General features: G+C 34.8%; 1 protein-coding gene across 5 annotated transcripts; it reads right to left on the bottom strand.

The window, feature by feature from the left end:
• Window positions 1-25,018: 25,018 nt before the first annotated feature.
• LOC149790555 (uncharacterized) lies at window positions 25,019-70,568 on the bottom strand. 5 transcript variants are annotated; one of them, XM_089972620.1, is made up of 11 exons: window positions 70,432-70,568; window positions 46,734-46,821; window positions 44,647-45,921; window positions 41,143-41,258; window positions 40,374-40,432; window positions 38,195-38,364; window positions 34,431-34,602; window positions 32,317-32,496; window positions 31,177-31,336; window positions 30,606-30,710; window positions 25,019-28,113 (listed from the first exon to the last, which is right to left on the bottom strand). In XM_089972620.1, the coding sequence occupies exons 2-11, from the start codon at window positions 46,768-46,770 to the stop codon at window positions 28,084-28,086; spliced, it is 2,304 nt and encodes a 767-aa protein (XP_089828746.1). In that variant the 5' UTR covers window positions 46,771-46,821; window positions 70,432-70,568; the 3' UTR covers window positions 25,019-28,083. The 5 variants fall into 5 exon arrangements, with proteins under 5 accessions (XP_089828746.1, XP_089828750.1, XP_089828747.1 ...); XM_089972624.1 differs by having other exon boundaries at window positions 46,734-46,800; window positions 70,432-70,547; XM_089972621.1 differs by lacking the exon at window positions 70,432-70,568 and adding an exon at window positions 58,604-58,780.
• Between the last annotated feature and the right edge of the window lie 1,521 nt (window positions 70,569-72,089).

The following is a 72,089-nucleotide window of genomic DNA, read 5'->3' as shown; positions in this document are numbered from 1 at the left end:
TTCATGTATGAACATTAGAAAACGTATTGGCATATTTATTTTAAACAGTAACAGTTTTTCAGTAGTTGTTTTTGTTCCATCTAGGAGGCTAGACATGTTTGTCATGAGACTATTCTTTTCTAGACCTTGAATATTGTGGTTACAAACGAAGAAGATTAGGACAATAATGGGGTGAGGGGTAGGAGATTCTCCTTTTTAAGTCCGTAAGTATTTACACGTCGTGAATGATGTCATACAGCAACGTCATATTAATAACCCTTAACGGCATATGTTCTGGATTGTAAAAACTCATTGTTGTTCTTATTGAGTGTCTGTCACATTTGAAAGACTGGATCATTTCTCGATTCCTCTTGTACACCAAAAACTGCCATCCTCTCTTGCATCTATGTTGAGGCAGTACTTGTAGCATACTTTGCCACCAATTTATGCGTACCAATTTAGCACCGTAACGTTTTTAACCGTTTCATTTGCCTATCGTTCTGTTTTCAGTTTGTACCATTTCTAACCATCCGTCAAGCGCTCTTACGTTTCGTTACGGTTGTATATCATTTTAAAATACTTTTCCCACCTCTCCTCACCTGATGGTATGAAAATTCGGTTTTCTGTGTTGATTCACGTTTAATAAAATTAATATTATCCACCTAAATTATGCTAAGAATTGTAAGTCCACAACATAAGTATATTCATTTTCATCGCCATCATTTATGTCATTATCATTACAATTATCATCTTTATCATTATCCCTTTACTATGCCTTTCTCAATATAATGCAACATTTTACAGAATCAATTTCACTAGGCAAATCAAACAATAGAATCACATTAAATGACCATGCAATAAGGTATTACATGCAATGCCATTATATTTTGAAACGTTATTTCTCTTTAAGAAAACTTCGCTTTTTTGTCAAACATGTTTCTTTCTTCAAATTTCAAAACCGTGATGGCTCCTGTTTTAACATATGAAACCTTTTTCCACATGAGGCATCCTCGTTATTGCATGTGGAAAGACAAATTCGACATCATGTAGATCAACCAATGTCATGTTGGTTAAACAAAACTTTGATTAAGAAGCATTCACCTATTGTTAGAGGTAACATGGTGCGCTTGTCAACTACAGGTGAGTTATATACTATGAGAAATGAGAAGCAAATATTATATATATATATATATATATATATATATATATATATATATATATATATATATATATATATATATAGTGTTTTCGTTCTATTCAAGTTTGTTCCAACCATTGACATGACATGATATAAAAACAAAGGATAACAACACACTCTATTGCGATATAGATTACCGCTGTGTATATTAATCTTTGTGATGTATACAAGAATTAGGAAATATTTTCCTTGTTACTTCCACTCCGAGAAAGGATTACATTTTAAGTGATTTCTTTTAAAAAGAGGGAGAAAATAACATTATTAATATTTATTGATGAAAGGTCGTTCAAAACTGTAAATATCAGGCGATCGGGTTAAAACTGCAATACATACCTTTCGCGGCAGGAATCAAAGCCTGAGATCTGTTTAATTCTTCATTATTTTCAAGAGGGTACCGGTCCGGTAAGAGATGAAACATTGGAATTTGAAACCAGTGAAATAACTTTGCAACTTGATCAATATCTAGTTAGTACTTCAGAATGAAACATCTCGATGAATCATACCGAAATTTAGTCCGGTTCAAATGTTCATGCATTTTAAATTCTATTTTTACGCTGTAAAAAAAAACGGTCATGATGACAAATTTTACAAGAAATCAAAGACTTACAATGTAATCTGGAAAACATTTTCAGTCATAAAACTGCAGAGATATACAATAGTTATCCTTGTTAAATAATGAGGCACCCTCTCAAACAATAAGAATAATTTGAGTCAAGGCATGAAGCAAATAAGCAAATGTCGTTTGTTATTAATAACTCAATCTAATCTTTGTATTTGCACTTACCTTGCCGCCTTGGCCCTCACATCTGTCTGTAATCGAAGAAGTTTACGTCCACAGGAACAAAAATCGTAGCAGTTCGGGTAACTACAAATGCGCTAGCACTTTTATTTACCTGTTATATCCGCAGTAAAGGACAGAACTCCGCATTCATGGGAAATCAATGACGAAATATATAGCTTTAATGCAAAACAATCGATATTCTTATCACTTGCATGGAATTTTCCCATAATTCGTCATACAGAATGTAATATCCTTAGTTACCGAAGATAGTGTACAATAAACAATCGGAGCATGAAATCGATATAAATGATAAGATTTGTGCAGAAAAGATATAAGCAAATATCTGCACTATTCACAACTTCGTTGCAATGACTAAAACATTTCGCAAAAATAAATTGTATAGGCGATATATATTATTTCACTGTAAACAAATTATGCATTCAACATAAGATCACGTCTACAATATGTTTATGGCGTAGATGAACATGCCCAAACTTCCGGAATTTCATCCAAAAAAAACTTGTTCATTATGGGCTCTCTGCCAGCCAGTAACGTTCCCACACTGGACGAATGGGCGGAGCCGAGGGTTCCATTACTTCGGTCCCGCTACTATCACCCAACCCTAAGCAAAAACTATATAGTCGTCTAACAAAAAACGTTTCCTACATTCAGTTTTCTTTATGGTTAGATGATTTCAAATATTGACTTGATCTACGTCGCTATTTACTTCTTAACGTTTCCTGCTGCATAATGTATTTTTTGGGAGGTGCGGGTGGGGTGGCCAAGACAGTGTTAGCTATATGGGATGTTTACATGAGTGATCAGTTTCTTCCCCAATTTTCCATTCTAATACTTATCATAGAAAAGGATCCATTTTAGATTCTGAATACAGTGAACAATCAAAACATCCACAAAACAAATGAGTATTCATTTTTTTGCAACCTATTAGCAATCAATGTGGCAGTCGTGGTCATATAAAATAACTCGAGTAACGGAGAAACAGCTTATGCAATTAAAGAATAGATCGGTTCCTGCTATATAACAGTGCAATGAGTCTTTTCAGTTTGAAATTTTGCTAACGCCTGTAAATCCACATGGTAAGCTCCAATTAATCAATAGATAACTAACAATAACATGTTACCTCATGGCACGCCTAGACACCTACATATTTTGCAAACCTACTTTGATGTGTTTGTGAAATTTACAATAAAAAATCAAAATTATTCTCCGTGGTCATTGCAGCTATGCTGACTTCTCAGTTGTGTCGGTGGAAAAGCCCATCACTATCACTTTATCCTTCATATTCTGTCTGCATACTTTTCATATTCTAGTGATACCGTCTTTGGAAGGAATGACTTGAATTTAACCTGTATACACCCTCATTTGAGATCGAAATAAATACCTTGCATTGTCATATAGTGTTCATTCTCCTTCTAATGTGTCCAAATTCATGTTTTTATAAAATCATGATCACCATTCTAAGTATATACCATTTAAGATATTCATTGCAGTATGTTCTGTTTTGTCTTGAACCAAGTGATGAAAGATAACTATAATTCAGTTATCCACTAGCCACTGTCGTCCAGAAACTATGTCAGTATGGTCAATATATTTTAATTTAGTTCTTCAATGTCTTTAATACAAACGGTATGTTTAATCTTGATTATAAAGTTTTCCGTTTTGTTTAGTTCGCTTCCGTTGTTTAGCTTTTTTTGTTCTGCTTTATTGTGTTACCTTCGTTTTTAAATACTTATGAATGTCTGATTTTCGGTTGGCGTAAATAAATATAATTTATTGAAATCAGATAAGAGCCAGAACGCTAAAACGAAATTGATATTATAAAATGATAAAAGATATTGAAATAATAGTAATAATATTAACGATGCGAAATATAGAGAACCTTAAAAGTAATATAAAATGGCTTTATTAAGAAATAGGTACATCATGAATGACATAATACATTTAAAAGCTAACAAATAAATATTAACCGAAGTTGTGAAAAACATAGTGAGATAAACAAACATATTGCTTTGCAACTAATACCACTTTATATAACATATATCACATATATTTTCATGAATATACCGAACTTTCATTATAGGACATTAAGATCCTTTAAACTCCTATGTCACTATAGACGTTTACGAACGTGAACGCATATGTGTAGAAGATTTCTTGTCCGAGATCAGTTCGTACAGTGTATGCTTGCATTTGAAACAGAGTGCTTTAAAAATAAAATGCACAGTCATTTAAAAGTTTGTCTTTATAATCTGCCATTTGTTTTCAAGGATTCAATTTCGCCAGTGGATTTAAGTCAACAGTGGTTATTTAACATCAGTTTCATAAAAAAAACAACATGTAATTTGTTAAGTAACCATTAGACTTGATGTCCAGCATCAAGAAGACCAATTCAGCTTGACAAAAATGACTCACTGTATTTCGTTATATATCAAACAATTGATCCTTTAATGGACACGAGGTAGTAAAAGCAAGTAGCAATTTATCATCATACTGTATTGCTTACGAATATCTGAAATAAAGGAAATGCATCAGCGATATGACTCTTTTCTACTATTCCTTATTTTCTTTTTATTCTCTCGGATTTTTGTCTCATCTCATAAGAGATTAGTAAGTGATATTAATAAGCCACAGTAAGAGATATTGTAACATTATTAATCTTTGTCTAAATATAAAACGGTTTTTACAATGTGTTCTCACATTATGATTAAAATCAAATGATACTTTCGAAATAATCTTTATCAGAGAAAATAGATTATATAACCTCTTTAATTTCTCGAAACGAATACATTTTAATCACGTGATTAACATAAAACAAATATAACAACTTTCTTACCTTACGGTGACAAATTGAATATAACAAATTGAAAGGTTCTTTGAGTGTAGGCAATGGTTCTTTTTAAATACCAGTATTACCTGTAACATGAGATACGGGTCTTTGTATTTATTTATTAATTTTTGAGAGACGAGTGGAAAAAGTATAATTCCATTATTTTCAAAACACGATGTAGATTAACTTTACAGAAACTGTCAGAAAGATATATTTAAATGAGCAATATCGGTCACCTTCGTCATTGGTCAATGTACATAGATAACACGACTAATTTAAGATTTATTTTTTACAGATTCAGTAAGCAAGCATTTGACCTTTTCAACCATTCAAATCACCGAAATGTGAACCAGACACTTTAGAACTATCAAATTACTTGAATAATATGCATACGTATCAAGCATAGCCGACCTATACTCGCTTATTAATAACTGGCATCTGATTATTAATGTCTACTTAAAGGCAAATTACTTTATTGATGTGTATGTTGTAACCATAACTATCAGATTTTTGTTCAATTCAGTAAATAAAGGTTGTCGTTGTGAACTTGAAATGTATGACATCTTGTTTAAGTCTATAGTAGGCACAGAAGAATCTGAGAAGGGGTGCGGGTAAATGTATACAGCATAAATGGTCTTGACAAATAAATCAAGGGAGAGGAAACAGTCATAACATCGTACTATTTTAGTCATCAACGGCTACACGTGTCTAATTAATCAAATTGCTATAAACTAAGTATCCGTTCTTGTGAATTCGGGATTACATATCAAAGCATATAATCGGAAAAATAATGCAGAGTGGAAACACAAAGGCTGAGAAACACAATTGGGTGAGCTTACTTTTAATTCCAGGTAACCGATTAGGTCTAGGCCTATGACACATGGGGTTTATTTCTTCCCACATAATGGGTCTCTGATATTAGTTAAAGCGGGTAGAAGGGAGAGGACGACATTGAAGACTTTGTACGTCTGCTTTGTCATGACAGTTACGGAACTAACAAGTTACAGATATCAGTATTTAGTTATCTTAATACAGCATGAATATGTATATATATATGATTCGAAACAAATGTGGGAAGTCTGGATTGATATGTAAAGTCACATAAAAGTGTAACCTGACTGGGTACCTGATAATTAACAAAATACGGAACTAACACGTTACCCATATCAGTATTTAGTTTTCTTAATACAGCATGCATATATATATATATATATATATATATATATATATATATATATATATATATATATATATATATATATATATATATATATATATGTATGTATGTATGTATGTGTGTTTATGTATATATATAGATATATATGTGTGTGTGTGTATATATATATATATATATATATATATATATATATATATATATATATATATATATATATATATATATATAATTCGAAACAACTGTGTGAAGTCTGGGTTGATAGATAAAGTCACATTAAAGTATAACCTGACTGGGTACCTGTTTCAAACGATGCGCTGCATATTCTTTTATGAAAATGAGTTTATATATCGCGTCCGGCCTCACCCAAATACAGTACACTGTACTGCAATTAGAGCCTGATTAATTGGGCATGGGATGGATAGCATAGTTCACGTAAAGGTAAATTACATCAATGCATTGGTTTTGTATGGTTTACACCAAACAGACGTTTGCATCAAAGAGATGTATATGCCAAAGGATATAGGGTTGATCATGAATATTGACAAATAAATTAAACTGGTTAAATGTTTAGTAGTATGGGGTTTCATTGTGGTAGTCATTTATCTGTGCAGATACACTACAAGTATCAACCAAAAGTACTTCTTTTCTAATTGTACGATTCAATTAAGTGATGACTGGTATCGTATCCTCCTTACATTTACACTAGTATAATCTCCTGAGTTGATGCATCATATAACATTACATGGATTGTCCATCCGTGTTATTATCCCATTCGGGTCGTATGCTAGTGCAGTGACGCAACCGATGAGATAAGTTGCTTGAGTTTCTGACGATTGTTTGTCAGATTTGTTCACCATGTTTGCTCAGTTTGTGCATTTGCTCAAATTCGAAATGATAATCAGGAAATCTTTCCTTTAGAGAAGAATGAATATAAATGATAAGGAGCGAACAAAGACCTGAAAATAATGACGTTGTTAGAACAAACAATTATCTCGCTGAAACATGCACTTAATAATTGACATGCTTGGTGAGCGTTTGATGCCATCAGTTTAAGAATCTATTATTCATTCAGCAGCAATAAATGTGAGTCTAAGCAAGTCAGTATAAGTGTCCTAGGTTCTTTATCGGTGACAGTGACGTCATGACTTCCTATAACATGGATTAGTAAGGTAGCGACAATCTTTACTGATAATAGCTGTGTAGCGACTTGACAACTGTGTTGTCTTAGGTCTCGATTAATGCACAAGCAAAAGGTAGTTAGACAAACTGATTATTGCATAGACCTCAGCTACGATGTTGCAGCCGATGAGAATGATAATGATAATGAATATTATTATTAGTTTTATTATTATCATTGCTATTATTATTATTATTATTATTATTATTACCTCACCAGGGCAACGAAAAGCTTCTTTGTCCATGAATATATTGTCTATTATAATGGCAATAATAGGTTTATTATAATTAATATGTCAACAAATTTAATATGGACTAGTAAGTATTTCTTACAGAAATATAGTTGCATACGTGCAACGTTAGTGACAAAACAAAATAAGTATGTTTTCTTTGAGAGATTAACATTACTTATATAAATATAATGTAGCAATATTGGTATTAATTTCAGTCTCATGTACAAGTATACATAACGTTGTTAATGGTAACAGGCAGCATGTGTGTTTTGCTATCAATGAATCATGTAATAACATTAAAGAAATATAAATATAATTATCACACTTATATGTAAATATTCATTACATATAATTTTCTTTCATTTTGTTTTTATTTTTATGTTCAGAAATATTCATATTGTCCGTACATTGCATGTAATAGGAGGTTTTGAATACAAATTGTTTGCATTAGACCAAATGGTTCAATTATAGGTCAACACAAATCCTTGTACAAATACCAGTTTGGGTTGGTTGTTCTATGTCGGGTGTATCACATCAAAAAATCGACTATCGAACTCTTCTTTCTTTAGTTTACATTTATAAATCACAAAGTACTATGATAATGCAAATGTGTGCAGAAGATAATAATAATAATAATAATGAGGACTTTGTATAGCGCCTAATCTTTAGAAGCTCTAAGCGCTTTACAACATTATACAACACCTATAAGATAAGAAACATAATAATATTATTACCAAAACAGACAAAATAAAATTAGAAAAACATTAAACAATAAAAAACATGCTGAGAATATTTCAGGTAGAAAACATTATTAGGTCTTTAAGTTTGTACTTGCAGTCGAAATAAGTGAGATTTGAGAGCCCTCTTCAATGGGATCACTGTGTCGTTGTGTCTAACTTCAGTGGGCAATTCATTCCACGTTGCTGGACCCTGGTATGCAAACCAACGCTGTCCATATGACTTTGTTTTCATACTTGAAATAATGAGAATACGATTGTCATAAGAGGAGCGTAAGTATCTTGCTGGTGTGTACACATGGGTGATGTCAGATAGGTATGCTGGACTAGAGTCTGACAGTGAAATGTAGCACAGAGAACAAATTTTGTGTTTGATTCTGGATCGAATGGATAGCCAGTGTAGGGTACAGAGCAGCGGAGAGGTATGCTCTGATCGTGGTACTCCAAGTATGATCCAAGCAGCTGTCTTTTGAACTTTTTGAAGTTTCTGGAGTAGATATTGAGATGAACCAGACAGAATTGAGTTACAATAGTCCAGTCTTGAAAGTACTAACGAACACGCATGTGTTTTAGTGGCATCAACTGAAAGATATTTGCGAATTGAGCTGATGTGTGTCAGCTCAAGATATGCAGCCTTGCATATGTTCATGACATGTTGGTGCAATGTGAGAGTACTGTCCAGAGTAACACCTAGGTTTCGTACTGATTGTGTGAATATAATGTTGGCGTTGCTGATATTTATTGTTTGAGGTAAAGGATGTGAATGGGAAAGTCTTTATGCTGTAATCAGAATCACGTCAGTTTTGTCCTCATTCATCTGCAGCTTGTTACAAGTCATCCATGATTTCACATCAGAAATACACCTCTCTACACCTTGGATGGTAGCATCAACTTCAGTTGGGTACATAATGAAGAGAACAGGTCCAAGAACAGACCCCTGTGGAACACCACAACATAGATCAACTGGGTTGAAGTGTATTCCATTTTCAGATACAATTTGTGTCATGTTGACCAAGTAGGATTTGAACCACAGTAAGGCTGTATCATGAATGCCAAATACATGCTGGAGACGGTGTAGTAATATATTATGGTCTATTGTGCCAAATGCTGCAGACAAATCAAGGAGGGTGAGGGCTGTAATCTGTCCGCTATCCAACGCAGAGAGAATGTCATTAACTACTTTTATAAGAGTTTTTTTTATATTTTAGATGAGATACAAACTGGGATAGAACAACCTTTTCTAAGACTTTTGAAATGAATGGGAGATTAGAAGCTGGGTGGTAGTTCTTTAAATCAATATGGTCTAGTATTGGTTTCTTCAGCAGAGGCTTAACAATGGCAGTTTTGAAAAAAGATGTGTATTCCACAGATGAGAGAGAGATTAATAACATCAGTTAGTGAAGGCAATAATGGATCTAAGCTCTCAAGCAGCAGTGCTGTTGGAATTGGATCCAGTTCACATGCCTTGGTGCACTCTTCATCACGATTGTACGCACGAATTCCATAGAGACAGGTTCAAATGCTGGTAATAGTTGCCGCTCAAATTCTGTATCCCATCTGTGTGGTGATGACGAGTCAATTGATATTGTAAGAGATGGATAGCCTCATGTGGACAAGTTTTTGTGTCATTCATATATTAAATAGTACTTACTATAAATCGTGAAAACGACCTCGAGAATTCTATGTATGTACCCAACTGAAACATTGCATATGGATCACTCATGTTTATTTTGCTTGTGGTTTTTAAAAACATGAAATATTGACCATTCCAAACGGTGTTTTGAACCCAAGCTCGACTGACCTAAGCTTCAATACAACTAGAAAGTTGCCGAATGTTTGTGGAGGAAAAGAAAATCATACTAAGAACGACCATGTGTAATTGCATTTCTTACATCAAAAGGCAAATTATTTGCAGCTGTCAGATACATTTTAAAAACTCGATTGAAACGCCGATCATTGTCTGGGGCTGTGCTTGCTCCCCGTCAACTGGTATAAATTCGTGCAAATCTCACACATGGACCAACTGCAAAGGTGTATATAGATATAACCCATTGACGCATGTTCTTCCAATTTCCTAGAACTATTACATAACAGCTTACTTTGCAAGCAATTACCTTAGGTTACAAATAATGCTAGCCATTCTTTGACTTTCTTGCACTTCAGAAATAAAAAGTCTCCATTTGATAAATCCCTTTGTATTTATCGGTATTATGTTTACTTGAATAAATAAAGTATGATGGGGGAAAAGCTGCAAATGACTTTTCTCTTTTGGGAATATCTCCATTTCTTTGTGTCTGGAAAATGCAACTGATTGCGTACTTTCACCCCATTAGGAACAATATCCAAACCTTGTTGCATGAAATCTGACACATCGACCAACTGCAAAGGTGTATAGAGATGTACCCCATTGAAGCAAGTTCCTAGAAAAAGCACATAAAACCGCATGCTTTGCAAGCAATTACCTGAAGTTACACATTATATGATCCATACTTTGACTTTCTTGCACTTCAGAAATACGGTCTCCATTTGATACCTCCTTTGCATTTATCGGTATTATGGTTACTTGAGTAAATAAGGTATGATGGGTGAAAACCTGCAAATGACTTTTCTCCTTTGGGAATTTGTCCCTTTCTATGTGATTGGAAAATGACACGTGATTGCATAGTTCCACCCCAATAGGAACACTATCCAAACTTAGTTGCACACTAATTCGTAATTATTAAATAACAATTTTTCCAGTACAGCGGATCTCCTTTTCTGAATCTCTATCCGGGTAAATTTGGTCCGCTTTATTAAGTGTATTACAGATAGGACAATTTGTGAAAAAAGTAGTCATCCGGTTGAACAGAACCAGTCTACTTATTAACAAGTCGAATATAAATTAACCCAATTCTTTGTGTTTTATATAGAAATATGTTGTTGATTACTTTCGACAGACAGCGATAAGGTTTGGCATCTAAATAAAAGATAATAGCATGCGCAACATTGATATATAATATAAGGTCAAAATGGTGGCACACAAAAACAAGGACGAAGGCTTTCATAACCCACTCTACGATCCATGCATCTGTTTAGTAAAACAATCTACCGATCTTACAATCAGAAAGAACGGTTATCTCCAACTCCAAGAAACCCACGCAATTATTGAAATATACAAGGATAGCTGCATTAATCTGGAACGGCGAGAAAACTGGCCCGATTTATTAGAATATACCGCCATCTTATATTAGACTGCAATAATGTTGGACGATCAGGATTAGAACACGGAGAAAAAGATGAAAACCACTGGTCTTTGATCGGATACCAAGCAAACTTGCACATGTTGGGAATTCATTTATTTCAATTTATTTCGATTGTTGATTTCAATAACGTATCAAGTTATAACTGCGTTTCTTGCGCACTGTGTTCAATCAGTGAAAGATAACTGATTTAGTTTTGATAAATACCGTTGAATGGCTTCTTTGCGCCATATATATATATATATATATATATATATATATATATATATATATATATATATATATATTCTTGGAAGAATTGATCTTGTTTCTTGTGGTACCACTTTGACCATATGCGCACACCCAGTGATTAATTTTTTAAAAATCTAACAACGGTTGTTGAAGTTAAGGTAAGAATCGTGCATTTAAATCTTTACAAGAAAACGAAGATATCAAATTGGTAAGACGGGTGTAGATCTGTTATTTTGTACAAATGTGTTTATACAAAAACAGTCATATAGCTTTGAATAAACAAAGAAAACACTATTTTACCTTCAAAAATGAAAACGGTCGAAAAAGATCAAGATATATTTTGTGTATAATTTCATTTGCTACGATTAAACGCCTTTGTTAAACATCTCAGGGCCCATTTACAATCTAAATCATTGGTATTACAATAAGTCAATCAGCTGTGTTCGGGATTTTACGCAACACGAATAAGGGCCCATTCTTGTTTATTTCTCATTTAGGATCCGTACCTTAGGACATATTTACTTCGTTACTTCCATCCCGAAAAAGTATTACATTTTAAATACTTTATATTAAAAAGAGGGGAAAAAACATTATTAATTTTTGCTGATCAATGTTCGTTCATTAATGTAAATACCAGGCGTTCGGGATAAAACTGCAATGCATACCTTTCGCGGCAGGAATCAAAGCCTGAGATATGTTTAATTCTTCATTATTTTCGAGAGGGTATGGGTCCGGTAAGAGATGAAACATTGAAATTTCAAACCAGTGAAATAATTTTTCAACTTGATCAATATCTAGTTAGTACTTCAGAATGAAACATCTCGAGGAATCCTACCAAAGTTTAGTATGGTTCAAATGTTCATACATTTTAAATTCCATTATTACACTGTAAAAAAAAAACAAAAAAAAAATCTTGCAATATAATCTGGAAAACATTTATAGTCATAAAACTGCAGACATGTACAAAAGTTATCCCGGTTAAATAATGGAGTTATCCTCTCAAGCAATAAGACAATTTTCAGTCAAGGTATGCAGCAAATAAGCAAATGTCGTTTGTTATTAATGACAATATTTATGAAAATAAATCAACTACTAAAATGAGGCAAGTCGAAAAAAATGCGATCCGCTAGAATCAATCTAATCTTTGTATTTTTACCTTCCTTGCCCGCCTTGGCCCTCAAATCTGTCTGAAAACGAAGAAGTTTACGTCCACAGGAAAACAAATCGTAACAGTTCGGGTAACTACAAATGCCCTAGCAAATTTATTTAGTTGTTGTATTCGAGTTAAGGACAAAACTCAGCTTTCATGGGAAATCAATAACGAAATATATACCTTTAATGCAAAACAATCGATATTCTTATCACTTGCATGGAATTTTCCCATAATTCGTAGTAGAGAATGTAATATCCTTAGATACCGAACGTAGTGTACAATATGCAGTCGGAGCGTGAAATAGATAGAAATGATACGATTTGTGCAGCAAATATATAAGCAAATATCTGCACAATTCGTTGCAATGACTAAATTATTTCGCAAAAAAATGTATTTGCGATAAATATTCTTTCACTGTAAAAAATTATGTATTCAACATATGATCACGTCTACAATATGATTAACGGCCTATGCTTATGGCGTTGATGAACAAGCCAGAACTTCCGGATTTTTTAAAAATAAAATTGTTCTCTGCCAGCCAGTGTCATTCCCAGACTGGATGAATAGGCGGAGCCGACGGTTCCATCCCTCTACTATCACCCAACCCTAAGCAAAAACTATATAGTCGTCAAACAAACAACGTTTCCTACATTCGGTTTACGGTTAGATGATTTCAAATATTGACTTGATCTACGTCGCTATTTATTTCCTAACATTTTCTGCTGCAGAATGTTGGGGGGGGGGGGGGTTTGCTAAGGAAGTGCTAGTTATACGGGATGTTTACATGAGTGATCAGTTTCTTCCCCAAACTCCCACCCTAATATTTATTATAGAAAAGGATCCATTTCATATTCTGAATACAGTTTACAATCAAAACATCCACAAAACAAAAAATGAGTATTCATTATTGCAACCTATTAGCAATCAATGTGGCAGTCGTGGACATAAAAAATAACTCGAGTAACGAAGTAACAGCTTATGCAATTAAAGAATAGATCGGCCCCTGCTATATAACACTGCAATGAGTCATTTCATATTGAAATTTTGCTAACGGATGTAAAACCGCATGGTAAGCTCCAATTAATCAATATATAACTAAAAATAACATGTTACTGCATGGCACGCCTTGACACCTACATATTTTGATAACCTTGTTTGATGTATTTGTGAAATTTACAATCAAAAATCAAAATGATTCTACGTGGTCATTGCAGCTATGCTGACTTCTCAGTTTTGTCCGTGGAAATGCCTAACACTATCACTTTAGCCTACATATTGTGTCTGCATACATTTCCTATTCTAGTGATACCGTCTTTGGAAGGAATGATTTGAATTTAACCTGTCTACACCCTCATCTGACATCGAAATAAATACCTTGCATTGTCATATAAGGTTCATTCTCCTTCTAGTGTGTCCAAGTTCATGTTTTTATAAAATAATAACCACCATTCTAAGTATATTCCATTTACGATATTCACTGCAGTATATATTCTGTTTTGTCTCGAATCCAAGTGATGAAAGATAGCTATAATTCATTATCGCCAGCACTGAGGTCCAGAAACATGTTAGTACAGTAAATACATTTTAGTTTAGTTTTTGAATGTCCTTAACACGAACTGTATTTTTAATCTTGAAAATAAAGTTTTCAGTTTTGATTTGCAAAATCACAAAGACGAGGCATAGTCTGTTTTGTTTTGTTCTGTTCTCTTCGGTTATTTAGCTTTTTTCTTGTTTTGCTTTCTTGTGTTACCTTTGCTTTTAAATACGTATCAATGTATGATTTTCGCTTGGTGTCAATAAATATAATGCATTGAAATCGGAAACGAACCAGAACGCCAATAAGACATTGATAGTATGAAATGATAAAATTTATTGAAATAATAGTAATAATAATAACAATGCGAATTATAGAGAACCTTACAAGTAATATAAAATGGCTTTATTTAGAAATAGGTACATCATGAATGACATAATACATTTAAAAGTTAACAAGGAAATGACAAAGGAAGCTGAGATAAACATAGTAAGAAAAAAAAGTATTGCTTTGCAACATGCAGCGATTACATTTTCACTGACTTATTAAACCACTTTATATAACAAATATCACATATATTGTCATGAATATACCGAACTTTCATTATAGGACATTAAGATCCTTTAAACTCCTATGTTGATATAGACGTACACGAACTTGAAGGCATATGTGTAGAAGATTTTTTGTCCGAGATCAGTTCGTACAGTGTATGCTTGCATTTGAAACAGGTGGTTTAATAAATAAAAAGAACAGCCATTTAAAAATGTGTCTTTATAATCTTCCATTTGTTTTCAAGGATTCAATTTCACCAATGGATTTAAGTCAACAGTGGTTTTATAACCTCAGTTTCATAAGAAAACATGTAATTTGTTAAGTAACCATTAGACTTGATGTCCAGCATCAATAAGACAAATTCAGTTTGACAAACACTTACTGATTGTATTTCGTTATATATCAAACCATTGATCCTTTAATGGACACGAGGTAGTACGAGAAAGTAGCAATTTATTATCAAGCTATATTGCTTAGGAATATCTGAAAAAGGTTTCGCACATTTAGTGCTAAAGCAGATGAATATTAAAATGACTTTTTTCAACTATTCCTTTTTTTCTTATTATACTCTCGCATGTTTTAGTAATTGAAATTAATAAGCCACAGTAATTGATATTGTAACAATATTAATCTTTGTCTATATATAATACGGTTTGTACAATGCTTTTTCTCATTTGGTTTAAAATCATATGATACTTTAGAAATGCTCTTTATCAGAGAAAATTGATTATATAACCTCTTTATTTGCTCGAAACGAATAAATTTAAACCACGTGGTTAGCAGAAAACTCATATAACGACTATCTTACCTTACGGTGACAAATTGAATATAACAAATTGAAAGGTTCTTTGAGTGTAGGCAATGTTTCTCTTCAAATACCAGTACTACCTGGAACATGAGATACGGGTCTTTGTATTTATTTTGTTAATTGTCGAGTGTCCAGTGGAAAAAATTATGATTCCATTATTTTCAAAATACGATGGAGATTAACTTTACAGAAACTGCGAGAAACAAATATTTAAATAAGTCATATCGGTCAACTTCGTCACTGGTCAGTGTACATAGATAACACGATTAATTTAAGATTTATTTTTAAAAGATACAGTAAGCAAGCATTTCACCTTTTCAACCATCAAAATCACGGAAATTTGAACCAGACACTTTAGAACTATCAAATTACTTGCATAATAGGCCTACTTATCAAGTATAGTCGACCTATACTCGTCAATTAATAACTAACATCTGATTATTAATGTCACATTAAAAGCAAATTACTTTATCGATGTGTATGTTGTAACCATAACTATCAGAATTGTTTTGTTTGTTTTTTTTCAATTCAGTAAATAAAGGTTGTCGTTGTGCAGGTGAAATTTGTGATATGTTGTTTAATTCTATGCTAGACACAGAAGAATCTGAGAAGGGGTGCGGTTAAATGTATACAGCATAAATAGTCTTGACAAATAAATCAAGGGAGAGGAAACACGATTAAACTTGTCTAATTAATCAAAATGTCATAAACTGACTATCTGTTCTTGTGAATTCGGGATTACAAATCAATGCATATAATCGGAACAATAATGCAGAGTGGGAACTCAACGGCTGGGAAATTTCCAGATACGGTACCGGGTAAGGTCAATCACGACTGGGTGCGTTTACGGGTTATTCCAGGTACGCGATAAGGTCTAGAGCCAAGACATGTGGGGTTCATTTCTCCCCACATAATGGGTCTCTGATATTAGTTAAAGTTGGTAGAAGGGTGAGGACGACATTGAAGACTTTGTACGTCTGCTTTGTCATGACAGTTAACAACGTACGGAACTAACAAGTTGCACATATCAGTATTTAGTTATCTTAATACAGCATGAATATGTATTTATATATGATTCAAAACAACTGTGGGAAGTCTGGGTTGATATGTAAAGTCACATAAAAGTGTTACCAGACCGGATACCTGTTTTGAACGATGAGCTGGACATTCTTTTGTCAAAACTAGTTGTAGATCGTGTCCAGCCTCACCCCACTCCACCCCCGCCTCTAATTTGGTCCACAAGAAAAACATAATTCTCTCTCTCTCTCTCTCTCTCTCTCTCTAAGAATTTGCACATATATATCGGTTTAGTGTGTAAATATTTAAATACATCTGTATAAAACGAGTTTATACGTGTTTTCCATTTTGTTTAATTTTGCTATCAATTAACAAGCTTGTATGAGGATGTTACCGTAAACCGTTCTATTGAAATATTTATTTGTATTGACAATGACAAGGAACAGTATAAATCATTTTAATTATTGAATGCATGTACTCGGATAACGTTTTTTTTTTTTTTTTTTTTTTTTTTTTTTTTTTTTTTTTGTACAATGATACCCGATGATGATTTATATATATTGTGTTGTATTTCGAAATATTGAGTTCGTTTCATCCTATACCACACGTGCGAAGTCCCCTCGATGGGAAGAATCGAATACCTTCAGTGCACAGACTATATATGTGCATGAATAATTCACCATAGGTAAAACTCTTTACATTACGGATAGTCTTGTCAGTCAGCGGTCTACTTTAAGAACTTGCACATTTGCAGCTGTAGAGGTATGTAAGTTTATTAATTTATTGTATATAAGTTATAACTATTGTAGTACCACGTTTATTTTTGCATGTTTGCTATGTGGCTTCGGTTTACGCAGAATAATGCACGTATTTCTATTCTTGTTTGCGACTTAGCAAGGGATTTATATTAGTAATATAAAGCTACATTTTTAAGAAATGTTTAGTACAGTAGGATTGTTATCGAGCAGGTTAGGTTAACTTCTGAACAAGTTGTTTTGTAATTATTGTGCCGATAATATAATCTGTATAACTTACCGTGCATAGTCATTACGTTTTACCTTATACACCCGTGTCATGTATAGTTCACGGTATTGGATATATTTGCAGCTGTGTATAGCTTTCCAGAGTGCATGGAGTGTCTGGTGTGTCTAGAGTGGTATCTGGAGTGTTTAGAGTGTCTGGAGTGTCTAGAGTGACCAGACTGACCCGACCGTTCAAAGTTATCGGAGTGCCCACGGTCGACTTGGTGTAAGCTGTAAAACCAACCACAGGAATTAACCGTAGCAGCTGTGAAGATGAACTGTAGCATCCGTGGAGATGAAATTAAGTGTGCTGATGACGGAGTGTATCTCCTCATATATACTGTTTTAGCCGTGGGTTAATTTTGGGGTTCGTAAAACGCATTTTATTTTTCAGGACTGTAAAGATGATGTGTCAATCTGTACCTTTTTGTTTGCATAATTTAACTATCTGAGTGAATTCATTTTACTACATGAGCAAAATTCTACATTGTTTACTAGGTGAGAAATCTATATCCATCTTTTTCTTTGTTAAATCACTGTGAACCATTCACCCCTTGACTTTGTATTTTGTAAAGTAATTTATTTGTAATTTTCATTATTAAGTCTGTGCGTTCTTGTATTTATATCCTCTTCAAAAGTTGTGAATCCGGAAATCCCACCCTTTTATCTTGTTACAGAAAAATTTAAATACTTACACACTAAACCATGTAAGTTATTTTGTTTATGTGTAAGTTCAAAGGTTCTGGCAATCGGCCAATTAACATTGAGAAAAATGTCAATGCGCCACTCCAATACAATCGCATTTTAAAGTATTCTGATGATTTTGGTCTGCCTCAAACTCATTCTTCTGAAATTTGCAAAGATAGATGTCGTTATCGTTAGAACTCAGAGGTGACACAGTAATAATAATAGTAAGTAGAAGAAGAAGAATGTGTTTGTGATATTTGGATTTTTAAAGTAACTTTAACAGTTGTTCAGTCATATCGTTACCGTGTCTACGTTGTGACAGTTTATAGTGATGTTTAGCACTGGGGCGTGATGCCGCAGACATGTGGCATCATGTCCCACTGATTCACATTATCCTGACGCCAGGCCGACCAGTCTTAACGCTAAACACTTAAAGCTGAGCGCCTATCGAGCCAGCTGCTAGTACCATTTGCATAAGTCTTTTTTAAGACTCGACATTCCGGATCCGAGACGGACACTCTAACTACTAGACCACCGAACAGGTCAATAATAATAATAATAATAATAATACATGAATGCAAGTTTCCTTCTCATCAAAATTTATTTTTAAATATCTAGTTTTTATTATATAACGTTTGACTTTGTTGTTCGTATTGTCTTTTTCCCAAAATTGGTAACTAATAGTGATAAGTTAGCCTCGATTTTAGAAGTAAACAATCATAGCAAACCGTTTTTGCTCTGGCCACGGTTTATTTCGCAATTTAGAAGGTTTTGCGTTCAGTCATTCGGTAGACCACTGTTTTGTTTACACACATTCATGTATTTATAACAACAATGCCTTTTTTTATTTCAAAGCATCTTTATTCACCCGTATAACAAAGATTTCAAAAGATTTGTTGTTTCATATTTTAAATATATTTTTGTTACAATTATTACAATATAAAGATACTTGTTCCAAATAGGCCATGACAAATCTAGCGGCTGAAAAATGAGAAAAACAAGTCTTCATGAGATTTAAAAAAAAGAAAGAAAACAAAATATATTTAAAACCAAAAAGTCAAATACATCCATATAGTACAGCTTTAATTTAGGATTCTCTCTCTCTCTCTCTCTCTCTCTCTCTCTCATCGACAAAAGTAATACCCACATCAATTATCTTGTAACCATCACCTCATTTACAAACTTAACATCAGTGATATAACGATAATCTTGGAAATCTAATAGTATATTACGTGCAAAAAGCAAAGCAATTTTTGTTAAAACCTTAAACATCATCTGCTAATACAACATAAGACCACACGTTTGTCGAAGCCAACGCAATTGCTGTAGATATGCGGTTATATATGGCTAGCCATCTGCTAAGCAAGCAAGATAATAACACTGAAATATTTACTTATTTTCAAGGTAAAATAACATTTGTACTGTTTTATATGTTTACTTTTTGGGGGGATGGCGCGGGATTTTTGTTTTAACCAGGCTCAGTGAGGTGCATAAACCGTGGGTCTTAGAATCACTTGACGCTTTAAGATGCTTGGTAAATGTGAAATAGCCATGATGCCTCACAAACAACTAGTTATGATAAAACTAGCAACTCTTTACACATGTTTATGCACGAATCTCTCTCTCTCTCTCTCTCTCTCTCTCTCTCTCTCTCTCTCTCTCTCTATATATATATATATATATATATATATATATATATATATATATATATATATATATATATAGATAGATAGATAGATAGATAGATAAACAAAGTTTGTGTGGTAAGATACAGTGTATATCACATTTACAAGTTAATTATGAATTCAAGTGACTAGCTTTTTACAGGTGATCATTCGTATCTTCGCATTGTGAGAATGCATTTCAACGCACCTTTATAATGGCACGCGATCCTATGTGAGTTCGCATAGCTTCACCTCTAGAATGTCACTTGTTATGCGTCTCAAGTAAGCCTACCTATGCTAATAGATCCTTCCCGATAAGGTCACTAGCAGACGATATTCAGCCATTTTACCTGGACGATGGACAACCTGGCAGTTTGTCTTATATGCAATCACCAACATTTACTATTTTTTACAAGGAATACTGACACAAAGTCAACTTATGAATCACATTTATAGATACACATTCAGGATTTACCCACAGTTAATTTAGCGAAACTTGATTGGCATTGTTTAATTAATTCGAGTTGTGTGATACGGGAGATAAATCAGCAAAAATCAGTAATTTAAGCTCTTATGTGTGTGAGTTTGCTCCCTTCAAATATATATATATCTATACACACACACACACACACACACACACACACACACACACATATATATATATATATATATATATATATATATATATATATATATATATATATATATATACATACACTGCTTGACCACCTGCTGTTACTGTGAAAAAATTATGAGTGGTTTTCGGTTTTCGGAACTTCGCCAACACTTGAGATTCTCTGTTACCTTTCATATATTACCGAACATTCCAGGATTTCTTTAGGCTATATGCCGCAGAACATTTGAATGTAATTTATCAAACCTGCACATTTTTACATGCTTTGTTGGTTTCATCTGGGTAAACGAAATTTCTATTTGGCACTCTGAACCCTATGCACTAAGAATTACAAGAATAAAACTATGTCAATTAGATGAACAAAATTATGTGTTTTAAAGGTAAGTGAATTAATTAGTGATTGAATAAATTAGTAGGTGAATGAAACATCATATATATTATCGCCGACATTCGTTGCTACTTGCTAGAGGGAGAGGTATATATGTAGGCCGTATTGCAGATTGGTAGGTCACGGAGAGATATATATATAAACCGTATTGCAGATTGGTAGGTCACGGAGAGGTTGATATACAGGCAGTATTGCAGATTGGTAGGTCAAGGAGTTCTAGAGTAAGAACAATTATTTATAAACAGGAACTTTTCGTAAAATCAGGAGGTAAAATATAGTTCACTGTCGGAGTGCATGATTTGTTGATACGAAAGACAGATAATATCAAAGCCAATGAATGCGATCCATGCAAATGTGCAATGCTGCGGATAAGAAAAGAGAGTTCCGATTAAGCGATACTAAAACAATGAAAGAGCCATGAATCCGACGAGTGAAGAAAGCAAAAATTTACCAGTCCTACAAATGTAAGAGATCGTGTAGTGACTGTGATAGTCGACTAATCCGGCTTATATGATTAAATGGTAGGACTTTATCAAGTAACCAAAGCTTGCAATGTTTGTTTCGCTTATTGAAAGACGTTCAGACTACTTATGAATTTGCTATTCTAAAGAACTTTGTAACATACCCTATATACTCGCTGATAAGACGAGTCCAACTGCAAACTGCACAGACCCAGATCTGCTGTCGCATGATGCGCCGGCAGACCTAAGTCTGTGCAGTTTATTAGAAGTAATCAGTAGAACAAACAAAATAGACCTTGATCTGCAGACACAGTATGCTACGACAGATCATGATCTCTGTTGTCACAGTTTGTCTCGTTTTATAGACGGTTGCATGTATAACAAAAGTTCATTTCATTTACCAGTTCTTTCCAAGATTATGTCAATGATTATAAAGATGTTTCAAGCAACTCAGGGCTTCAGTGAATAGAATCATATTCGTATCGATAACATGTAAACCGGCATGTACCACACAAACAAAAGAATATGATTGGGATATTGTTCCATGTATATATGCAATATGTTTGGTTTATTCATAATATGAATATATTCAAGTATCCATCTTTTTTTGCACTAATAACACAAAAATCAGAATATGTGTGCTACTCTGATAACAATGGGGACCTTATGAGAAAATGGAGACTACATAGGTACCGGCTAGAGACGAGTGGTCAGAGAGCTATCAAGTCGTTCAGATGTAATATCAACAGGAAGCCCCCGAACCATCATTGTCTGGTCATCTTGGAGTCTATAAGACTTATTACAAGATCTTAAATCATTTTTATTTAGTGGAAAATTTAAAATGATTGTTTTATAGAATGTAGATCTTGTAACACATGCCATTGGTTTAAAAGCACAATTAGAAGATACCTACGACTCTCTCTGCAACCTTTTACTGCATTTGTCTAAAGATTTTGGTCGAATAATGGTCTACTGTATGGGCACATTATATAATGTCAAGTCAGACAACTGTTACTTGTTAACCATGATGTTTGTGTCCACAAGATTTCCAGAGTCAATTCCTTTAAGTAAGAGCTTTGATAAATGTTTTTACGCTAGTTTGCCTTCTCAATACTACCCAGTCTAACAAAGGGGCAAATTTAATGTCTGGAATTTTCCAACAGTTATATATGATTTAGGCATCCGTCAGTTTAAGCGTTCAGACTATCACCCTGTAACAAAGGGACTTCAAAATATTTCATCAAACATGCTTGAGTCATATTGCATTGATACAGGAAAGGAATGGACTGAGAGTGTTCTTTTTTTTGTCGTTTGTTGTTAGGAAGCAGTTCAAGAACCATTGGGGTTTAGCCCTTTTGTACTGGTGTTTGGTTATACCGTCCGTGGACTATTGAAGTTATTAAAAGAGAAAATTCCGTAAAATTCAAAGAATAATGTTCCAGATGATGTCTCTAATTTCAAATATAAGTTGCTAAAGTCTTGTGAATTGTCAAGAACTATCTTCACTCTATACAGGCAAAAACGAAACTGACGGATTTGAGAAATATCAACGAAAAGAGTTTTCTGCCTGTTGATAAAGTTCTGGTTACTTTTCCCATACATCAAAGTCCTCTGCGAACTAAATTGTATGGTCCTTATATGATTGAAAAGAAAGTATAAGACTTGAATTTCTATCATTAATTATACTGAGAGGCGGACACATAAACAACTTTGTCATATAAAATATGTTACACGCGTATTCTGGTACAAATGACACTGCTAATGATTAAATTAATTTTAATGTGACTGTCCATTACTGTGAGAATTTGAACCACATAATGCATCTGACTGTAGTTACTTTGGTTTAGCCAATTTTCGAGATTCAAATTATCAAACATTCTGGACCAGAAACTTTTATATCTACCACCAAAAAAAATGGGTGAGATAAACAGCTATTATGTGATTATGAGTACGTGTTTCCTGGCGTGCCAACACCAACAAGCAAATATAGTATGACGTGGAGATTGTAGATTCTACATTTGTGAAACAGCATCCTTACAGAATGACCATTTGAAAACAGAAATTCAATATTTATTGGAGAAGGATTTTAAAGAACCAAGTAAAAGTAACTATGTAAAACATATAGTATTGTACATAAACCAGAAAATACATCCCGCATATGTACAGACTTTACAAAAGTCAACAATGTCACCACACAACTGATTCATTTCCAATAACAAGAATATATGATTGCATCGACAAAATAGGAAATGCAAAATATGTTACCAAATGTGACATTTTGGAAGGATCCTGACAAATTCCACTAGCAAAACGGCGTAAAGAATTTTCAGCATTTCCATCTCCAACTGGCGTTATCAGTATAAAGTGATGCCCTCTGGAATGACATGTTAGCTGGCAACATTCCAGAGTTTTCGTTTGGTATGTATGTTTATGACAGGCACAACAATGACGTTATAATCTACAAGAAAACCCTTAAAGATCCTTTGCACACAAGTCGGAAATCATTGACAAACTCAGTTTTTTTCTTCAAATTTAAGTAAAAGAGAGTGCTGTTGTGCTCGTGTCACATTTTAGGATATATTGTGGGACAAGGTCAAGTTAAACATATATAAGAAGAATGTTTATTAGAATTGTTCGTGTGCCAAAATAATCAGTTTTTAATAAGCGAAGAGAGTTAATTTTAAAGATTCTTTATTTGGGGGTCGTTTCAAAACGACAATTGACCATTTAATAAAATCGTAAATGTAAGAAGAAATTATCTTAAAATTATACCAAACACTGCTATTTACTCTGTTTTTAAAGTGTACAAATAATGATTGCAAAACATGCCACTTTAAAGGTTCCATATCTAACCTGACAGATATCAATGGATTGACTTTAATTTCTTCGTTTACTTTATTAAACATTTTACACGGGATTATTCTCCTTTACAAAGACTATATCTGTCACACGCCCATACCAATCAACATTAAAATTTCAGTCCCATTCATTAATATTCGTTGCATTACAGTATTGTAATGTGCCTCAGTACACATAATGAAAGATAATAACAATTCAGTTATTGCTAGCACTGACGTTCATAAAAGATGTTATTATTGTAAATGATATTTATGTTTTAGTTCTTGTAGGCGCTAAGCAGAAAATATTTCATTAATGTCGATAATAAGTTAAGTTTCCAGCTTTGATTTGAAAAAGAAAAGGAAAAAGCGTGCTGCTTTCATTGTTCTGTTATGTTTGCTTGGTTTGTTTTGTTCTCTTTTATTTTCTGATTTGTTTTCTCCATTTTCTTCTCTTTACTTTTACTTATGTATGAATGTTTGGTTTTGGGGATATATAACAAAATATAATGCTATGAAAATGCGAAAGGACGCGAAAGGTACTAATTGTTTTGCTAAACATGATAACAATATAGATAAATAATAATAATAATAATAATAATATTTATCATGATGTCAATGTCAACATTAGTAACAGCAATACAATAAAGGGAATCTTAAAATCAAAGAAATGGCTTTATTTAGAAATAGTTAAAACATGACTTTCATAACACATGTAAAAGCTAACAAGCAAAAAATCACAAATAATATCGCAAATTATGAAGCACGTAGTGAAATAATAAAATTTACCATATGTATTAATTGTATTTCATTGCAACATACGGTATTTACGTTTCCAGTGACATTTTGTACCACATATTATAACAAATATTAAACATACAGTGCATGAGTACAACAACGTTTATGTCTTAATGGACATTGTCAAATGTGCTTTAAATTTGCTTTAAATCTGCATGATGTTTTAGATATATATTCCTTTTAGGCATAAGTGAAAATAATTTTCTTGTCTAAGAGCACCAAACAGATTATGTTTTCGTTTGGAAGGTAGCACAGTATGAAATAAAACGATAATTTAAAAAAAGTTACTTCCAGTAAATATTCTTCTAAAGGATAGATGTTCGTCATTGGCTTTAAATCAATAGTAGTACTTACGCAATATATGTAAATGAGTTATCAATATACTAACACCTATTGATATTGTATCTTATTTTCTCGAGTTATGTATCTAACCATTTATCCTTTGGTGAACACGCAAATTAGATCCGGTAGTATATTTGTTATCAAACTATCTTGCTTAGGAATATCTGAAATTGGTTACACCCATCCGGTGCAAAATAAAAACTGTGCACTAAAGTGAATACGTTATTTGACTTAGTTTTAGCCTATTCATCTCTTCGTGTGTGTGTGTGTTGGTGTGTGTGTGTGTGTTGGTGTGTGTGTGTGTGTGTGTGTGTGTGTGTACTTGTGATTTGGATTTTTAACGTAGCTTTAACAATTTTGCAGTCATATCGCTAGGATGTCTGCAGTGTGGCAGTTTATAGTGATGGCTAGCACTTGGGCATTATGCCGCAGACTTGTAGCACGATGTCCCACCGAGTCACATTATCCTAACACAAGGTCGACAGTCATTACACTTACCTCTTACTGCCGAGGCCAAGCGAAGTACTATTTTTATATTTTTATATTTTTCATCTGTTCGTATTATACTTTGAATCATGTCATGCAAAATTAGTACGACGTATTAACAATCCACCCAAAGAGATACTGTAACGCCAAAGGCTTCCTATTTCAATTTCAAATAAATTTAAAATCCATGTTTCAGATGGTTCATTTCAAAACCTATGTTTGTTCTTTTTTAAATAGAAACATCAATTAGTAAATGGTCTTTAATGCAGATATGTGCACAATAGAATGTAACATTTTTAATCTCCGCCATTCGAAACGAATAATTTTAAAGCTCTTACCAAAACAAATGTAACAACATTCTCACCTACTGGTGACATATTGAAAATAGCAAATTTCGTGTAGACAAGATGTTGTATGTAGACAAGATGTTTTTGAAATACCATCTCTACCGAGAACATGAGATGTATGTCTGTTTAGTTCTTCGAAATTAGGTTGTGACGAGACGAAACATATAATTCCGATAACCCCACGATACGATGAAGATTAATCATGAACTAACTTCAACGAACCTGCGAGAAGTAAATTAAATTAGTAATACAAGTCTATTTACTTTTAGACTTAACAGGTTTAAATTGTATCTAGTTTTTGAAAGAACAAGTACTCGAACATCTTACCTTGTCAACTATTGGACGATTGTTAATATATGCACCGAAAATGGCCTTGCAAACTAAATCGGGGGCACCACCCATAACATTGTATTATTTTAGTAATTAACTAATGAAATATCTAATTATTAAAAATGACGTAAGTTACGTGTCTTTTCTTGTGTATTCGGAATTACAACTCAACGAACATAATCACAGTAATGTACAAAAATGGGTAAGATCGAGTCAAGGTGGTAAGACAACAGATAGGAAACTTCACAACACGATCCCTGGTAAGGTCAAATATCACTGGGTGCATATAAGATTAATTCATGGTATGCGACAGAGTCAACACCAACGAAGTATGGGGGGTTTTTGTTCACACATTGGGTATCTGATCTCTTTCTACTTGCTTAGAGGGGTGGGGACCACTTGAGGACTTTCCATGTCTTATTCTGTCATGAAAATTAACACCATACGGTCATAACCATTAGGCTACATCGCTGTTTTGTTTCCTAACTACTGCATGACTAGATAACAAAAATTACAAATTTTGGGGGCATGACTGGGTAACTTTATTTGAAGTATGATCGCATATTGTGTTGATGAAACGGACCAATAAGAATCTCATGTCTGCCAACCAAAATCCCTTTTGCATCCCCATTAGTCCTTGAGCAAAGTATGATTGGTCAATAGGGACTTGAAGCATTATCCTATATATATATATATATATGGATGATTTCAAATCATGTAATTTTTTATTAACTATAAAACTATGAAACTATAATATTCAATATATACTGGGTCTACGTTCCTTCTTATAAAAGATATTTACAACTGGAGAACAAAAGGCAGCTTAATGAACTAGTAACTATCTGAATCATATATGAATGGTATACAAAAAAATCCTCTAATTTTAGCAAGGTCGGGTAAATGTCAGCTTATGCTTTGACAGACGAGTTTCCATCACATTTCCGAATTTAATATTTTTTTCTGAAAAAGTTTTTGCAAAATATTGTCAAACATACCCACTACTGAATACAATTTATGAGCAAGTTAGGTTAGCTTAGCTCTTGCATGCCGTTTCCTTTCGACAGATGTTATAAACTTTTGACTAAATCCAGACACCTGAGGCACTGGATTCCACGGTAAACAAATGTTTTAATTTAAAATTGCATGTCAACTACATCTATTTTAACTTTACCACCCTTTTGCTCTTTTAAAGTCCGGACAAGGTTATATTTGTGACAACTTAACAATGTTTCGTGTCATAACATTTTTTATAAAACGCTAGGTGACCGGTCAAGGAGCTGATAAGAACAAGATGATGTAATAACAGTTTCAATACATGTTTAGGTATTAATGTCCTTGCTCCACAGTATTCTGAATCACAAACAATAAGCAGGGGTAATGTCTGTCCGTTGCAGCCAGATACAGTATGGCAAACCATTCACCTTTTACCGGAATTGTGGTCTCCTGATCTCAAACTGAAACAAGAGATGAATGTAACAGTCTTAGTATTCACACAGTCAGTACGAAACCTATGTGTTACTCTCGACAGTACTCCCACGATCAGAGCACACCTCCCCCTTGCTCTGTACCCTACACTGGCTATCCAAAATCAAGCACAAAATGTGTTCTCTGTGCTACCTTTCACTGACGGGCTCCTCCAACATACTTATCCTACCTCACACATGTGTACACACCAGCAATATACTTACGCTCCTCTTCTGACACTCGTATTCTCATTATTCCCACTATGAAAATTAAGTAATATTGACAACGTTCTTTTGCATACCAGGGCCCAGCAATGTGGAAGGAATAGCCCACTAAACTTAGACACAAAGACACAGTGATCCCATTCAAGAATGCTCTTAAATCTCACTTATTTCGACTGCAAGAACAAACTTAAAGACCTTTTAATGTTTCCTGTCTTAAATATTTTCAGAATGTTGTATGTTTTCTAATTTCATGGTATTTATTGTTTTGTTGTAATCATGTCATTAAATGGTTTTTTTTGTTGTTTGTTTTAGGTGATGTCTAACGTTGTAAAGCGCATAGAGCTTCTAAAGATTAGACGATATACAAAGTTATTATTATTATTATTATTATTATTATATGTACTATATTACTTTCCTCCATTTTCTTTATCTATCTCTTCTCCATTTGTAAAGGTTTATATGTGGATATAATAGAAAAGGTTATATATCAATATTCACAACACTATTGAGAGCATTATTAATAGCGATACGAAAACCATTATCAAAACCAGATTACTGTATGCTTTATGGGATGCAGACGTTTTTTACCGCACTACTTTAATGGTTCTACAAACCTGTAACTGAACGTAGACATTTTGCATTAAAGACCCCAACATTTAACACAAAAGATAATTAAAATGTTATCAAAAGGTTCGGGGTGGGGGCAACTAGCTCGCACACAAATATTCGTTAATTGTTGTACATGTTTATATCAATTACTGTCATTCTGTTATTCACTCCACGTATATTTCAAACTTATATATTCAAATTAACATTGAGGGTACTAGAATATAGGCCAAGTCAACATCTGTAAAACTGCTTACTTAGTCGATAAACATGAGGCGACCGCTCAAGAACATAATGAAAATCAACATCAATGCAAATGTTGATGCAGTTTGTTGTTGTTTAGTCCATGTCACAAGGACCTTTCTACGATTTTACGTTCTGTATATTTTTCCCAATGCATAATAAATCACTAAAATAATGATAAACGAATTTTATTCCATTCACACACACACACACACACACACACACACATATATATATATATATATATATATATATATATATATATATATATATATATATATATATATATATCCTTTTCCAAATATTCGCCCACAAAGCTAGCGGAATGAACTACTATTATTTATAATAAATAGTTTTAATATATTCTTTCATTTTCCTAAAATTTCAGAAGCCAAGAGCATCATCATATATTGGTGCTTTTCTTTTGCAAAGTTGTTTAGCGTTTTACGAAATGTGAAATATTCATAGGTTTTGTACATCATTTACCTGTCCGTGTAAATAATGTACATTAGTGGATTGCGTGTAAATAATGTACGTCAGTGTATTGCGTGTAAATAATGTACATTAGTGGATTGCGTGTAAATAATGTACGCCAGTGTATTGCGTGTAAATAATGTACATCAGTGCATTGCGTGCAAATAATGTACATCAGTGTATTGCGTGCAAATAATGTACGTCAGTGTATTGCGTGTAAATAATGTACTGTAAATAATGTACAATAGTGTATTGCGTGCAAATAATGTACAGTAGTGTATTGCGTGTAAATAATGTACATTAGTGTATTGCGTGTAAATAATGTACATTAGTGTATTGCGTGTAAATAATGTACAGTAGTGTACTGCGTGTAAATAATGTACATTAGTGTATTGCGTGCAAATAATGTACATTAGCGTATTGCGTGCAAATAATGTACAGTAGTGTATTGCGTGTAAATAATGTACAGTAGTGTATTGCCTGTAAATAATGTACATTAGTGTATTGCGTGTAAATAATGTACATTAGTGTATTGCGTGCAAATAATGTACATTAGTGTATTGCGTGCAAATAATGTACATTAGTGTATTGCGTGTAAATAATGTACATTAGCGTATTGCGTGCAAATAATGTACAGTAGTGTATTGCGTGTAAATAATGTACATTAGTGTATTGCCTGTAAATAATGTACATTAGTGTATTGCGTGTAAATAATGTACATTAGTGTATTGCGTGCAAATAATGTACATTAGTGTATTGCGTGCAAATAATGTACATTATTGTATTGCGTGCAAATAATGTACATTAGTGTATTGCGTGTAAGTTAGTATATTCCAACATGAGTTAATACAAGGCATCAATGTCTACAATATATTTTGTCATTGCTTACAAAAATTCAAATTTTCTGAAAGAATTGTATTGACTTATTGCTTTACCTTTGTATCCATTCCTATGTAATCGTATGTGTGTCTTTCTCGTATCGGTTCACTGTCATCATCCCCAAGCTGAGCATCTTGGTCTTCGTACAAGTAAGTCTTATTCTAAAAAAATAAATAAATAAATAAACAAATAATATTCTTGACAACGTTAGTACAATCAGGTGAGCTCATCTTCTAGAAATTTCGTTGTAAATGCAAATTAAAAGACAACAAAAGCTAAAGTACCAAAATGTTGTATTTTGTTGTATTGTTGGCGGGGTGTGTTTTGTTTCGCTTTTAAATGTAAATTGACTACTATGATTCTTAAAAAAATGGATCCGTCCAAATTTGACAAAGAGCTTGCTACTGTTTGTTTAGCGTCACGTTTAGAAGATGAACATCCATAGTGTTATTTATTTGAGGAGAGAACATTCTTTATTTAAGCTATACGTTTCCAATTAATTATGTGGCAGAATAAGTTGGACACAGGAGTTCTAGATTCCTTTCTACATAATCTGCTGCGTAGGAATGGACATTTTGAAAGGAGATTTATGCAGTGGACAAATAAGAATGATTAAAATAAATGTACTTCTTGTCCATCGCCACTCGCAGGAATATATCTGGATTTTCCATCCAAGTCCCGTGATTCACTGCTTTTTCCTCTACCCAAGGGAAGGTCATAACCGTAATGGGGCTGGTAAGTGCTGTCACGGGGAAAGTACTTGCTGTAGTCCGGAAGGTTGTCCAGCCTGTTGAAAGTAAGATTACAATTTAAGAATAATTGTAAATGCCGTAGTCAGTCTCTCTCTCTCTCTCTCTCTCTCTCTCTCTGTCTCTCTCTCTCTCTCTCTCTCTCTCTCTCTCTCTGTTTGATCTTCTTTCTTGCTTATGTATAGGTCTTTTACTGGTTTACTATTAAACATTACTGTGAAGGAAACAAAACTAGCGCCCATTTCACCACTCGTTCACTTTATTTTCCATTTCTAAAAGAAACTGGCGAAAGTAAATATATCCATACAAAATCTTCATTTTTTTTTTTTTTTTGAAGATTAGTTTAACGAAATATATCAAGCATCAGCTCCTATTACATCACTGTAAAACCGTTGACGACGAAAGATTCAACAACGTCGAAATCCAAATATACCTGCATGGACATCGATACATTAACACAAATTTTTGCAGAGCCTTTTGCTCTCGGTTGACTTTTTTATGTATGCTTAAGGTAGCAGCGAGCTTTTGTTTACTTTTTTACTTTTATTATATTTTGTTTAATTTATGTTTCTTTCTTTGTGGGAGACGCTGGTATGCCATATGAATTTCGATGCAGAAACGGATAATGTTCGGCCCACTATCAGCAATTTAAAATTCTTGACAAACATGAAATATTTGAAATAGCTTATATAACCAGCCTGGTAAAGATAAAACAATCCTAACCCTCTTTATACAAGGTGTCGATAGATAGATAGATAGATAGATAGATAGATAGATAGATAGATATACATATCCAAGTCTATACAGCAATTATTTAATCAACCTACATATGTCTTTAGACGAAATATCATCATCAATTTACAACAATAATTCCAACGATCTAAACAAATGCACTATTTACTTCTATTACAAAAATAATTATTAAGGTACTGCTTGTTCCATAGATCCGCGTCGCTAGTATGAGAGGCAGTAAAATAGCTGATTGACTGAAAATAAATCTCTTATGTAATATACTTACGGAATATCATCTGACTGTTCTCTATTTCTTCTCATCTTGATACAGATGAAACAGATGATAAAAACTGCGACAATAAGAACTCCCCCACCAACAGCTGATGTTATTATAATTAATGTGGACAAAGATTTGTGCTCACATCGGTCACCACTGTAGACATAGCCATCGTCGTCTATTGGACATCTGAAATGTATTAAACCGTAGATGAGTGTATGAATATATGAACGAAGTGAGAAATTCAATTATAGAGAATTGACGATTAATGAATGTATGAATGCATGACTGCATGAAACAATTACCGGTACACTAGATTAATTTAATCGCGAAACAAAGCGAAAGACACGGAAGATGAAATAAACAGTTCGGAGAAATTTCTTTCTGACGAAATTTTGCAAGATGTAATATAACACCAAAACGAATTTTAATACGACTTCAGCAATGCTGAAAACAATAATGAGATAAATTTAGTCTTTAACAGCAATTAAATTAGTGAAAATTAATTGGCTTTATCAACATAATTGCGTTTGTTTGGGTTATTATAGATAACTCAATTAATTTAGCTATTTATGATGCAGGAGTTAGGTCCCTTAATCATATCGCCACGGGGTAACCCTGAAGATAATTTCATAGTGACAAAAATGTATGAGCTATTGGAAATCTCGCGAAAACGCAAAATTGCTGTAGACATAATAATTAATTTCCGAATGTCCTACAACCTATTTGATTGTCCTACAACCTATTTGATTTGCATCTTTTAATAAGTTTTCTTTAAGCTTCTGCCTGGTGAGCGCAAATGTGAAACACTCAAAGCCTGCATGAGCCTAACACAGGCAGGATGTTGAGTAGAATCTAAGCAAGACTACGATTAAAATATTCTAAAATAAATAAACGTGGTAGAGGTGTTACTGATGAGAATGAAGCCTTTCCAAGGTCACATATATGCTATGCGGATGCAATCAGAATGTATGAGAAAACTCTATAATTGTTTGGGTCATGCTGACAAACGTATGTGCACGAGATTTCAGTTCTCATTTGATTTTCCACGCTCTGGTCATTCTCTAAATTTTACGTAACTGACAAAAGGTCCAGTTTAGTTGTAGCCTTAAATCAGCATTAGCCTGGTATTAAGCACGATGTGGTTTTTCCTGGGAACCTATGTTTCTCTATGTAGTGTGTAGTTTTTGTCTTAACTTGGAATACCCCTAACTACGAAACGGTTATGATTTTGCTCACTGAATTTGTTTGTTTCTCCGTGATATTAGTATTATGATTATCATTGATTTTCTGTGGAGCTAATATTATTTATGTAATGTGCCTTGTTGGTTTAATAGATCAGAGTTCGCTTGGGGTTTCCAGAGGGTTAACCCTGGCAGTTTTGTGGAAATACAGCAGTGTCCAGATTCTTAGTACTTAGTTTACAAAAGTCTTGATTAATATAGGTAGGTTTCTTTTTGCATACATGTTAAAATGTCTGCACGAGACATCTTATATAATTTTCTTTGCTATTCCTAATAAGATAAATATTGAGCGGGGGGCTTCAAACATTTGTTCCCTGGGAAAATTGGAAGGACACAGTAAAAGATGGCCAAAAGATGTGCATGATCATTCTAAATAATCAGATTAACCCAACGTAATTTATCTTATATGGTATACTCAATCAATAAAGTAGTACTCGATCTAACTTCGCACAAGTCGTACATAAAAGGGAATAATGATATGCATTATTCTCATTTATACACCTTTATTAAATTAGGTGTTTCTAGTTGTATAGTTTATAGTTGTACCTGACATAAACTAAATACGTGCACTAAACGTTAACAACTATATATATATATATATATATATATATATATATATATATATATATATATATATATATAGAGAGAGAGAGAGAGAGAGAGAGAGAGAGAGAGAGAGAGAGAGAGAGAGAGAGAGAGAGAGATACATATACATATACTTATTTCGAATACTTCCTTTGTATAAAGATTTACGGTTAACAATCGATGGGTAAAGTATATAATATCAGGACTTAACATTGATTTACTTTCCAGAGGACAAAATACTAAACAATTTTAGTGGATGTGGATACCAGTAAATATGATACAGAAGATTTGTACCTGCATTTTAAAATGGACTCATCTTCATGGTCTATGTAACATGAACCATATTCACAAGTATGACTGTTACACTTATCTGAACAACGAACACTCGCTGCACCCAGGTCTTCGCAGATATATCCAAAAGGACAGAGTCTTTGAGTTGAGAGACGACATTTGGTGTTCGACGCGGCTGAAATACAGGAAAACCGAAATGGAAGCAATGATACTGCTCAGAAAATTATTTAATTTTACATGAAACGTGTGTTAAAGATACCATTTATATGAAACTTTTATTAAAGATACATTTTGAATGAATCTTTTGTCAAAGATACAATTTATTTGAATCTTGTGTCAAAGACACCATTTACATGAAACTTTAGTCAAAGATGCTATTGATATGAAATTTGTGCTAAAGGTAACATTTACATGACACTTGTGTCAACGACACCATTTACATGAAACTTGTGTCAAAGATACTATTTATACGAAATATATGTCAAAGATACCAAACTGTGGAATTTCATTTCTGGTTTGCCCCGAGTATGTAACGTTTAGTTTAATACATTTTCACATGGACCTAACAGTTCATTCTCAAACTCATTTCGACGTCCCTTGATTTTCTTAGAAATAGTAGGATTTACTACCCCAATATCGAACCGTCTAGTCAGCTTATCACGAAAACCCTTCAAGCATTGCGTGACATGTTATTAAAATCAAAATAACTAAATAAAAAATGGTGTTAACAAGAAAGTTATTTTCCAGAAAGAGACGAAAGGTCAGTAAAATGTGATAAAAGGTCATTTTTCTGTTACTTTCTAATGTGTTGTTTTTCTTGTTGTTTTTAAAGCACAAAATAGTGTGTCAATAAACATCTCTCATAAACAAATATGTCGTACGCTCTAACTTCACGTCTCAGACTGATTGTCAAGGTTACACAGTGTTCGCTAACGACAAATTTCACTATGTCTTGAAGGCTGAACACAAGACGCGCCGAAAAATGAGAGATTAGCTTTCTTGTCGTGCACTATTACATATGCAATATTATACATTTGACTGAAAAAAGCTACGTTCTCCCTGAGATATTTTCGAACCAATTTAAAATTATTCTTCAAAGATAGCAAAGACTTTCTCAGCATATAAATGATGTTTACATCTGCCCATCTATCGAATATATTTTTAAAGTAATAAACATTGGATGTGGTAAGCTGTGTACTTCAGTCAATATAGTTAACTGTCTATCCATTATTGCCACTCTCTTTCGCTCCAATCACTGATTTCTGAAACTGAAAATTCCTTTAAAAACTATCCAGATTTCAATGCATGCTGATGGATTAAACAGACATATACATCTCTCTCTCTCTCTCTCTCTCTCTCTCTCTCTTGAATAACTTAGTGCTTCTGTTGTTAATGTTACATATTAATTGATGCAATGGATTAATATAGTCCATGCAGCGAAATCAGCCCACTACACTAATAAGATCATGGAAAGTTCCAGCTGCAAAGAGCTCTTCGAGATAACTAAAAATCTAATGTTAAGGAACAAATCAACACCCCTTCCAACTACCTTCTCTCCAATCGACCTTCCGGACATGTTTGCAAATTTTTTCCGTGACAAAGTAAAAACCATTAGAGATAAGCTTGACACCACAATTTCAATTAACTTGTCGTCACCATACAGTTGGGATACAGAATTTGAGCGGCAACCATTAGCAGCATTTGAACCGGTCTCTATGGATTTCGTACGTACAATCGTGTTGAAGAGTGCACCAAAGTCATGTGAACCTGGTCCAATTCCAACATCACTGCTGCTTGAGTGCTTAGATCCAGTATTGTCTTCACTAACTGATGTTATTAATACCTCTCTCTCATCTGGGGAATTCCCATCATTTTTCAGAACTGCCATTGTAAAGCCTCTGCTGAAGAAACCAACACTAGATCATAATGATTTAAAGAACTACCGCCCAGTTTCTAATCTCCCGTTCATTTCAGAAATCTTAGAAAAGGTTGTTCTATCCCAGCTTGTATCTCATTTAAATTCAAACAGTCTTTTTAGCAATGTACAATCTGCATATCGCCCTTGCCACAGTAATGAAACTACTCTTTTAAAAGTAGTTAATGACATTCTCTCTGCATTGGATAGTGGAAAGATTACATTCCTCACCCTCCTTGATTTGTCTGCAGCATTTGACACAATAGACCATGATATATTACTTCACCGTCTCCAGCATGTATTTGGCATTCATGATACAGCCTTACTGTGGTTCAAGTCCTACTTGGTCAACAGGCACAAATTGTATCTGAAAATGGAATACACTCCAACCCAGTTGATCTTATGTTGTGGTGTTCCACAGGGTTCCACAGGGGTCTGTTCTTGGACCTGTTCTCTTCATTCTGTACGCTCAGTCGCTCTCAAGTGTCATAGATCATCATCCAGTGTCTCATCAATTGTACGCTGATGACACGCAAATATACAAAACTAGCCACCCAACTGAAGTTGATGCTACCATCCAAGGTGTAGAGAGGTGCATTTCTGATGTGAAATCATGGATGACTTGTAACAAGCTGCAGATGAATGATGATAAAACTGAGGCCATTCTGATCACAACACAAAGACATTCTCATTCACATCCTTTACCTAAAACAATAAATTTCAGCAACGCCAACATTAAATTCACACAATCAGTACGAAACCTAGGTGTTACTATGGACAGTACTCTCACATTGCACCAACATGTCATGAACACATGCAAGGCAGCATATCTTAAGCTGAGACGCATCAGCTCAATTCGCAAATGTTTTTCAGTTGATGCCACTAAAACACTTGTGTGTTCATTAGTACTTTCAAGACTGGACTATTGTAATTCAATTTTATCTGGTTCATCTCAATATCTACTCCATAAATTTCAAAAAGTTCAAAACACAGCTGCTCGGATCTTACTTAGAGTACACGATCAGAGCACACCTCCCCGCTGCTCTGTACCCTACACTGGCTATCCATTCGATCCAGAATCAAACACAAAATTTGTTCTCTGTGCTAAATTTCACTGTCGGACTCTAGTCCAACATACCTATCTGACCTCACTCATGTGTACACACCAGCAAGATATTTACGCTCCTCTTCTGACAATCGTATACTCATTATTCCAAGTATGAAAACAGAGTCATATGGACAGCGTTCTTTTGCATACCAGAGCCCAGCAACTTGGAATGAATTGCCCACTGAACTTAGACACAAAGACACAGTGATCCCATTGAAGAGGGCTCTCAAAACTCACTTATTTCGACACCAAGAGCAAACTTAAAGACCTTATAATGTTTCCTACCTGAAATATTTTCAGCATGTTTTTTTTTTTAAAAATGTTTTTCTAATTTCATGTTGTTTGTTTTCGTAATAATATTATCATGTTTCTTATCTTATAGGTGTTGTCTAAAGTTGTAAAGCACTTAGAGCTTCTAAAGATTAGGCGCTATACAAAGTCCTCATTATTATTATTATTATTATTATTATTGTTATTCATGATAAGTTCTATCTACCCTATATGATATGTAGTATTAATAAGGACACACAAATATGTTGTGAACACAAAAGTGTTGGAAAAAGGCTATCTGCCTCTATCCATATAACACATTTTTATTTTAGTAAGAAAGTCGTATTTATCAATCAATCTGTTTATTTTTATGATTTTATGATGGACAATCCTTATGTCTGCTTTTCCCAGGGTTGCTTTACTCTCTCTCTCTCTCTCTCTCTCTCTCTCTCTCTCTCTCTCTCTCTCTCTTACCTGAAAAGTTTCCCATAATCTGATTTAAGTAGACTTGATCAACAGCAGCTCCACCTATCGTTAAGTTCCTGAGTTGAGTAGTTACATTATCTTTAATATAATTCGTGACTTCTATTAGACTGACCAAGGCCGAAACTGTAACAGAATAATAAGCGTCGACCGATCCATTTCTGTAAAGACAATGTTCATAGTTAAGTTCATTATGAAGAAGAGGAAGAAAAAGAAGAACTTCTTCAATGGCTTACTAGAGATAATATTATATACAATAGGTGGTTTCTTCTGGATTCCTCCATGTATGATATAAGATTGCGATTTAAAACATCACTTGACTTGTAGCGGACGAAAACACTACTGAAAGTATATTTTAAAAACATAACTGAATGTAGATGTTTATGGTTAACAACGAATGAATCACAAATAATTTTATTAAAGTTTTATTCCTTTTTATAAATCCTGGCCCGCAACCGTTACATAAACTACCGCCATAAATTGATAGATAAGTTTGAAAATCATGGCTAGAATTCGACCTTCTATAAGTAGTTTTAATTTATTATTTTTTATTCTATTATGTAATCTTTCTTACCATAACATTAAAATCTTCCCTCTGTACTTAGTATTACGAATCAAGTGCTAAGCCGTTGATTCACATTAAGAAGATATTCGATCTCAAACCAGTCGCGAGTCACCAACAAATAACTCACGGAATGTATAATATTTCGTATTTTACGGAAAGAGGAAAAATCGAAAGACATGTGGGCATCCAGACTCACGGAGTAAAACAACACTGAATAACTATTACCTTGAAAATTAGTCATGTAAATCAACTAACTGAAGGAATCAAAGTAAGTTCATTTTACACACACACACACACACACACACACACATATTGCCTGTGTGTGGAGAGAGAGAGAGGGAGAGAGATACACACCTTCGTTATTGCGTCTGCTTTTCATCATTTTCAAACACACATGAAAATATTTAAACATAAACATGCAGCATGCATGTCCACGTATAGTTTTGAATGACTGGCTATATCCGCAATTTTTTACTGAAGAGTCAATTTTACATTATCTTCGTCTTTCGTCCAATTTATTTACAGTGGTGCAAAGAGTACGTGAGTTTTTTTTCATATACAATGCAGAAACACATTTGTATTAGGCGCGTACGAGATTACAGTTTTGCCTAAAGAAAGCATCACATGCTCTCCATGTTATCCTGACACTCCATCGGTGTGTTTACGAAATATTTTATAGTAAGTGATTTTGTACAAGATGGGTCGATACATGATCCTTTTTCTTCCATTAAAGCAGGGGCTCCGAGTGGCCGAGTGGTCTAAAGCGTTCTCCGTTACGGATCACTCCCATCTCACCTCTGTCTGCGTGGGTTCGAGTCTTTGATTCGGGCGATATGGGTATGTAAGAAAGTTTGCCAGTAGCTTCTCGTGGGTCGGTGGTTGTTTCCCGGGTTTTCCCGGGTTCTTCCTCCACCGTTAATACCGGCCGCCATGTATAGCCTATCGTGTGCTGAAATATGGCGTTAAACGCTACAACAACAACAACATCAACTATTAAAGCAACATCTGGGAACCAATTTGTCACAGCCTCATAGATGAAATCTGTCCAATTTTTTAAATATAAGTTGTTTTGCAAATAGCTATTATTAGAGTTTTGAACTCGTTCTTGATGGAGGGTTTTCCGTTTTGGTGGATTGGTGGACTTTTAATGAATAAACATTGACGGATCAAATCTGCCATATAAATCTTATTACTGACTAAATTTATAAGTTTGCAGACTGGTTCAGAAGTGCCTGCACGTTAATATTTATTGAGTAGTATTTCGAACGCATGTAGCTTCAATGACTAGGGGATCCACCAACACGTTTCGTTGTTACTGTACGCGTCCATCAGACCATTATCCCCGCCCAAGCTAATCACTAGCACCAGGAAAGACTCTAACCAGAGATTTGTTTGTGCTATTTTTTTCTGAAGACAGTCTTATATTAATGAAGTTCAAAGAGGCGAAAATATATTCAACATTATTGATTCTTTCCTTACTCATCAACATAACATGCTTATCGAGTACAACACAACGTTTCGTTTGCATAAGGAAGATAAATGTATGACATAAATTAGTGGAAATGTACAGTGGCAATGTGTTTAGCAATCGAAACTATTACTCACTTGAACTCCCTAATCTCAATATACTTGAACCCGCTTGTGTTTTTGTAAACTTGTGTTAGCTGAAAGGAAAATGAATTATTAGTGTATTATTATTAGCAGTACTAGTAGTAGTAGTAGTATCATTATAATTATCATTGATATTATTATTATTATTATTATTATTATCATTAGTATTAGTATTATTTCATGCATGTCTACAGCCGGTATGAATACCCTTGACCCTAATGTATCATATAAATCTAGACTTAACCTAGGTGAACCTTGGAAGTTAACTTACTTATGAGTTTTAAAAGAAACAAAGAAATTGTTAAAGTTTTCTTGATATAAGCTTATTATCATCATGCAGCCCTTCTGTGTTTATTTAGCGGAGACGAAATTCAGTATACACTAGCAATAATAGTCTGGTCTTCTGGCCTCCGATGAAGCTCCGCTAACAAGGCATGCCTGCACCGTTGAATAGCCGATACCGGTGGAGAAATTTAAGAAGGCGGAAGTAATACAAAAAATGAGTTGGCAATAAAGAAATGGCTTTTAATCATTTATTACCAGCTTTGTCGTCACCTCTAGCACGGTACATATGTATGATTCTTGTGCACCGGTAAGAATAAAATCAATACAAGTGTCCTCAGTGATTGTTTCTAGGTTTCATGAATTCGGCAAATGTTGTTTACACACAGCTCTTAATTCGTTGCTGTCGTCTTGTATGTTCTTGTACATAAGTATTGAGAGAGAGAGAGAGAGAGAGAGAGAGAGAGATAAAAGGACATACCTCGTCGGTGAAGTTTTTAGCTAGCTCTTTGAACTCATTAGATGTCTTGTTCTTGTAGGCATAGATGAATGTTTTATTCACTTTAATTGAAAACTTTAGATCCAAACTAAAGCCACCTGCAAAGAGAAAACAGAAGCTGACGTTTTAATTCATACTGATAGATGTATGTATGTATGTATGTATGTATGTATGCATGCATGCATGTATGTATGTATGTATGTATGTATGTGTGTATGTGTGTGTGTGTGCGTGCGTGCGTGCGCGCGAGCGCGTGCGTGCGTAAGTATATTGAGAGATGGATGGATGGGTACATGTATGCAATGTTTGTACGTGTGAGTAATAGCTGCAGATGATTAATAGAATATTAAAATGACTAATTTCAAACGATTTATAGAAATACGATAAGCCAGGGGTGGGCACAAGCTACGGCCCGCCAAGGGCTTTCATGCGGCCCGCCAAGGTTTTTCATGCGGCCTAGGAACAAGTCATCATTCGCACTGACTCTTTTTATGTTACTCTGTTTATCAAATAAATGTGCTTCTTTTGAAGTTTAAGATTTCAAATATTAACAACATGTTAACAACTGAAAATTAATTAGATGTTATTTAGAAAAACCTTTTGTTTTTGCTATTTCAAATATGAATTATTTTACTTAATGAACTATGCGGCCCGCGACAAGGTGTAAATTTGTGTATGCGGCATGTGCACTGGAAAGTTTGCCCACCTCTTTCTTAATGAACTATGCGGCCCGCGACAAGGTGTAAATTTGTGTATGCGGCACGTGCACTGAAAAGTTTGTCCACCTCTGTGATAAGCAGAATCGCCATACGACGTCAATAAATAACGGAAAATAATGTCTGTTTCAAAATGCAAGCAATGCAGTTTACGTTTTCCATTTCTAGTAACCATTCGGTGATTAGTTACTAAAAAGGGCTTCACATTTTCCTCGCTGCCGAAGGGATATCGAAGCTTTACGAGCTATCAGTATAATGGGTATAGGTACTAAAAAGGGCTTCACATTTTCCTCGCTGCCGAAGGGATATCGAAACTTTACGAGCTATCAGTATAATGGGTATAGTTACTAAAAAGGGCGGTAGCTTCTCGTGGGTCGGTGGTTCTTCCCTGGGTTTTCCAGGGTTCTTCCTCCACCAGTTATACTGGCCGCCATGTATAGCCTATCTTGTGCTGAAAAATGGCGTTAAACCCTAGAACAACAACAACAACAACAACTAAAAAGGGCTTCACGTTTTACTCGCTGCCGAAGGGATATCGAAGCTTTACAAGCTATCAGTATAATGGGTATAGTTACTAAAAAGGGCTTCACATTTTCCTCGCTGCCGAAGGGATATCAAAGCTTTACGAGCTATCAGTATAATGGGTATAGTTACTAAAAAGGGCTTCACAATGTCCTGGCTGCTGAAGGGGGTATCGAAGCTTTATGAACTAATCAGTATAAAGGGTATAGAAATTAGCCATTTATGCCATCTGATGTGTCCAGCCTGTGTAGGCATACGAGTGATCGTACGATTGTATCATGTGGTTAATTATCCCTCACCCTCGGTTAGGGTTTCAGATATATTCACGTCACATTGACAAATTAACCCTTGTAAATTGTGGATGGTAAAACAAATAATCCGCACATTATGGCATTCTTAAATTTCCTTGCTGCCCAAGTTAACGGCAAGGGTTCCTTAAGCACCATGTACAGGGCAAACCTCCATGCAAAAAGACAAACCAAGTCTGAACTCTAAAGATTGTATATGTAATATTGTGAAAACTACATGTATGTTCCATTTCATCTTTTCTTACTGCGCAAACACTTCCAGGCAAGATAGGTTTACATTATGATTCAGGCTTATCCACGCAGTTTCTGTTTAATTTACAGATGCCGCGCTTTCCATGAGTTATATAAAAAAGAAATTTGAGTACAGGCAATTCAATTTTCCGAGACTTCTGAATTGACGTATTATGCATGTGCCGCGTCTCAAAATGGACTCTAAATAACCAACGTAACCTATCTAAATCAAGAAATCAATACGTTAGTTAGAAATTTAAAATTATTTTTAAGATTCTTCCGGACTACTTGAGGTATATACCACAATAACAATACTTTCACAGCAGATGGAGGTGGTGTTAAGGAGGTTATGGGGTCGGGTGAGATTGAGCAAAGCGCTACACAGTCGAAATGTTTTCCAGATAAGCTTTCGTAACAGATAGATGGTTAAAATTATTCACTTGAAAAGCTCCCTTCTACCAATACCCCTACTACCCCCACAGGGAGCGCCGACCTACCGACAGTCCCCTATTTGTTTACACCTTCCCTCCCACAATGATATTTCTGGATCCGACCATGTCCCCCTGCATAAAAAGTAGATAAAATAAAGATATAGTATTTGTCAATTTAAGCGAAAGTCAACATGACCAGGATAAAGTTATTAATGTGCATTCTTTCAAACAACAATTAAAACAAGGTTTGTTATGGCAAATCCTTTTGGGGTTTTGAGTCTGTCCAAAAATTCTCAATAGATGAATATTAATGTGGACTCGGATTGTTTAATTTAAAGTACGAAGAAAATGACAATGTTAAAGACTGCAGGGCGATGATCAGGATAGAAATATAAATGGATGAATAACTTGACTATGTATGCGTAGTTTTATTGTTTATGTTTATTGTGGTTTTAAAACTCGGTGAATGTGAGTGAGGATTCGGTGACTATTATGGTATACATAATGTTTTTCGAAATGGTCTTGCATTCTTTATTAATTATGTAACATATCTACTATGTCTACCCTGATGTTATGTCATGGACACATTTCTAAAACTTAGACTTAATTATCTTACTTATTAGGTTACTTTTCATCTCACACAATAGTACTAGTTTACACCTATCTCATTTATTCTACATTTCTATAAGTCTGTAATATACAGCAGATAAAATCGATGTGAAGTTACAACATAGTATTTATTTTGACAATATTCGAATTGTTGCAAATTATTGCAAACATTTCCATATTATAGTGTGTGTGTGTGTGTGTGTGTGTGTGTGTGTGTGTGTGTGTGGAAATAGGACAGACTAAATAATGCTTTACCGTTTTCCTGAATAAAACCTTTCCTGTGATTACATGTGTCAATATGTTTTTGTTATATTCTAGTGAAGAATGGATCTCGCGACATTTGTTAAGCAGATAACAGATTTTCTTTATATTTCATTTGATCCTTGTGTGTTTGCGTCAATCTTTATCAAGGTCCATATTTCTCTGCAAATATGTAACATAAACCACCTACTGATATACCGCCCTGGCAAATTTTGCGTCAGCTTCCAAAGTTTGAGAGAAAATTGTGCACAGGAATATTCTATTTTTAATGAGGGAATGAATGAAACTGAAATATATAATTCATTTAATTAAAATTAAACTATGTGAATTATAAATCAGGAAAAATTATATTTCTAAGTCGAAGGTTGTTTGGGTTGGCGTCGGGGTTAGATATGGGGTCTACGTTACCTAGATCCACTGTAAAGATTTTCTTGGACGTAGTTGTCGGTTCAGATGTAGCTGCTGTTGTACCAGATGTTGCCGGGGACATCGCTGTGGATTCAGACGTCGATGCTGCTGCTGTACTTGATGCAGATGGGGATATTGCTGTGTGTACAGATGTTGATGATGTAGTTGTAATTGATGCTGACAGAGAGGTTGTAGGTTGGACTATTGATGCAGTTATTATAATGGATGCAGAGGGGGATAAAGCAGTGGTTTCAGACGTTGATGCTGCTGTTGTAATTGATACAGAGTGAGATATAGTTGCTGTTTGAGAAATCGATGATGGTACAGTTGTGGTTTGAGACGTCGATGCTGCTGTTGTAATTGTTGCAGAGGGAGATATAGTTGCTGTTTGAGACGTCGATGCTGTTGTAATGGATACAGATGATGGTATTGTTGTGGTTTGAAACGTCGATGATGTTGTACCTGATGCAGATTGAAATGCAGTAGAGGTATCAGCCGTCGATGATATTGGTGTCATTGATGCTGAGGGTGATATAACAGTTGTTTGAGACGTGGTTGCTGTTGTTGTAACTGATGCGGAGGGAGATATAGCAGTGGTTTCAGTCGTCGATGCTGTTGTTGTAATTGACGCAAAGGGTGATATAGCAGTTGTCTCAGACGTAAATGCTGTTGTTGTAATTGATGAAAATGAAGATATAGCAGTGGTTTCAGACGTCGATGTTGTTGTTGTAATTGATGCAGAATGAAATATGGTAGTTGTTTCATACGTTGATGCTGTTGTTGTTGTGATTAATGCAGAGGGAAATATAGTAGTGGTTTCAGACGTTAATGATGTTATTGTAATTGATGGAGCTGGAGATACAACAGTTGTTTCAGACGTCATTATTGTTGTTATATTTGATTTAGAAGGTGGTATAGTAGTGGTTTCCGAAGTTGATGCTGCTGTTGTAGTTGATGCAGTTGGATATATTGTTATGGATCCCGAAGTAGAAGGTGTTATTTGAATTGATGCAGAAATCACGGCTGTTGTTGAAATTGATGCAGTCGATGATGTAGTACTTGTTGCAGTCATCGATAATGATATTGTATTCGACTCAGATGGAATTAATGTCGTGTGTTCAGAAGCCATTTCTGCTGTTGAAATTGATGCAGATGTAGATGTTGTTATGGTGTCAGACAAAGATGATATTGGTGCATTTGATGGTGTGGGTTCCAATGTCGATGTTATTGTCGTCGTTGAATTTGCAACCATCTGGACTTTACATAGATTTATGGCTACATAGAGTAAGAAAAGAAAACTAATCAGTTTTTGTAATTAATACAGAAACAAATATCGTGGAAATATGAACTAATAAAGAATAATAAATTAGACAACATGCGTGTATTGCATTGATACATATCTAAAGTCTGTTTGATGCAAATATACTGCATATTAAACTGATAATGTGTGAAATGATTCGAATAATTGTGGGAACTTAGGAACTTGCACATTAGACTTTTTCTGCATATCATTTGAACATTTTGTCGTTTCTTCTTATCATTTTGGACCTCGATCGCAAGTAACTGCCGTAGGAAAATAACAATGAACAATAGTATGCACCATTCTAATGGCAGTCACCATTTTGTTTTATTTGTGTGAAGTGGTCCAATCTCTAGAGACAGCACTACAGTCCCATGACGAAAGCCTGAACTCAGACGGCAGCCAATCACATTTTGTTAATGTACTGTTAAATCCACTGAATAACATTCGTATGACATTTCCTGCAAGGTACTTGTTTGTAAAGAATTGAAATACATGGCAAAACTTGTTAATAACATATTTAAAAATGTATGAATAATGCTTATAGCGGTGTAATTTAAACATCGATTCAGCTCGTAATTGTCTGACCAATCAAAATGATGGAACTTGTATATATGTATATCCATCCGTCCATATGTGCTTCCATCCTCTCTCTCTCTCTCTCTCTCTCTCTCTCTCTCTCTATATATATATATATATATATATATATATATATATATATTTATTTATTTATTTATTTATAATTTACTAGAGGACAGTCAGCAATGATATTAAGAGCTTTACTCACCACAGAAGAAATAAAAAAGCTTGTAATAATTCGCCATCCTTATTAATAACGGTTCAGAAACTGTCAACTGCAATTATTGGAAACGTTTCTGTTAAAGAAAAATAATTATGACCATAGTGAATAATATTTACATTCAATTGTAAATGATTTATTGGACACAATAACAGTAAAAAAATATTGCTTCGTATGTTATCAGCAAAGCTATATCGATGTTATTATCAGATGATGTCTCGGAGATAGTAGCTTTCGCAAAAGGAGTGACACATAATTTAACATTTACGAGGAACATATGTGTGTGTGTGTGTGTGTGTGTGTGTGTGTGTGTGCGCGCGCGCGCGATAATATATCTAGCAATATGTGTCATGTTTCCACCAACTTCAAGGCTAAACTGTCACAAAGCCAAATAATGTCAGCATAAGAGAAAAGTTTATTAATTACTTGACGTGTAAACAATGTGCTCACAATGTGCTCACGAATTTACGAAACTCGCATATCTGTCAAAGAAACAAACGTTTTTTCTACTGTCATCATCTCCTTAATTTTGATGAGGATTGTTACTTCAGTGATAGGTCAACAAACAAAATGAAGTAAGGGATAACCAAAACTAAAAAAGGATCCGAACCATCCAGTACAAAGTATCTTACTTTGACATTAAATATTCACCAGACATGTATTCACTTTAGTTTTGTTCATCAGGCTTGCAAACCAACCCGGTAGTATCAGGCATAACTGCACTATGCTTTCGGGCGGACGATAAATAATATTTTGTTGAGAAGTTGCTCTTTCTGATTACGCTCTGTGTTCTTGGCCCAGCTGTCGCTTTGGGTGGATGCTGTTTTGTGGATTTAGCGCCAGAGTTTAGCACACTGTAGGCTATAAATGGCTGCCAGTACATCTAGTAGAGAAAAAGGCCCAGGAAATACCAAGACCGACGAGAAGCTACTGGCAAGCTTTCTCACGTATCCAAGTTGGACGATCACTAGACTCAGCGATCTGTATATATGAACTTAGAGTATTGTGAATTAAATCCTAAATAATCCTAAATGTTCTATCACAGTCATAAGTCCGAATGTAGAGAATCTTTCGAATGAATTCTTATAGACCTGAATGTCCTGATTTGCCACATTGATGTAATCTATAACGTCTTTGAATGCTTTCACAATAATCCGCAATAGTGTTAATCCAGTCAAAAAGCACGTTAGTTATTCCAAGGAATGGTTAAAATTATTCATTCAGAATTATATCCGAACGTAACAAAAACAACTTCCACAGACGGAACTTAAAATAGGAATAAATAATTTTGTTTATCTCTACCTTCTATAAAAGCCTAAGAAAAATAAAATAAACAGGACGTGGATCACAAGGTCGCTTCCAGAACAATCTACGATTAAAAATCCATGTCAAATTGTCAACATGTTTACCAGTTACAATTATCTTAAAGTTAAACCCGCAACCTTGGAGAAACGTTAGTTATATAAACGGTTGTTTGCAAATTACCATTATTGTAAAATACAAATTACTCACGTGTATCAGTGTTAAGCACACGATATAGATATACAAAACACACAAAAAAGGAAGCAAACTGCCCCAACTCGTCGTGAAAGAAACTAAACTCGTTTATGTTAAAATTTTGAAGTGTAGGATATACAAATTTCATGATGAAATACTTGGCTCTGTCTGAACCATTTGGGTGATCCACATGGCTAATTGATGTTTTCCTCAGTTTTTCATGTCACACTCCCACGTTTGTCACACACAGCTATACAATTCATATCGCATGCTAGCAGGAACATTCTACGCACGGTGTCATACTCACTCCTCTGACAGTTTTTAATTATCAAGAATGAACAAATATTCTCGCTTTGATGTATACATTCTACAACGTTGTTTTAAAAACAATCCACGATTATTAGAACTGTAGAACTGATCCCTTGAATGAAACCTGTACAATTAGCAAAGTTTTTGGATTGACGTTTCAAACGTATTTCGCATCTCAAAGTAAACAATCGGCGAGTATTCCGTATTCAACAAAGACTTTGCATTGCTTACATATCTCAAGACAAGTCCAACTGGATAGTACATGCCAGAAAACGGTCGAGAGAAGATGAGTGGTTATTTGTAGACGGTAACGAATTGGGAGACACATAGAGAGTATACTAGTGTCATGAGTGTCTTTGAGACTCGTACATGGGACGTGCAGAGTTTGGTGCAAATGTTTAGTTGTTCCATTACCTGCAGCACTTTTGCGTCACCTCATAAAAATTATTCGAGGCATGATTAACACTCACCATACCATCTTCTGCATAACCAATGTTCTTAGAGTTAAACGCTTTCCGTCAAATTTGGAAACACGGACTAAGCTTTTTTATTCAAAGACATCGTCAACAAGCAACATATTCTAAATGTATTTCGGATCCTACATCGAGCTGAAAGAAGGACTCAATTTAGTGCTTGTATACACCGATGTCATAGATTACATAGGTCATAGTGTGGACAGTACAGCCACTAAATTGCTGATGGTAATTCCCTTTAAATTGCATTCTGACTCTTCCAGCTATGATAACGGAGAATGCGAAAACCAATGCAACATACATCCATAATTTGTTAGTTTACAGAATGCATCGAGATGTTCGTGAATGTTCCAAGATCGAAGTGGATAATATCGGCATGGTAGCAGCTATGATAACAATGCAAGACTTCCAGTGTGTAGATTTCTATCCAGTTTCGTCCTTCGGAATTTGACTTTCACTGAGTTTTAAATTAAATGGCAAACGGAAGATATATTGATAAGTTACCTTAGCTTAAAGCAAATGCAATCGAAACCAACATTACGCATCCAACATCAGATGTTACATGTGCTCCCGTCAACAGTTTGCGCGTACTCTTTATTCTGTGGATCTATACCTGATCAATAAACTAGTAGCATAGTCGCATAGGATTACCTGGTCTACTTGGAGAGTTTACTCACTTAAAGAAACGAATTCAGGAGCACATATTTAGATGATTGCGAGGTTACGAAAACTAACACGTCCAACGTTTTTGAGGACACTGAATTGACAGATGATGGCGATATAACCACTATAAGATTTAACGCCTGAGAACAATTCAAACAAGATTCCAATTTGGAAAATATGATCAATTTGTGAGACAAGCATCAGAGTATACGTTGAATGGTGCAGCTGTGTGTCTCAGGTTGAAGACAAGTAGCTAATTCTTCTTTTTCATGACAAATGGTAACGGGTTTAAAACATAGCTCCAAGAATCGAAACTATATGTACGATTTTTAGCAGTCTTAAAGTATGAAAAGATAGGGGTCAAGCTCTGACGAGGATTACTTCATGTATCCTGTACTAAGTGTGGAAGTCAAAACCTTCACCATTACGTTCAGACTCCATATCCAATAGCATACCTTCGGTACCGAGTTACCTAAGCGTATCTTCATTGGCATAGTCAGAAGTGTGGTCTTCAACAGAGCTATTGGTCTAACCTCTTTCCCATTTCCTCATACAATGTCTCTACGATAGATGTCACAAAGGCGGACAAACTGTGTGCATCAAACTCTTTGGACGTAATTTTATCTACAAGGATTACGTGACCTTTTTTAACGCCACCTGGCAATTGGGTTCCAACAGTACAAACGACAAAATTGATATGTTGTTTGTAACTTAAAATAAATGACAACTATGCAGGCAGTTAAATTTTTAGGAGAATATATTTCACCCCAGACCAAGGTTGCGACGAGGGATATTTCCACCCAATAGAGTGAAGACATTATGTATGTAACTTTGGTTTTCCCTACCCCTCGAGGACACGGTGATCATGGTCTGGTTTGCCAGATTCTACAATACCCTTCAAATCAAGTCTCTGAGAAGTGATGTTTGACTACTAAATGATCACAAATGGATAAGTGAATATTGGACATTGACTACTACAAACAGCAGCCACAGCCACCACCAAATGGATAAGTGAATATTGGACATTGACTACTACAAACAGCAGCCACAGCCACCACCAAATGGATAAGTGAATATTGGACATTGACTACTACAAACAGCAGCCACAGCCACCACCAAATGGATAAGTGAATATTGGACATTGACTACTACAAACAGCAGCCACAGCCACCACCAAATGGATAAGTGAATATTGGACATTGACTACTACAAACAGCAGCCACAGCCACCACCAAATGGCAAGCGTAAAAGAGGAAAGAACATGATAGAATATTTTGATTCTTATGGATTACCCCTTCGAAGTGGAATATGACACAATTTACGATGATGTGTCATGTTTCGATCAACTTTAAGGCTAATCAGTCCGAATAGATAGTGACGCTGCTTGCATATTTCTGCGTGCGACGCAAATGCATTAAAGGAGGCATGGTTCTTTAAACGGCAATTTTCAAAGCTACAAAACCGATCCTTTCCAAGGCCTTTCCCCAGTATTAGAGAAACATAATAATGATCTTTGATTGCCAACATCTTTCTGTTTACATAAACATCTGTCATTGTGTGTATGCGTGCATAAAAACATAATAAACGCCCTGCTTTGGTATGTATGTATGTATGTATGTATAAAATATCCTTACACCGCTCTGCTTTGTGAGTGTGATAGTGTGTATGCATAAATACAAATAATCCCACCCTTTTCTGTGTGTTTTCATGTGTTCATGGTACCATAAATGTTTGAATAAAGAAAAATAATCCCTACCCCTAATCACTTTACAATTCTGTTTAATTGATTTCCTTAAAACTATGTCATTGTGTGTAATTAGTGGAAAATTGCTGTCAATACGACTGTGTATTTGCTACAAAGAGTGCTGTGGATTTTCTGTTTCTTTTTGCTTCCTTTCTTAAAAAAAATTTCGTGTGTGTGTGTGGCTTTGTATGTTTTATTTTTGGGGGGATCTTTCAAACCCTTTCGTTTCTGTAGATTTATTAAAAAATATATGCAGTTTGTATCAACTCATTTATCACTATGCATTTGTTACAATATAAATTTGTCTTTCTTTTCCTGCCTTGGATTTTCGTCCATTACATGTCAATGCCATTGCCGTTCTGTTCACCTCCTATTGGTAGCCACAGTGGCCCCAGTGTTCAATTCCCCAAGGAACTCTAGTGGTACATACTTGGTTATAAGGTGTTTAAATTGGTCCCAGTGTTAAATTCCCCAAGGAACTATAGTGGTACATATTTGGCTATGAGGTGTTTAAATTGGTCCCAATGTTAAATTCCCCAAGGAACTCTAGTGGTACATACTTGGATATCAGGGGTTTAAATTGGTTCCAATGTTAAATTCCCCAAGGAACTCTAGTGGTACATACTTGGTTATGAGGTGTTTAAATTGGTCCCAATGTTAAATTCCCCAAGGAACTCTAGCGGTACATACTTGGATATGAGGGGTTTAAATTGGCCCCAATGTCAAATTCCCCAAGGAACTATACTGGTACATACTTGGTTAAGAGGTGTTTAAATTGGTCCCAATGTTAAATTCCTCAAGGAACTATAGTGGTATATACTTGGTTATGAGGTGTTTAAAATGGTCCCAATGTTAAATTCCCCAAGGAACTCTAGCGGCACATACCTGGTTATGAGGTGTTTAAATTGGTCCCAATGTTAAATTCCCCAATGAACTCTAGTGGTACATACTTGGATATGAGGGATTTAAATTGGTCCCAATGTTAAATTCCCCAAGGAACTCTAGTTGTACATACTTGGTTATGAGGGGTTTAAATTAGTCCCAATGTTAAATTCCCCAAGGAACTATAGTGGTACATACTTGGTTATGAGGTGTTTAAATTGGTCCCAATGATAAATTCCACAAGGAACTCTAATGGTATATACTTGGTTATGAGGGGTTTAAATTGGTCCCAATGTTAAATTCCCCAATAAACTCTAGTGGTTCATACTTGGATATTAGGGGTTTAAATTGGTCCCAATATTAAATTCCACAAGGAACTCTAGTGGTACATACTTGAATATGAGGTGTTTAAATTGGTCCCATTCTTAAATTCCCCAAGGAACTCTAGCGGTACATACTTGGTTATCAGGGGTTTAAATTGGTCCCAATGTTAAATTCCCTAAGGAACTCTAGTTGTACACACTTGGATATGAGGGGTTTAAATTGGTCCCAATGTTATATTCCACAAGGAACTATAGTGGTACAGACTTGGTTACGAGGCGTTTAAATTGGTCCCAATGTTAAATTCCCCAAGGAACTATAGTGTTAATACTTGGATATGAGGTGTTTAAATTGGTCCCAATGTTAAATTCCCCAATGACCTCCAGTGGTACATACTTGAATATGAGGGGTTTAAATTGGTCCCAATGTTAAATTCCTCAAGGAACTCTAGTGGTACATACTTGGATATGAGGGGTTTAAATTGGTCTATTGTTAAATTCCCCAAGGAACTCTAGCGGTACATACTTGGTCATGAGGTGTTTAAATTGGTCCCAATGTTAAATTCTCCAAGGAACTCTAGTGGTACATACTTGGATATGAGGTGTTTAAATTGGTCCCAATGTTAAATTCCCCAAGGAACTATAGTGGTACATACTTGGTTATGAGGGGTTTAAATTGGTCCCAATATTAAATTCCCCAAGGAACTATAGTGGTACATACTTGATTATGAGGTGTTTAAATTGGTCCCAATGTTAAATTCCACAAGGAACTATAGTGGTACATACTTGGATATAAAGGGTTTAAATTGGTCCAATGTTAAATTCCCCAATGACCTCTAGAGGTACATACTTGGTTAGGAGGTGTTCAAATTGGTCCCAATGTTAAATTCCCCAAGGAACTCTAGTTGTACATACTTGGATATGAGGGGTTTAAATTGGTCCCAATGTTAAACTCCCCAAGGAACTATAGTGGTACATACTTGGTTATGAGGGGTATAAATTGGTCCCAATGATAAATTCCCCAAGGAACTCTAGTGGTACATACTTGGATATGAGGGGTTTAAATTGGTCCCAATGTTAAATTCCCCAAGGAACTCTAGTGGTACATACTTGGATATGAGGGATTTAAATTGGTCCCAATGTTAAATTCCCCAAGGAACTATAGTGGTACATATTTGGTTATGAGGTGTTTAAATTGGTCCCAATGTTAAATTCCCCAATGACCTCTAGTGGTACGTACGTGAATATGAGGGGTTTAAATTGGTCCCAATGTTAAGTTCCCCAAGGAACTATAGTGGTACATACTTGGATATGAGGGGTTTAAATTGGTCTCAATGTTAAATTCCCCAATGACCTCTAGAGGTACATACTTGGTTATGAGGTGTTTAAATTGGTCCCAATGTTAAATTCCACAAGGAACTATAGTGGTACATACTTGGATATGAGGGGTTTAAACTGGTCCCAATGTTAAATTCCCCAAGGAACTATAGTGGTACATACTTGGTTATGAGGGGTTTAAATTGGTCCCAATGATAAATTCCACAAGGAACTCTAGTGGTACATACTTGGTTATGAGGTGTTTAAATTGGTCCCAATGTTAAATTCCCCAATGACCTCTAGTGGTACATACTTGGATATGATGTGTTTAAATTGGTCCCAATTTTAAATTCCCCAAGGAACTATAGTGGTACATACTTGGTTATGAGGTGTTTAAATTGGTCCCAATGTTAAATTCCCCAAGGAACTATAGTGGAACATACTTGGTTATGAGGTGTTTAAATTGGTCCCAATGATAAATTCCACAAGGAACCCTAGTGGTACATACTTGGTTATGACGGGTTTAAATTGGTCCCAATGTTAAATTCCTCAAGGAACTCTAGTGGTACATACTTGGATATGATGGCTTTAAATTGGTCCCAATGTTAAATTCCCCATTGACCTCTAGTGGTACGTACGTGAATATGAGGGTTTTAAATTGGTCCCAATGTTAAATTCCACAAGGAACTATAGTGGTACATACTTGGATATGAGGTGTTTAAATTGGTCCCAATGTTAAATTCCCCAATTACCTCTAGTGGTACATACTTGAATATGAGGTGTTTAAATTGGTCCCAATGTTAAATTCCCCAAGGAACTCTAGCGGTACATACTTGGTTATGAGGTGTTTAAATTGGTCCCAATGTTAAATTCGGCAAGGAACTCTAGCGGTATATACTTGGATATGAGGGGTTTAAATTTGTCCCACTCTTAAATTCCTCAAGGAACTCTAGTGGTACATACTTGGTTATGAGGGGTTTAAATTGGTCCCAATGTTAAATTCCCCAAGGAATTCTAGTGGTACATATTTGGATATGAGGGGTTTAAATTGGTCCCAATGTTTAATTCCCCAAGGAACTCTAGTTGTACATACTTGATTATGAGGGTTTTAAATTGTCCCAATGTTAAATTCCCCATGGAACTATAGCAGCACATACTTTGTTATAAGGTGTTTAAATGAAGGTGTTTAAATGGGCAGACATGTTGTGAAACAAATATTCACATGTTATCATGTAAACAACGTAATAATTTTGGACATGTAATATCTTGCCTGTTTATACACGTTTTTAAGATAAAGGTGAAGCGCGGAACAAGGATGACTTTCCCTAGACACAGATAGGGCATAATCCAAAACGTTAAATTTAGAGAAACTCTGAAAAATGATGCTAAACCCCACAAAAGATAACCTAATGACATGCAGCCCCGCCCCAAGAAAGGAAATACAAACATGCACAAGACCAGGAGAGAGAGAGAGAGAGAGAGAGAGAGAGAGAGTAATCATTTTCGGACATTGTTGTATGTTACTTTTGATATGCTCACTTATTTTAAATTGCAAATTACACATGTGATGCCGGGGACGTAAAAGAGGTTTGACGAGTCATCCCGCTTGTCGTAAGGGTGACTAATGGACGCATTGGCCATGGTTGCACTTCGGTCAGCGTGGCAGACTCGGGCCCTAAAGGGTGCAGGTTCAAATCATATCGTCAGATCAGCCAGGAAAGACTGCATTCCAGTTTCATGTGCAAGTCATTTTACTCCAGTTGCCACAAAGCTCAAAAGTTTATTTGTGTTGATGTGCCGTTTAACAACAAATCAATCAGAACAACTTGTAAATTAAAGATAATTTCTTGCATTATAAAGTTGAATAATTTTCGAAGGAAATGTCCTAACATGCGTTATTCGTGTAAACTTCTATTTTTAAAATCTGTATATTGGGTAAGTACAAATGCCATAGTTTTATCATATCATTTCTAAGAATTGATTTACAAATTCTTTTGAAAATAATTTCAATTCAGCTAATTATGGGCAGTTACCTCATGCGAATGTGCTTCACCCTCGAGAAAGAAAAATAATCATTTTCGTTTACATAAATCCGAGGATAAACTTATAAATTTTCGATATCTTAATTCAAAGTCTATCTTAAGAGAATTGATGCGTAAAGGAAACCTTATGGTCACTGAGTATGCATCCTTGATGGACAGTTATCTCTGCATATGAAGTCCATCTGATTGATTAAAACTGACTTTATTAGTATAGACAATTTACGTACGTATTATCTCATTTGATGCTCGATTTACTCTATGTGACGTTTGACTTAGTCACTCCGCTAAAACTTTCATCATTATATCTAAATACATTTTGGTAGTAAGTATCGAATTAAGATGCAGTAAATATCGAAATAACATGTATATGTATCGAAATAACATGTATAACATTTGGCACTAAAACTCGAAAGAACATCAAACCGTTTATTTAGAAGTAGGTGTCTGAATATAATATATAGCATTTATTTGGCATTAGGTATAGAAATAACACGTATCATAATTATTTGGCAGCACACACACACACACACACACACACACACACACATATATATATATATATATATATATATATATATATATATATATATATATATATATATATATATATATATATATATATATTAAAATTTGGCAGTAAGTATAGAAACACATTGTATAGTATTTATTTGGTAGGACGTATCGAAATAACATGAATAACATTTATTTTGACTTCTACCGCTTCTAATCATGAAACATGTAGTTAAAGCACCGCACTTCAAATGCTAAGTCAATACAGGACAAAAAGGAAGTGTAAACACAATCTTAGTTCGTGACAATCTATTGATTTTGTGGTATCGCCTTACCTCACTAGAAAAGTCCCCTCAAAATCACGCAAACATTATAGACTCCTACATGTTAGAATCACTAGGGGAAATTTACAACAAGAAATATAACGATAAAAAGTTGTGCAGAAATGATTGACTCAGCGGGTTCATGTGTCTATCACACAGCGAGTCAATATGTCTTGACTTAATTCTAAGTAACTTTAGATGTGTCCAACGGATGAAAACAAATCGTGGCGAGAGACCGATGCTAGAAATTATATCATTGCAGAATTACGCAAGGGGGTCGTAAAGGAAAGGTGCTAGGTTAATAATAATAATAATAATAATAATAACAGCGCAAAATTTGCGTCGGGTGCACGTGTGTGTGTGTGTTTAGCAAATCCCTATTTAAATCCGATATCAAATTAATCGTTTATAACTTCCAGAAAGAAAACGTTTTCAATATAGTTGTTTATTTTATCATTTCATGACTGTCAACACTTTTTTGCGATATAATCAAATGGGTTCACTGTCAATCTACCCGTCTATCATCATAGGCTCCGTAGGCTTAAGTGTATGTATGTGTATTGGTAGGCTTTTGGTACAGGTCGTGTGTATCTTTTATCTGCTTGATTGTCAGTCTAACGAAAAAGGAGGTAATGTTGCATTTAGCATGGCACATGTCTGTACTTTTGATTGTCTTCATCAAACTGTAATAATTTATTATTATCATTATTATTATTATCAGCAACATCATGCACGCTATTTCATCTCCAGAAAATATTTCCTTCTGACTCAAAATATTCAATAATGTTCAATGTATGAACATACCTTAACATTTGCAACGCATGTAGATGTATGTATACCTGCCTAGTATCTACAAGTACCATCTTCTCTCTCTCTCTCTCTCTCTCTGCTTTCAAGGAAAAAACAAACAATATTCTAATCACGATTAAAGAAAAGTAAAACCTGCCTATGATACATGCATCACACTACAATACGTTTATTTTCGATTCTGATTATATAATCCACCGTAGATCCGAGTGGCCGAGTGATCTAAAGCGCTCACCGTTATGGATAACTGCCATCTCACTTCTAAGTTGGTTATAGTCTGGGGCTCGTCCATTGTGGATAAGTCCGAAAGCTTGCCAGTAGCTTCTCTTGAGTCGGTGGTTCTTTCCTGGGTTTACCCGGGTTCTTCCTCCACCATTTATACTTGCCGCCATGTATAGCTTATACTGTGCTGAAAATGGCTTCAAACCCTACAACAGCAACAATATCCGACACCATAAAACATTATGTGCATATATATATTATCCTTTTTTGGAGCAGAATATATTGCGTTTATCAACTTATTTATCAGGCAATATATATTTATCAAAATATCGTCTTACGATTGATTTATTATTGATTCATGTATCAAAAACAAACTTAAACCATAATTTATTCCCAAAAACTTCGATAAAACAAGTTATTTAGCCTCTCATTTCGAACTATACAAATTCAACGTCATTAAGAGCCACATTCTGCGGTAATTTCGCGACAAACACGATACCAATAACCATATAGACACAAGACTCGCACATTGTCTGTCCAATATTTACACGACTATGATGTAATATAATGTCCAGATATACGCGTACATGAACTGAAATCACTGTTTGTGTGTTTTTATGAAATGTGTTCTTCTCTCATTCTCTCATAAAGCACTCTGACTTGGTGAGTATACAGCCTTTTCAACTCGATTCATTAAGTCAAATAGCATTAACAAGGACTCGTTCTATATTTAAAATCTCTTTTCGTACCTTATTTGCTGGAAATGGTTGCTCGAGTTGCTCCTGTTCCTCTAATTTCTACAACATATTCTGGTAAATATTGTCACTGTGTGACTATATAACAGGAAGAGTACTAACTTTTCCTGTTTCTTCTCCCTACCGTGAAGTCTTTAAAACTTTATCTCAATTCGTTCTTTACAATTTCTACAGGGGTTATTATACCCGTATTTAAAAAAATGACTACAAGGAAGTGTTCCTCGATTAGTTTTGAACAATGATCATTTGCTGTACGTAATAAACTATTTTTGAAAAATCGATGTCCTTAACTTGATAGAATGAATCAGCAAAAATACAGAAGTATATTGGCAGCAAATATATATATATATATATATATATATATATATATATATATATATATATATATATATATATATATATATATATATATAATTATTTAGTTATACCACCTGCATTAGAAATAGCATGGCTTTTAAATACTGTTGATATATCAAATTGTGCTCCGCCCATGACACAATAATACGCATGCATAAATAGTCTTGTAACTGTGTGATGTTGGGTCTATTCCTATAGATCAAAATGATGAATTTCCACTCATTAATCATTAGTTAGGTATGAATATAACGAGAAAAAGTAATAATAAGTATCGCTTTCAAAATGAATTTAGCATGGTACACAATTTAATTTCAATCCCCTCTTTTTCTGTTTTCCCCTCCCTTTCTAAGGCACAAAGGAAAAAAAAGGGAGAAATCTGAATGAGAGAGAAAAAGAAATTGGGCTGGATAAATAGCCTTGAAATTGAAATTGCACCAATTATCCTACAATATCGTTCTTAATAACGATAGGGTTACACTTCCCTTGGGACCTATCTCACGTGTTTATATAATCAATGATACACAGCTGCAATTCCCGGTCGACACAGTAAAGTAAACGTCTTGGTTACGGGGCACACATATATGATGTATCTAAGGCTTTGTTGATGTTGTTGTTGTTTCTTAAAGCTATTATAAGGTCCTAAAAATCGATTATTGTTAATTAAATAAATAAAATATACAAAATACCGCCCCACCGCCCCCCCCCCCCCCCCCCCGTCTCTCTCTCTCTCTCTCTCTCTCTCTCTCTCTCTCTCTTCACCATCTTATTAAGATAAGGGCGAAAATCCATGACAAGACGAGAATAGAGGATTTTCGCTTATGTAAAACCAATACGTCTCTGGACCATATGAAAACAATGGCTTTTTGCTTTCAGTCAATACAGTAATAATCAGGCTCGTTGTTCAATATTCTTTTGTTTTTAGCTGTGCGATTTTATATTTATGAGTTTATATATCGATCAAGATATACATTCATTTCGAGAATGTCCCCACTCGCTTCACTGTCTCTATTAGAATTTGTGTAATTTGAAGTTAATATTCGAGCAACGTTCTTCATTCCAATTTCGCGAAGCATCCGATCCATCTGATTCGACAGTTACTCTTACCATTGTGGTACTCGTATAAGCCAAACAAACAATGGATAAGTAGGATCCATGTGTATAACTCCACTTTGGAGAAAAATATACCATTAATATGTTTGAGAAAAACACTACTAATGAAACTCTAGAGATAGCAAGCACGGATACACATATTATGGGCTAGATTGGCCTCACCTGTAAAGGTATGCAGGTAATGGCTGGGGCAAGCAGTTGAGCTGTGCAAAGATTATTCATGTTATCGCCTTTTGCTCCCAAATGAGTTCTATCCCTAACTATAACTGCCACAATCCACAAAAAAAAAGTATTTATAATTTGTTATATTTCATATGTATGTCACGTTGCACAGCGCAAATGTTTTATGTAGACACGGCGAATTTTTCATAAAATATTCAATAATTAGGTCTAATGCTTTTATGTAAAATGTAGTTTTATATCGTATTGTATGTATATAGTTTGGAAATAATTTTAACAGACAATTTGAAAAATAACTGGAATAATTACTGTGTGGTTGACCCCGACTTAGCTTAATGCTGTCAAACAAAACGAACAATCTCAATGTCAGATGTGAGATATTTCTATTTCTCACAGCCATTCGAGTTTTGTTATCGGTTGCGGCTGCACTGGATGCAAAAGCAACTGCTTTAGGAGCCGTCGGCACTACATCCAGGACTTATCTGAAAAAAGCGGTTGGAGGAATTCTAACGTTTCATTAAAAAAATTGTTTTAAAAAAAGGTAATTCGACTACCAGGGACAACTCTCAAATTCCTTCAGACAGAGGTCGCCATCTACCCGTTACTACTGGCATCTGGCTTCCCTGTTAAACCATTTTTGATTCACATGCTAGCCAGGCGCGGCACTAGCTTTTTTGTTTTACTCGTACCGGCGTGTACTGCCACTTGTAGTTGTTGGTTCTTTATCCCTGGAGAGTGGACGACAAAACACTGTTTTATTCCACGCTGTAGTTGCAAACTCGCGCGCGCGCGTGTGTGTGTGTGTGTGTGTGTGTGATTTGGATTTTTAACGTAGCTTTAACAATTGCTAAGTTATTACGCTACGATGTCTGCAGTGTGGCAGTTTATAGTGATGTCTAGCACTGGAGCATCATGCCGCAGACATGTAGCATGATGTCCCATCAAGTCACATTATCCTGACACCAGGCCGACCAGTCCTAACGGTAATCGCTTAATGCTGAGCGCCAAGAGAGACACCTGTTAGTGCCATGTTTATAGCTCTTTGTATGACTCGGTCTGGGATCGAACCCACGACCTTCCGCATCCGAGGCGGACGCTCTAACCACTAGGCCACAGAAGCGGTCCCTGATATGTGAACACATTTTTGAAGCAATGCATGCATTTGAGCGTTCACCAAAACCACTCGCGCTTTTTAATATCATACAAAATACACGTTGACGTGAGGTCTCAGCGACCAGAAGTTGCGTTGATGTATAACGAATCAGATTTGATACCAAAGCAGATTATGCTGAGTTTAGCAGCCGGGTTGTTCTAGACTTCGACCTGGGCGAGCTTGTGATTTCCAAATTCAAGCTGGAAAACTCCAAACCAGAGAGGAAGTGACAATATTGTTCAAAGCTACGATCGTCGTTGCCAAAAACTGGTCCAAATCGGGGGAATCATTTATGTCAAGCTTTGAGCACACCAGCTGTTACATGAAGCATTGATTGATTTGTATATCAAACGCGTTGCCTTCGTGTTTTTGTGATACACAATATGGCCTGTAGGGTTTAGGTTATTTCGCTACATGGAAACTCAATATCTCGCCATTCTGCGCAGTTAATCAATATGATGCGAATTATTCTGTTTCCGACAAGGTAATATAAATTGCTCTAAAAAATTCTCTCAGTTATGCATGACGAATCTAATTATTGTCTGTCCTGCTCGATAATTCTCAACTGCCTCGTCCGAAAGCTTTATTTGAAAGCTGAGAAAGAAGCAAGAGATTTATGATACAAATGCTTCTGTGTCGGTGAATAACACACTATATTTTAAGTTATGGATATGATGCCATGGTGATTGAATTAATCGAGTTCCTCGGGGCCAAAGGATACATCCGGGGAACTAATACTAGAAATTACTTTCAAGTAACAATAAATGGCAAACATGTTTGCTTCATTCTAAGTAGAATCCGTCATATGACGTCTAAACATTTTTCCATCGCATGGTTACTAATCGATAATTGTCATGATCGTGGATCCTGTCATAATTGTATTTTACCGAAATTCATTCACTAGATAAAACTTCGTGCAATAAATAAGAGTGACATGTTTGTTAGTATACGATTCCGTGTCACCTCAAATGTTGAAAGCTATATTACCACCTAAACATATGCAGTGTATACGCTAATTCTTGCTATCCAAACAGTTTAACGGAAGTATCCGCGTACATATACCTGATCTATATAGGTAACTAGTATTGTTCTTCCATCTAGATCTATATTTTTTTCTCAGAAAATTTCACATTTCTAAAAACACTGAATGTTTCTCCTCGATAAAATCGTTGCTTCATAAACGTCTCTCATACCGCTGTTTCTTTGTATTTTAAAACCGCTACTAATACAATTATATTTCAGCAGAAAGACATCTGTCACCAAAAATAATGTAACTTATATTTATAAATGTGATTGTGGTTTATTTCATAATTAAATATTCATTTTATCTTATGTTTTACTTTTAAATACACACGTCGTTAGATGTAAAAGCAGCAATGATATAATGCATACGCTAGTTTACCACAAATATGCAACATCTGCTGGATATACATGCACGTTATTTTCTTTAATTCTCCAAACGATCCAGATATGCTCATAAGCAGAGGAATAGTGGTCAATATTCCTAATTTACATGTCGTACACTTTTCCCATGTTTAACTGCGACGTATGTATAATGGATTATCGGAAAGGTATATATACACATCACCTTTCCGATAATCTATTATACATACGTCGCAGTTAAACATGGGAAAAGTGTACGACATGTAAATTAGGAATATCGACCACTATTCCTCTGCTTATGAGCATATCTGGATCGTTTGGAGAATTAAAGAAAATAACATGCATGTATATCCAGCAGTGTGTGTGTGTGTGTGTGTGTGTGTCTACATATATATATATATATATATATATATATATATATATATATATATATATATATATATATAATGCGTACGAAAGCATCTTTCCAATGCGTAATTTGTTATAAGCCAATAATAAAACATTAGACTAACGCGAACGAAGAGAGAGAAGAAGAAGACGCTTAAGAAGGAAAATGAAATAGTCATAACTGTGGAAATAAAAATTGAATAAGATACATAATGGCAGGTAAATTTCCTACATGGAAAAGGAATGTACTTCCAAAAGTAACATTGCCACAGTGGCTGTATATATTTTGTCGCACTGATAAATATGAATATCACATTATGAATGAATAAATGTAGTTATCAATATACAAATGGGATACAAAACAAGGTACAAACTATATAAATGCAAAGTAAATCTAAATATATTTACTGTTCTTTCCTTTTTGCTTCCTGTATGTAGCCTTGACAAATAATAAGTATTATACTTAACTGAAAACGATGTTCCCGCAAATATTCTTATGGTATATGCACCTGATTCCAATGTATTATTTGAAGACAAATGAGGTTCATTATGCACAAATGCTAGCCAGTACAACAGGATATCGTGTGTTTTAGATTTTTATCAATAATATGAAAGATCAATTGTGTTTATATTATCGCAGCTACTGTTATTGGTATATGCTTAAAGAATAGACGCAATACATGTTTTTAATTGTAATAAGAGACACCTTTCAATGATACATCTGTGACGTGAAAGATGATTCATTCGCCGATAAATTACGCCACTCCCGCTTGTACGATGGAAAATTCTCTCAGAGCTTAAAATAAAATGTGTGAGACAGACAGACAGACAGACAGACAGCGTGATTTACGACGTAACTTTAAAAAATTTCCAGTCACATCTCTATGATGTCTGCAGTGTGGCAGTTTATAGTGATGCCTAGCACTGTGGCATCATGCCTTAAACACAAAAAAAATCATTTCCCATTCAGTCACATTATCCTGACACTAGGCCGAATTGCCCTAACACTAACCTCTTTACCATTTTATAAGTCTTTGGTAGTACCACTGGTATGACTCGGCCAGACTTCGAGCCCACGACCACCCGCATTCGAAGCGGACACTCTAGCCTCTTAAGCTACCGGAGTGGTCAAAACAAACAAAAACTTGAGGTTTTGATTGGAGAAATGTACATATATAAACCTATACTTAAGAATATTCCTTCTGGATATCGCACGTCCCATGGATTAATTCATGTGTCTTTTGATTTCTAATGTTGTGTGTCTGGCAAATATACAAGCAGTTGTGTTTAGTCAGTGTATTAGAGTGTGACAATGCAATAAATTGGTTTTTCTCTATCCGCTACAATATAGGTCCTGAAAGATAAGTCACGTTAACTAAAACTATGCGAAATCTCATAGCATTAAACAGATACATCCAGGGCGTAGAAGAAGAGCAAACCAGCAGAGAATATAATCTGTATTCTACCTTGCTCACAGAAACATTAGAAACATTTGCAAGCGTACATATTAGCTTATTTCTTGACATGGTCAATAAATATAAATCCTTGTTATGTTATACGCACTTGAACCAGTAGTACCATTTTGTTTCGGGTTCAATGCATCAATGTTTAAAAGACAAAAATTTAGATAGATAAATTACGTTATTCTTTGATGAAAGTGCAGTTAAAAGACTGATAATTGTGTCTAACTCTTCAAATGAAGAAAACAGTGGACGTGTTGTGTGGCTTCTTTCTTTCGCATTATCCATTTTCTATGTGTAACTGGTTTTTAACAAAGATCTTTTCTAGGTTTCCTCCATTCAGCAGCAACGGAACACATTAAGTTCCGTTTAAATACAACACCTATATGAATTAATAGATATGTGTATGTGTTAGTATGTGTGTGTGTCTGCGTGTGTGTGTGTGTGTGTGTGTAAATAAATAATAGTATTTGAATGTAATGTTCACAATTAATTTCTGGAGTAATCCAATATGGAAGTACCCAATAAAATTATAAAAATGCAATTGAATTGTAATGTATCATACACTTATCTTATGAAAATATGTTCCATTCATAAGTTTAATTATGCAAACTTTAATTGTAAAAATTACTTTCATTTTTTTTAACTTTATTAAAAGGGTACTTGTATTGCTACTGCTTATTTAGTTTTTATCAATATTGTGTTAATTCGTCCACATTTGTTTGATCTAGGAAGTGATGTAAGATTTTCGTCAAAGATTATGTTTGTTATCAGCTTCCTTCAGAGAAATGAGCTATATCAGATACACTTGGAAAGGTCAAAGGTTTATTGAAAATAATGAGAGAACCTGCTACGTTTAAAGTCATTAATGCTGCAAGACACATGAGCTCCAGTTGCTTACATCAAGCAGAAGTTGGACGCCACCATTTCCATTTTGAAGAAGTACAAATTCGAGTGTGCTTAGCTAATTTATCTTCCTCATCTGCAGACTGATACATTCATTACTTACTTGAATGATACTGTTTAGATTATATGCAACATTCATTTTACTGTTTTTCTCACATAATGTTTATAATATTAATCTTTACATATTGCACTTGCAATTTTGTAATCAATAAATGTAAACATCATCAGGTAAATACAATCATTTATGGTTTTAATACTCATGTCATTAAAGGATATAAATTGTCATACCACACATTTACATTTTTCTTACAATAGTCAAGAATGTTGTTCTAACCCTTGCATATTGTACAGGGATGGCCCTCGAATTAGACAGTTTGGCAGTATTTATATGCTGACAGTTGCAGACTTTTGGTGAAGATGATTTGATACAAAGGACTAGAGACAACATCCTTATCTCAAGTCTTGATAACAGATTTAGTGATGATCATGATGGTGTTATATGTGTATGCAAGATAGCAAACGTCTAGAAGACTCTAGATATTTCCAGCCTCACTAGACAATCCAGGTAATCTCCAATTACTGTTTTGATCAGACAGTTGATGTTTTGCCCATTTTCATATTTTTATATATCGATTTATGTAGTTGTTTAGTTGGGTTTCCATAACAAAAAATATGTAGATGTTGTCCAACTGTTATAGACGTAATATTTCTTTAGCACTAAATTATTTTTTTTAAAATGCAACTGTTTGGCTTAATGCAGACTTTGGTGATGATGGCGTGGCAATTTTGGTGGAGGCTTTCCGGCCAGTGTTTGTCAGTGTATGTGTGGATGCTGATGCAGTGGCATTGGAATGGGACATATGAAAGAGTTTAGTCTACAGCAAGTAGGTGTACGTTCAAATATTTTTAGAAATACAAGAAATATCATGGATGATAGATTTATTAAACATTCTTTATTTAGCATAGTAGCTTGATTACAAAAGGCAACCATTTAAAGAAATAAAGAAATCTTTTAAAAAAACAATTCAATATAAACATTGTTTAAGTATTGACGTTACATTTTTCTTTATGTAAATAAATTCAATTTAATATTTTCTTAATGTATTCTGTTATCTTGCAGTTACAAAGATATATATGCGTTGACTTGGCCCACAGTTGTAAAATCATGTGCCGCTGACTGCATGAATATTCTGGCATTGATTGACCTTATCCTGACAATCCCAGTCCACTCTGCCGATGCTGAGAAGGGTTTCCCAGAGATGAAAATGTTGAAGAGTGACTGGAGATCATGTTTGCGACATTGGGTTCTGTCCAGATACTCTTTATACTGTTCCATACACATGATATTCCAAACTATGATCCATCACCAGCAATATATTTGTGGAATGTTTCTGAAAGTCGGATAAGGAGACCAGAACAAATCCCATAAGGACCCAGAGTGCAGGTGGAGGACGAGAAAGGACACCTGGATCCCTTTCTGTAATTGGATCCAGATTATCTTGAGAAACAAGAAATGTGAATTGACTGATTGATGATTTTTGAAGAGCGATTTATACTTCTGTACTTCTGCATTTCATATGATGATGCTATTTATGAAATAAAAGTGTTGCTAATCTCGATACAAGTGTGTGACATTGTTTTTTGGACAGGACTAGTAATCATTTGGCAGGACTAGTAAAATTTTCAGTATACTAGTCCTTCTGGCTACAAAGAAATGTGTGTTAATTCGTGCCCTGTAATGACCCTATGAGACGAAAAGGAGGCCACAGGATCTTGATCCTTTTTTGTATTAAGGGATTGTCTTTTCGTTCTGATTACAATGCCGACCACATTCGGTAAATTTCCATTTCATTATTGAACTTTTACGAAAGTCCTCGCACATTTCATGAAGTCAGCAGTAGTTTAACAGTGGTTAAATTCGTATTATCTACAAGATAAGATATATTTTGTCATTAGAGGCCTAATTTTCTGTAGACCTTTTGCATTGCGTTTACAAAAGAAAAGAAGGAGGATGCGGTTTTTGTAAAAGGAATGAGAGAAGGTCCCATTTCGTATCATTTGTACCCGCCATTCAATCGTCTTTGCTTTTTACTGGTTACTACAATTCCAGGATAGCTTCTTACCGTCGCGACAACTGCTGTCATGGAAATTCGGTTTCCAGCTTTGATTCAGTTTTAATATTGTTAATCATATCCTCCTAAATTTTATTAAAACTTGTATCTGTTCTCTATGTCAAAAACACCATACCAACCTTTCCTCTGATGCCTGGTCAGCATAGCGTATGGTACAGTTCTGTGCCGTTCTAAACATTCTAATCGTACCGCCTCGTGTACGTACCGTTTCGACAGTTTTCGTACAGTTCCGTTATCATGCACTATTCATTGTCATAATGGACGTTACAAGTACGGCACAAATAGAACCATAATGAATGTTCTTGAATTTTTTTCGCAACACTGCATATAACCGATATGTAAATAAACTATCCTTCATGTTTTTTATCTTTCTAGTCAGATGTTATTAAAGTATAAATATTCTCTGCAATTTTATCGTTATCAACATCTGCGTTATCTTTGATACCATCATCATTACGACTATCTTCATAATCAATGAACAGCTTACAGTGAGTTTAATTTTCTGAATATAGCACAGGGTATTATAGTATCCGTTTCATTAGGCATATCAAGGAACAGTATCATGAAATAATTATGCATTAATGTATTATGTGTATTGCTATATATTCTAAAACGGGAAATGCCAGAATGAGATACCTACCAACTAGATGTGGGCGTGTAAAACAAAGGTGTGGCCGGGAAGTGAGGACGGGTTATACTGCATTTTTAACAAACAAGACTGATTTCATTTGTACAAGCACTAGTATTTCTCCCTTAATTGAGCTATTCAAATGCTTTATCATTTTAATTGTTTCTTGTTCAAAGTTTATTTTATTTTGTCATATTGTTGTGAATCACTTTTGTGTATTGATTAAAACCTAACTTTATCAATCTTGAAGGCTGGTCTTTTTAGATATGATTCATTTCACCACATTTTTGTTTTTGTTCTTTGTATGACAAATTTAGTGTCATGTTCATCAACATAAATTCATATTTAATAGTTGAAACCATGTCAAATATATGTTATAAATGTTTAATTGTAAACGGTATAATGCATTCACCTAATGTGAGAAGAGATACAGTGCGCTTGTCCAAGTATCATTACAGGAGAGTTATATAACACAAGAGGTCAGAAGTATCAGAAGTAAATAATATATGAACGTTTCACTGTAATGCTTCCAGCAGCATACTTATTATTGAACGATTAATTACATCCTCTCCATTTCACAAATACGCACTGTCAACCGTTCGTATACATTGTCCTCTAAAATGTGATCATACTTTATTTACATTGTTTACGCAACTCTACTTTCAGACTAATAATAAATTATCTTAAATGTTTTTTTCCTCCAACATTATAGTACAGTATAAATCAAAAGCAGTAAGTACCTTACGCTTGACAATATATCTTGTGACGTATTCAACAATACTATAGGACATACCTCTTAGACTGGAAATGTTACTTTAAGCAATTTGCAGCCTTTCTTTAATTAGTTGGAATTGATGAATGACTCCAGATTGTATCCAATTTTGTCATATGTATTGTTTGGTCGAAGACTGCTACCTCATAAACTGACTCGCTGTCTTGATAAAACGCTTGCTTTTTTTTAAATAAAATATGTCTTTTGTTTCATCTTATTGGAGAGTGATCGCATAATATTTACTAGAACTTCAAGTAAATTCAGCCGAACGCAAAGGTACCTAATTTGTTCTTTCTTTTCACTGCATTGTGTTGATCATCGTGCTATCGGAGCTGTCTGGAAGTTATCTAAGTTTGAAGAAATTTGTAAACGTCCAACTCTCTCTCTCTCTCTCTCTCTCTCTCACACACACATACACACACACACACACACACACACAGAGGCACACACGCACACATCTTTTCCAGAACAGGATATCATTTTAATGTTTGAAGTTGACAAATTATGCATTTTCATTCTAATTGCTTTTTTGTAACACAACTAGAACTTTATTCTATTTTCAGATTGTTCATACTTGATCAGGATATCCCTTCATACGTTGATTCCTGCTTTTACTTTAAATTAATGAATATTATCGTCACCTCACTAAAATCTATGAGTGTTATCAGAACATACTATTGTGCCAATATTTATGTCGTAACAGTGGTAGAATGGCCTTTGTCTCGTACTTCACATACAGTTTCGTAGTGGGATCAATAAATTGTGTATAGTAATATCGTAACGTTAAAACCTTTAAAAATAGTCCAGCACTGTGAAACATAAATAATGGGTACACAAAAGTTAATTCAAACCCAATCCCACTCAGTGTTTAATAAACATCTGTATAAACACCGAACACGATGCTAATAATGGTTCTGCTACTCTCAGTCTCCCCTCCCCTCGTATTTAGCCAATTTCTATACGAAAAAATCAAAGGTTTAAATGAACCAGAAAACTCACATCTTAACTACTGTGAGTTTTAAATCACACCGCATGTACAAGTCCCTGGTACAGTATACGTTTCAGTTCACGGTACGTTTTTCATTTACATCGATAACCTGATATTCCTATTGTTTGTAATTGGCCTCTCCTGAAATGAAAACATAAATGCAGTAACTGTTGACAAAGTGTTGGAGAACTATATTTCTGATGTGTATGTTCGATGTAGACACATTCAGATTTATAGATATAACTTACTGTAGTAATTATATGTGAAAAATGGGAACCAGTCTAGAAATAAATAAGCATAAAACAGAGCATATATGTGTTTGGATTGCCATGATTGATGAATGAAGAAAAGTAAAATGATACTTACAATTACCAAACATTGGAGAGCTTTGCTGTTTGTATCTCAAAAATAAAACGAATTAGATAAAGGCCATGTCCTGTTAATGCCATTTCAGTCCTTTAACAGTAGCATTCTGAACCGCAATTAGCGCCTGATACTTTGGGCAAGGGATAGGTAACACATGTTTCACGCACATGTACATTAAATCGATGCAGTGGATTATATAGTTTAATCCACACACAAGCTTGCATCTAGAAGGGGTCTATACTGAAGGGTATAGTAATGAATTTTTTTTAGAAATGTAAAGCGTTTGAAATTTTCATATTATTGTGTTTCCATATTGAAGTCTTTTATCAGTAGAGATGTAAGGCAAGCATCAGATAAAAGTACCTTTGTTAAATTATACGATTGGGTTAAGTGTTGAATGGTGTCGTAGCCTCCTGAAATGTACACACGTATTATACCCCCATGATGTGTACCATCGTATTACATGAATTGTCCTCCCGTGTCGGACTATATGCTTGAACGGTGATGTAACACAAGGGCCCTACCTAACCAAAACTTTTTTTTTAGTTTGTGTTGTTTGTCATATTTGCTTTACACAATTAAGGATTTTATGTATTTTGCCAAGCTAGAAGTGATAGTCAGGAAACATTTTCTTTACAGAAGAATTTATAAAACTACGAGGAGCAATAATAGGTCGAAATATAATGACGGTATTATTTCTCTGCTGTACCGCTCCGGTGGCATAAGTGGTTAGAGCAGTGCTGTCCAACCCGCGGCCCACGGGCCGCATGCGGCCCGCGGGCTGATTTTAAATGGCCGGCCAGAGCTCGAGCAGCTATATAGTCGTTGCTTTTCAGTTTATGCTGCGGCCCTCGGCTTCAAGAAAAAACATTTTTCAGTGGCTCATGGTGTCAAAAAGGTTGGACAGCACTGGGTTAGAGCGTCCGCATCGGATGCTGGAGGTTATATTTCGAACCCCATCCAAGTCATACAAAAGACAAAATGGTACTGGCAGGTGTCTCGCTTGGCACTCAGCATTAAGAGGTTAGTGTTAGGATTGGTCGGCCTGGTGTCAGGATAATGTAACTGGGTGGAACATTTTCCTACATGTCTACGGCATGATGGCCCAGTACTAGACATCACTATAAGCTGCCACATTGTAGCTATCTGAAAAAAACTTAAAGCTTCGTTAAAAATACAAAAATTACATTCACACACACACACACAAAGACTTAATTATCGTAGCAATACATTTGGTTCAGTAAGATACTGTAAATGTTAGTAAAGAGTACTAACGTCTTGCAAATGTTTAGCGCATTGTTTACGTATAGTTCTTATAAAACAAAGAATCATCTATTGAAAAACGTTTTCTTCAAGGTATTACCATTATTTGTATAAACAGTGCAGCAATATGAGTATTCACAAATGTGTTGTTACTCATGTATAGGTATAAATTCTAGCATTGGTCATGATAGGTCAGTACAGATTGGCAAAACACGTGTGGTGGTTGTTGGGTGTGGGGTATATCATGTGTTCTGTCATTTACATTCACAAGTAACAAAGTACTATTACAGTGAAAAAGAGGAGACTTACCTGCAACCTTAATTTTATCTCATTCATAAAATAAAATGTGTTTTTTTCTTCTAAAATCTCTGTCTTTTTGTACGGATCATGCATGT

Source organism: Sinohyriopsis cumingii, chromosome 10 (assembly GCF_028554795.1).
Source record: "Sinohyriopsis cumingii isolate HCF-2022 chromosome 10, ASM2855479v2, whole genome shotgun sequence".
NCBI lineage: Eukaryota > Metazoa > Mollusca > Bivalvia > Unionida > Unionidae > Sinohyriopsis > Sinohyriopsis cumingii.
Note: the sequence above shows the minus strand (reverse complement) of the source record. Positions and strands in the feature narration are given on the sequence as shown.

Bases quoted from the DNA above. Each gene is read 5' to 3' on its own strand.
- LOC149790555 (XM_089972620.1), bottom strand. From the start codon at position 46,770: ATGGCGAATTATTACAAGCTTTTTTATTTCTTCTGTG. The intron at 31,337-32,316 runs GTAAGTATATTA...TACTTTCAACAG, and splicing joins GAACAGTCAGATGATATTCC to GCTGGACAACCTTCCGGACT. The intron at 28,114-30,605 runs GTAAAGCAATAA...CTCTTGTTTCAG, and splicing joins ACATAGGAATGGATACAAAG to TTTGAGATCAGGAGACCACA.